This window comes from Camellia sinensis, chromosome 2 (genome assembly GCF_055761805.1).
Source record: "Camellia sinensis isolate YWXY chromosome 2, ASM5576180v1, whole genome shotgun sequence".
NCBI classification, from domain to species: Eukaryota; Viridiplantae; Streptophyta; class Magnoliopsida; order Ericales; family Theaceae; genus Camellia; species Camellia sinensis.
Window position 1 is genome coordinate 209314073 of NC_138962.1, and position 72089 is coordinate 209386161.

At 37.4% G+C, this 72089-nt stretch overlaps 3 protein-coding genes across 7 annotated transcripts; 2 read left to right on the forward strand and 1 right to left on the reverse strand.

The window, feature by feature from the left end:
- Window positions 1-5378: 5378 nt before the first annotated feature.
- LOC114302548 (uncharacterized) lies at window positions 5379-12632 on the forward strand. Of its 3 annotated transcripts, XM_082916706.1 has the most exons (4): window positions 5379-5516; window positions 5755-5803; window positions 6164-6249; window positions 10801-12632. In XM_082916706.1, the coding sequence occupies exon 4, from the start codon at window positions 10815-10817 to the stop codon at window positions 12474-12476; it is 1662 nt and encodes a 553-aa protein (XP_082772832.1). In that variant the 5' UTR covers window positions 5379-5516; window positions 5755-5803; window positions 6164-6249; window positions 10801-10814; the 3' UTR covers window positions 12477-12632. The 3 variants fall into 3 exon arrangements, with proteins under 3 accessions (XP_082772832.1, XP_082772831.1, XP_082772833.1); XM_082916705.1 differs by lacking the exon at window positions 5755-5803 and having other exon boundaries at window positions 5380-5516; XM_082916707.1 differs by lacking the exon at window positions 5379-5516 and having other exon boundaries at window positions 5755-5939.
- A 28379-nt stretch (window positions 12633-41011) lies between these two features.
- Window positions 41012-46262, forward strand: LOC114302553 (peroxisomal membrane protein 11C). Of its 2 annotated transcripts, none has more exons than XM_082916720.1 (8): window positions 41012-41387; window positions 43325-43533; window positions 43851-43925; window positions 44019-44093; window positions 44196-44276; window positions 45056-45130; window positions 45228-45401; window positions 45976-46262. In XM_082916720.1, exons 2-8 carry the CDS (start codon window positions 43342-43344, stop codon window positions 46009-46011), a joined length of 708 nt encoding a protein of 235 aa, XP_082772846.1. In that variant the 5' UTR covers window positions 41012-41387; window positions 43325-43341; the 3' UTR covers window positions 46012-46262. The 2 variants fall into 2 exon arrangements, with proteins under 2 accessions (XP_082772846.1, XP_082772847.1); XM_082916721.1 differs by having other exon boundaries at window positions 41125-41471.
- A 1820-nt stretch (window positions 46263-48082) lies between these two features.
- On the reverse strand, window positions 48083-55320 carry LOC114302552 (F-box protein At4g00755-like). 2 transcript variants are annotated; one of them, XR_014362409.1, is made up of 8 exons: window positions 55074-55320; window positions 54931-54982; window positions 54217-54343; window positions 51022-51444; window positions 50464-50636; window positions 50105-50223; window positions 49425-49570; window positions 48640-48918 (listed from the first exon to the last, which is right to left on the reverse strand). XR_014362409.1 is itself a non-coding variant. In XM_082916722.1 (7 exons), exons 3-7 carry the CDS (start codon window positions 54341-54343, stop codon window positions 48642-48644), a joined length of 1119 nt encoding a protein of 372 aa, XP_082772848.1. In that variant the 5' UTR covers window positions 54931-54982; window positions 55074-55320; the 3' UTR covers window positions 48083-48641. The 2 variants fall into 2 exon arrangements, 1 of the variants encoding a protein (XP_082772848.1); XM_082916722.1 differs by lacking the exon at window positions 49425-49570 and having other exon boundaries at window positions 48083-48918.
- Between the last annotated feature and the right edge of the window lie 16769 nt (window positions 55321-72089).

Below are 72089 nucleotides of genomic sequence, written 5' to 3' on the forward strand. Positions count from 1 at the left end.
TTCAGTTTAATTTCTGTTGGTATTATTTTATTATTTTATTTTGCTATTAGGCTTAATTTCTTTTATTTTTATTTTTTTTCTCATTATTATATTTTGTTTGGGCTTAATTTTCTTATTTTTTTCTCTACTTTTTAATTTCATTTTTCAGTCCTTAAACATAAATACAACAACAAATCAAAATACAAATATTTACATTAAAAAAAAAATACCATTCATTTTTTTACGGCCATACGCCGATCAAAATAAACATATTTACATAAAAAAAACCAAAAAAAAAAACAAAAAGAACAAAAAAAAAACCTTTTCATTTTTTTTTCATGGCCATACGTCGATTTTACTTACTCGTCTCTTCTATCGTTTTCTTCTTCTTTTTATTACCTTGGGCGACCCTCGACGCCCCTGCCCCCGTGCTTTCGTCGAGAGCGACGACTCCTCGCTGACTATCAAAGGCCAAGAACGACGTTGTTCCAAATCGGGCCATGGAGGTGGTCTTCTATTTAAGCTCTTTATTTTCGGCCTTCAGTGCGCTTATTTCTGCTCGTGCATCCTTGTACATGCGCTAGAGTAAAGAGAGTTGGGCGTTGACCTGATGGAGCTAACTCGTCCTGTTCTGCAATCGATGAACAAATTTTGTGACTGCAGTCACCGTCTTCATACAAGACGTCAGTGTGAAATAATTGGCTTCTATGTCAAATTGAGCTGCCATGATTTGCTCAATCGACATCATAGGAAGGTTATGAAGAGGAATGACAGGAAGAGTAGGAGTAGAGGTACTCGGTCTAGTAGAGATTATGGGATCGTTCAGGTCCGGAAAGAGAGTAAGGGGACAGGACGAGGCCATGTAGTAGGAGAGAGAGATGTAATCGAAAGGAGGGTCGTTTTTGGCAGCCTTTCTGCTCTGCTCAGTCTCTCTGTTCTGTCTCTCGAGGAAGAAGAAGATCGAAGAGAATGATGAAGAAGAGATAGAAGAGAGTGAGGTGAAGAAGAAGAAGCGGATGAGTGTGATTAAGAAGAATGCTGAAGAGAAGAGGCTGAAGAGAAGAAGACAAGGAGGGAGAGATAGCCGAGGCGAGCGACAATCGATGAGAGCTTCTTTTGTCGGCCAATGAAACAAAAGGCAGGCGCGCGTGGCAACCGTGTTTTGCGAAAAAAGAGAGAGACGCGAGAGAGTTATATGTGTATGCATATATGTATATATATGTTTTGATTATCTATTTTTTGATGCCATTTATCCCTATCGTTTTCCTCCTCCTCCTTCAGATTTTAACCCATGATTTCATTTTGATAATGTCATAGGGGGAGAAAACTTATAATGTTATGATGTTATGTATTATGGTATTATTTTCAAATTATGGTATTGTTTTCAAACTAATCTGATGCTATGTATTTATAGTTTGATATCTTAGTCTCATATCATATCTCTAATTAAAGCTTACTTATTACACATGTGCTAACCTATGTATTTATAAATGAATTCAGGGAGAATGACTTGAGGGGGAGCTTTTCTTACTTCCAAATCAAATCAAAATATCATTGTGTGCCATCATCAAAAAGGGAGCGATTGTAAGACTTATTTATTTTGATGATTTATTTAATTATATTTTAATTTATTTGAAAAAGAAAAATAGAATCTAAAATTTATTTTGATGATTTATTTAATTATGTTTTAATTTATTTGAAAGAGAAAAATAGAATCAAAATTTATTTTGTCCCATATTTCTCACCTAAACCTTTATCTTAAATGTTGTTAGAATGTATTTAATATTTGATTAAATCAAGAGTTCAAATAGGCCAAAACAGAGGTTCAAACATCCCAGCACAGAAGCAGTTCAAAAGGTTCAAGTGGAAGATATTCAAATTTGTAACGATGGAGTGGAAGATATTTAAATTAGTAATGATGGAGTACAACGGCTATAAATTCAAATGAATACAACGGTTATAAATTCAAATGAATACAACGGCTATAAGTTTCATTATATATACGAAAGTCTCTAATGTAACAAGTAACAAAAAAATCAGAAAATATTCTTTGATCTATAATCACTCACATCTATTCTCTGAAAAATTCTCTGAGAAGTGTTCTTCAATTTTTGTTTACATCCTCTCTCAGAAATTATACACTGAGCCTTATAGCATTAAGCTCATCTTTCCTATGTGAGATTTATAGAAAAATCAAAGTTTCATTTTATATATCTATCTTTGAGAGATAATTCTTGTAACTTTCTGTGAAAACAAAAACACATTCTTTTCAATCTTGTAAAAGTGTAATACACTCAGTGTTCTTGACTTAGAAAGTCTGTGTAAAATTGTGGAGGATTGCTCCATTTGTAAAGAGGTTGCTAGCACCCCATGAAGCTAGAGCATAGTGAAAAATCTAAAGTGAAGCTTGAGGAGTGGACGTAGGCCGAGTTGAAACTAAACCACTATAAATTTGTTTGCCTCTCTCTCCCTTATCTCTTTATTTTATTTAAATTGCTGTAACTATATTTCACATTTTTACTGTGCTAAAATCATTAACTGACATAGTTGTTACAATACTTGTTTTAATTATTTTTATTTCATTAACTATATTTATCTGTTATGCTAGTCATAATTTTTATTAGGGTATTATTAATTTTTAATTGTAAAAACCTAATTTAGCCCCTCTCTTAGGTTGTCTTTTGGGTGACAGTTCTCTTATAAAATAATAAAATAATCTAAATTATTAATTAAAACATAGTAATTTTCAAAACTATAAAGAGTGATTCATATTTTAATTAAACATGAGGGGATATATTTGTAATTTATCCATTTTATTTTAATAATATAAACATTATAAGATTCTTAATATATATTATTTATAAAAAAATATTATATTAATTCAATAATTATAATAATTTTATTTTATTGTATTTGTCTTTTAAAAAATAAATGATATATTTTTTAAAATATATTTATCATTTATTTTTTGAAGACAACTATTATAAAATAAAAATATTACGATTATCAGATCAAATTAATTTTTGTCATGAATGATATATATTGAGAACTTTATAAAATGAATGATTCAAATTATTGAAACAGAATTCACGTTTCCTGATGATGAGATGCGAAAAATGAAAGAAGCCCAACCAATTACCCATATACATATATTATGGTGGTGGATTCTCTCTAGTTCGAAATTAGATTGGAGCGCGTTGTTCCTATATCGATAATCCGAACAGTTCAATGTGTAGAACTCGTTGATTATTTCATTCGTGCAAAAAAATAAATTGATCAGATATTGATAACCACTTGATCATATCAAATTTGTATCAACAGTAACTATGATTTTAAAAATAAATTGTTGATACAAATGTGATTTAATTAAATGGCTATTGATATCCGATCAATGTAATTTTTTATAAAGATAAAATACTTGATGAGCTCTACACATTGAACAATTTAGATCATTAAGACAAATCTAAAATGGATCCAAAATAGGCTGAACTGGATCGAATACCTAGCTGAAGACGGTTCAAACACTATCTATATATTGGGAAAGAAAACGTGTGTACCATATGCACTTTAGAATAAAAATGATATAATTTTTATACTTTCTGAGTCATAACTAAAAAAAAAAAAAAAAAAAAATCATCATTAAACACTACATGAGGCATAATAAAATATCTTATGAGTTATAACTAAAACAATATCATAATAAAATAAGAAAATTAGTCCTGACTAAAAAATAAAAATAAAATGATATAACTAAGGGAGTGTTTGCTTGGTGGGACATAACTATGGGATTGAACTCCATGTCCAATAGAATAATTAGTCCAACGTTTCGATAAAAAAATTGAAGGTCGGACTAATAATCTCCCATATGTGGAATAATTCTATCCCATGGGAGGGTGTAGGATAGAAATAGATAGATTGAACCAACCTCTAAATTAACTAGTTAAATGACAAAATTGACCCTTAAAGGATACGGCATTTCTTTCATTTATTTTTTAAACATGTTAATTTTTTTTTAAACATTTATAAATTAATTTCGCGATATATAATTGTTTTCTTTTAATTTTTTTGGTATTAACAAAATAACAAAAGGAAATATACTTCCAATATTTAAAAAGAAAAGAATATATAACATGTTTTTTTAAAAAAAATATTTTCTTAAATATGTTGATTTTTTTTTAACATGTATAAATTAATCTCGTGATATATAATAATCTTCTCTTTTATTTCCTTTTTTGTATTAACAAAAATATAAATGAAAATATACTTCTAATGTTGCATTTAATTAATAATGGTCTTACTAAAATAAAATAAAATATACTTTAAATTTAACATTGCCATTGTAAACAATTCAAAAAGATAAAAGAATCTTATGAGAAGTTAACATTTTTTATAATTTTTTAACAGAAATGATACAGACCCTTTTTTTTTGACCCTCACAACCTCTCACAGACATATGTCAATCAGAGATAGGAGAAAAAAAAAACAAAAAATTGGTCAATTACAATGCATTGGGGTGGGGGTTCCCAAAAAGGGGGTCCCAAACTTTTTTCATTTTCTGGCACCGTTTGGGAAGAAGAATATGGAGATTTTTTGGCTATTTTAGCCACAAAAGATAAAATAGACTATTTTAGCCATAAAAAACAAAATATCACATCAAACCCATAATCATTACACTCTTATCTCACAAAAAAAGTCAAAAAAGCCAAAAAGCCAACCCACTTCCAAACCAACCCTAAATATGAGATTCAGGCCTCGTTTGGGAACAGGTTAATTTAGTAACTTTTTGGGTATTTGGCTAAAAAAGTAGGTAAAAAAACTTATATGTTTGGGATGACTTTTTGGCTAATTACGAAAAGATGTGCAAAAAGTAGAAAAAAAAAGAATCTTTGACTTTTTGGCATAAATTGTTGGCTTTTTGGCAAAAAAGATAGCTTTTTAACTTTTTGGCTAAAAATGTAAGTCCCCAAACGGGGCCTTAGTACAATAGTTATTTTTAAATATCTAATCTTACGGCAAAATAAATATTAGATATACATCATTTTCGACTAAAAGTCTCGAGACTATATTTTCAAGACTAACAATTCGTTGGATTCTAATTCTTTTTTGTTTAATCTGTTCAAACAAATATAATCTAAGTCATTGTTTGGCATTGATTTTTTTAGTTGATTTTTTTGAATTGATACTTTTTTTAGTTTGAGATTTAAAAGTTTATTTACTTTGATTTTTTTGACTTTTATAAAAAAAAATAATAATTATTATAATTTAAATATAATATTTTACCTTATTAACTTATTTACTTCATCTTTCGTATTTTTTTTTAGCCCAACTAAAAATTGATATACCCAACCATTTTACGAGTGTGCATAATATAATTTTCCCCTACATCTATAGTTACACACACGCATATATATTTTGTAGAGAAGGAATCCAGGTAGACAGGGAGCAGCAGTCTGACATTGCGTTATCTCTGTATCTGCGCTCCAGAGAGAGAGAAAAAGAGTCGAAGAAGAAGGGGTGGGGTTTGATTTTTGAATTGGGTTAGTTCTCTTCTTCCTTTTTAAAGTTCAATTTCTTTCTTTCTTTCCTTCTTTGGTCATTTTTCAAACTCACCATCTTCTTCCTCTGTTCTCCTTATTTAATATTCTTGTCATTAATTTTCTTCGTTTAAAAAAAAAAAAAAAAAAGATTTCGACCGTTAGATATCCTCTTTCCCATCAGGAATCAAATTAGCTTTCTGGGTGTCTCCCATTTATCAGTATTGTTTCTGATTTTCAGTCTTTGAAGAGAGAGAGAGAGAGAGAGCTTTGAAGCTCAAGTTTTGCAGGTATTTATGTTTCTTAAGCATTCATGGTTTCATTTTCTTGAGAGAGATTTGAAAATCACTTCCAGTGGGTGTCAATCTTGTATCAGAGAGAGACAGAGAGAGATTTGAGTATCAATCTTGTATCTGAGTCTTAAAGGTTGTTCCATGAGTTTTTGCTTTGTTTGCTTTCTCTGATTACTTGCTTGAAGGGAAAAAAATGACTTTTTTTTCTTCTCTATAAGCCTTTTTTTTTTCCCCTTCTGTTAAATAAATACTTGGGTTTTGTTTGTTTATTTCTAAAGGAAATAACACTTCATCTACATTTGTTTTTTTGTTTTTGTTTTTATTTTTGTGGTTTGTGACTGTTTTCTTTGTCTACAGAAGCAGTGGAGAGTGCTTTATTGTTTTGGTGGCCGTTAAAGGTTGTGTGCTGTGAATGATAGTGAAAGAAGCCCTAGCAATTTGAGGTACTTTTATTGTCGAATTTATTGCACCAAGTATTAAGGTCAAGTTTGACATGATTGAAAAAAAGATAAAAAGTTAAAAAGTTACTATCCTATTTAAGTCAAATTATCTTATTTAAGTCGCATCACCTTTCTAACACATCACTTCAAACCCAATCCAAACCCAACTCATATTTCATAAAAGAGTAATGCTAGAGACCCCAAATATTCTACCAAAAGTTTTACCAAATGTCTCACATGGGTGTGGGACCCACACAATGTGGGTCCCATGTGGGTCCCACACCCATGTGAGACATTTGGTAAAACTTTTGGTAGAATTTTTGGGACCTCTAGCATTTTTGTTCATAAAAAGTCAAAAAGTGCACTTATTTATTCTTTTCAAACTAGCCTTAATTGTTGAGAATTTTTTGGATTTAATTTTTTAAAAATTTAATTTTTTATTTTTTATTTTTCATATTTTTTTTTTATTTTTAGTAAATATTTTTAAAAATTTAAATAATATTTTACTTTCTTATATGCACTTTAATATTTAAATAAAATATTTGTAAAAAATATTTTAAAAAATTAATAAATATACAACAATACGAAAAATATATTAAAATTTTCATTTTTTTTTATATTTTTAGTATTTAGTAAATTTTTTAAAGATTTTTTTTACAAATATTATACTTTTTAAGTGTATTTATATTAGGTGTGTTTAAAAATTTTAAAAATTATTTAAAATATTTAAAAAAATTCAGGGAAAATAAAAAAAATATGAAAAACAAAAAATTTAATTTTCTGAAAAGTGAATTCAGAAAACTCAAACCAAACAACCTATCAAATATCATTTTACACATCAACTATCGCTTAATATCATTTTAATTCTTGAATTTTAATACTGTACATTATTTAGACTTTTGTACTATCAAAATTGCTTTAATTTTCACCCTTCAAAAAGAGGGTCTTTGTATTTTTAATTTTAATTTTTTTAATTTTCATTCTCGTTAGAAAATTGGTCTTTATACTGTTTTTTATAGTTAAAGGGTTTAGACATATAATTTTGAAGTTCAGAGAATAACTTGATATTTAATAACAATTGAGGGGATAAAGTGTAATTAACCCTTCTATATATATTTTTCGATTTTGGTCTCTTATCTACTAAAAAAGATATAATTTTTTATAAAAATATATAATTTTTTTTAAAAAAAAATTTAAAATATGTTAACCAAATTTATCTTGTATAACACTATGCTTAAATCTATATATTTAGACACTAAATATTTTTGAAGAAAAATATCAATTCAATGTATGTTTAAAAAAAAAAAAAAATCTAAAATTAGTGATGAACTTTATGAACATACCCACCCAAAAAAAAAAAAAAAACCTTATGAACATTAATAATTAAAATTATAATTTTTTTGTAAATCTGTAATTATTTTGTAAAACTAGCCTTAATTATAATTTTTTCATGGGTACATTTCAAAGATTTTTAATATACTCTCTCTATATAGTTTATATTTTGGCGGTTGGTTCCATTTCAAGAATTTAAATACACTCTATTCTATGCATATAATTTTATACCAGACTAGAATTTCATTGTTAGGAGGTCAGTAAGTGTTAGGATGGTTTCCTGGGACATATTTAAAAATAAATTTTTTCCTATATTTTAAAATAATTAATCATAATTATTACACGAGTAATGCTAAAGACTTTCAAAATATCACTTCTAAATTTACTTATATTAATGTGGCAGGAAGTTGGGTTTTAGTTTTAGTTTTCGTTGTTTGATTTCTAAACAAATTAACAATTTTCGTTGTTTGATTTCTAAACAAATTAACAACTAACGTGCAACAATAAATGTCATTATGAATAAATTTAAGGATAATATTTTAAGAGTTTAAGCATTTTTTGATTGAAAAATAGTGTAAGATGTTTACTATTAAAGTTGTGTTTGGATCATGAATTTTAATAGAGATTTAAAAGTGAAACGAAAATGTGAGAAAAATGGAGAAAAAAATTAACTTATTGTCCCTTTATATTTCTCACTTTTTCCTTTCTCTATACAAATCTTTATCCAAATTTTAGATCCAAACATAACTTAAAAGAAAAAATAGAAAAATGAATAGAAATATAAACAATTAACAGAAAAAGGAATCAAAAAAATAAGAAAAAGCATGAAATAAGAGGGGGGCAACGTATTGCACTGTATCCATCTATGAGCAGGAGTTTTGCAATGGGCGGAGGGGCCACGCACCCCTTAGCTTATGAGTAGTTCCGTCCCTGGTTTTACATATAATTTTAATATAGTCTCTCTATTACCTTCTCTTCAAAGCAAAGTCTCTCTTCCCATACTTGTCCTCTCCCTGATCTAGACCGTTGGATCACAGATCAAACCCATGTTATCAAAGAAAAGTTGGAATATTATACAATTCCATAGTTGAGAAGTAAAGTTGTAGCTCTGTTCTTTTGAATTTACCAATACACCATTTACGTTCACAATATTGAATCTGTTTGGTAGAGTTTTTTTAAGTTAAATAATAAACTTATTTAAGTTATTTCTGCCTAATAAGGTAAAAATAGAAGTTGCACCAAATAATCTGACATAGACTTCTAAATCAAAATAAGTTATAATCACTCAAAACTTGTAACAAGCATGTTGAAAAGGTCATTTGGTGCTAACCACCTTAATTGGACGCCAGTGAGTTAGCCATTGAAAAGAGCTATACACATATACATAATAGAAAGAGACTTGTTTCAAGTCCATGTTTAATTTTGGTGATCTAAATTGTTTAATTTGATTGTGAAAAAAAAAAAAAATGTTTAATTTGTAAGACTCGTCGAGCAGATGGTTCATGTCAAAAATTCATTTGGTTGCACATCAAAAGGTATGTAATTGAATCACATTTCCTTGAAGGAAAAAAATTTAGTATGGTGTAAAAAATACACTATCTATTTTTTTTAATTTTGTATAATCTGCTTAACATGTCTTACAAATTGAACAGTTAGAATCATCAAAGCTGACTTGGGATAGGCCCACATCTATGAAAACTAGACCCTCAAATCTAAAACATGAACCAAAGACAAGCTTAGTTCTACATTATATATGTCAAGTGTAGAAGATTCACGTTGCTATAAAGCTTAAACTATATGATGCACTAAGTTTCACATCAAAAAAATTGTTTTTGTAAATTAAACCCATGCTCAAATTCGCAATGGATCAACATTATTACTTAGTCATTTTTTTTAGAGATTTTTATTTGATGTGGGTCTGCATTGAATGATGATTTGATAAAAGTTTATAGAAGCCCTTGTGGGGGGACTTCATTATTAGGTACTTTTAGTTTTTGTTTTGTCGGCCTTGTTTTCACCAAACTAAGCAATCTGTTATCCACCCAAAAAAAGCAAACTAATCTGAGGTCATGAGAAAGATTACCGAACCTCCTAATCTTTGGCCCCATCGCTCTCTCATGTCTGATGATTACAACTGCTCAACTTTTCAATTTTGAATAAATCCACAAATTGATAAGATTTTTTTATATCTATTTATGCGTTTTTTTTTACAACAATGATTCATCTCTCCTTTTCCTCCCACCCCCTTTGACCCCCTCTCTCTCTCATTGGTTACATTTTATTTTTATTTTTATTTTTTTTCCTGCTCCTCCAATCACCACCCGCCACGTGGCAAAGGGGTGAGGGAGTGACCCCAAAAGGGGGTCCCAAGCATTATTCTTTTTCTTATTCAACTTTATTATTGATTTTTGTGTTCGTAATAAAAATAATTAATTTTCTATAACATAAATGATAGCTGTCCTATTTTTTTTTTTTTTCCTCATTTGGGTCACTTCTTTAATGGTTTGGTTTCTCTAAAATTGTAATATTTCCCTCTGTAGCAATCAGGAATGGAATTAGGAGAAAATTATTATTTTCCGTAGTACTTTAAAAATATATATACTATTTTAGAGAAATTATTTAATAATTCTGGAACACCACGTGACCATACTCTAAGCCAATCATTAATTACTTAGCTCCCATGTTGTTCCTCCATCCCAACATAAATTATGGGGTCCTATCCCTCTCTACCAATCAAAACTTTATAGAGTACCACGTGTCTATACTTCGGGAATACTGAATAATCACCTACTATTTTATACATAAAATAACCCTTTAGTATAAAAAATATATATCTAATTATTTTTTCATCTTGTATCCTCTTTCTATTTTGCACCAAAAAAACTTCTCTATCCTATTAGAGATTTGCTTATATGGTATATAATTTTTTTTTCTATTTAGATATACAATTTATATATCATAATTTACATATATGTGTATTTGTGTATATGATAAAAAAAAATTATTGTTATTTTGACCCTCCGATATACTACCCATTCACAGTTCATGTTGTTAATAAAAAATCACATCTTTTATCACTTTTAAGCAATATGATTCATACTCATTTCGTGTTGAAAAAAGAAAAAAAAAAAAAAAAAACCATCATCTTATAAATTTCTCATCTGGGTCATTGCTCAATGCTCTGAGGATTGATTTTTCACCAAAGTATCAATTTTTTTGCAGCACTACTAATCAATATGGTAGAACATGGTGGAAGTGAGATTTTATCTGATTCCCAATCCGCCGAAGAGCGGTTATCGCGTGCCCAAGAGCTTGTTCTGATGGCGCTCGCGAAGGCGAGGGAGGTTAAGGGGTTTGCAGGGAGGTGGAAGATGATAATTTCAAAGCTGGAGCAAATCCCGGCTCGCTTATCGGATTTGTCGAGCCATCCTTGTTTTTCAAAGAATTTACTCTGTGAAGAACAGTTACAAGCAGTGTCAAAGACATTGAATGAATCAGTTGAATTGGCAGAGTTATGTTTAGTGGAAAACCATGTAGGGAAACTTCAGATGCAGAGTGATCTCGACGCGTTGTCTGCGAAATTGGATTTGAATTTGCGAGATTGCGCGCTTCTGATCAAAACCGGGGTGCTCGGGGAGGTCACTTTGCCTTCATCAGAGACTGCAAGTGCTAACAGTGTTAGGGAATTGCTTGCTCGGCTTCAGATTGGCCACTTGGAGGCGAAACACCGAGCTCTTGACAGCCTTGTTGAGGTCATGAAAGATGATGAAAAAAATGTCATAGATGTTCTTGGTAGAAGCAACATTACTGCTTTAGTACAATTGCTCACTGCAACTACTTCGCCTCGGATCCGGGAAAAGGCTGTAACGGTCATCTGCTCGCTTGCTGAATCCGGGAACACGGAGAATTGGCTTGTTTTGGAAGGTGTTCTTCCTCCTCTTATAAGGCTTGTTGAGTCTGGCACTGCGATGGGGAAAGAAAAGGCAACAATCTCACTACAGAGATTGTCTATGTCACCAGAAACCGCCCGGTCAATCGTCGGACACGGCGGGGTACGGCCGCTGATCGAGATATGCCAAACTGGTGACTCCGTTTGGCAGGCTGCGGGTGCTTGTACTTTGAAAAACATTTCGGTTATTCCAGAATTGCACCAAAGTCTCGCTGAAGAAGGAATTGTGAAGGTTATGATCGATCTTCTTGATTCTGGAATATTATTGGGGTCTAAAGAATACGCGGCTGAGTGCTTGCAAAATCTCACTTGCACAAATGAATCGCTCCGGAGTTCTGTCATGTCAGTAGGCGGAATTCGAAGCCTGCTGGCTTATCTTGATGGTCCATTGCCCCAAGAATCTGCGGTTGGGGCGTTAAGGAATTTAATTAGTTCGGTTTCTGTCGATGAATTGGTTTCTCTAGGCATTCTTCCTCGATTAGTCCACGTGCTACAATCCGGGTCATTGGGCGCGCAACATGCTGCTGCATCAGCAATTTGTCGGCTATGCAGCTCGGGGGAGATGAAAAAACTGTTGGGGGAAGCCCGGTGCATTCCTCTGCTTGTTAAAATGCTCGAAGCGAAGTCAAACAATGCTAGAGAGGCTGCTGCACAGGCAGTTTCGAGTTTGGTGACACTTCCACAGAACCGGAGAGAAGTCAAGAGGGATGAAAAAAGTGTGCCGAGTTTGGTCCATTTGCTCGACCCAAGTCCTCAAAACACTGCAAAAAAATATGCTGTTTTGTGCCTTGGATTGCTTGCCTCGAGCAAGAAGTGTAAGAGACTGATGATTTCGTATGGCGCGATTGGGTATTTGAAGAAGCTGTCGGAGATGGATGTCCCGGGTGCGAAGAAGTTGCTTGAGAGGGTGGAAAGACGGAAGTTGAGAACATTGTTCAGCAGGAAATAGGAGGGAGGAACCGATTGTTTTTTGTATAATGAAAGTGTTTTCATTTACTAAATATGGTTGTTGTTTCATTGTCTGTATGAAACAAGGTAGCTTTAGTAGATAAATATGAACTGGAAAATGTTCTTTCATCTATATAAAATGTACTATATTCCTGTATCCGTGCTCTGTCATTCTTTCATAGTCCCATGGAGTGTTTTTTAGTTTGCTGGAAGTTCATCAGATATGCAGAGTTCTAAGTCACTAGATTGGTCTATTTGTGCTGTGGGTGTGTCCAATTTGACTCAAATAATGATTATTACTTATTGACGACAACTGATTAATGGACAAATGGCCGACTTGATATTTGTATCTGGGTCTAATTTGACCCAGTTTGATACTTGTGAATTCGTATATATTAAGTTATTATGAGATTTTAGAATTATTATGATCTTTATGAGTTTTAGAAAGAGGATTATGAGAGAGAGAGCTAACTGGTTGATTATAATTTCTACATTTATAATGAGAAATTTAGAAACACCGGTGTGTTTGGTAACGTTTACGTTTTCAGTTTATATTTACAAAAATTTTATAAACTGATTTTTGTTTATTTTTTGTTTATTTTTAGAAAAACATAAACTACAAACGCGTTTGGTAATTGACAAAATATTTAAAAAATATAAAAAATATAAAAAAGAGTGAAAATGGCAAGTGGTGGCAAAAAACGGTGGTGGAAAGTAGTGACGGCGGGTGGTGGGTAGCTGGTGGTGGGTGACGGTGGCAGGTGGATGGGTGACGGTGACGGGTGGTGGGTGGTAGCGAGTGGGCGGTGGCGGTGGCGGTGGTGGGTGGTAGTGACAGGTAGGTAGCGGATGGCGAGTGGTGGTGGGTGGTGGCGGGTAGGTGGCAGGTGGTGGGTGGTGGGTAGTGGCGAGTGGGTGGTGGTGGTGGTGGCGGCGGGTGGTGGTGGCAGGTGGGTGGAGGATGACAGGTGGTGGTGGGTGGTGGGTGGTGATAGTGGTTGGGTGGGTGACGGTGGCGGGTGGTGGGTGGTAGCGGGTGGGTAGTGGTGGTGGTGGTGGTGGTGGCGGCGGCGGGTGGTGGGTGGTGGTGGCAAGTAGGTGGCGAATGGCGGGTGGTGGGGGGTGGTGGTGGTGGCGGTGGCGGGTGGGTAGGTGGGTGACAGTGGTGGATGGTAGGTGGTAGCGTGTGGGTGGTGGTGAGTAGTGGTGGTAGGTAGATGGCGGGTGGGTGATGGTGTTGGTGGTGGCGGGTGGGTGGGTGACAGGTGGCTGGTGGTGGATGGTGGTGGCAGGTAGGTGGTGAGTGGTGATGGCAAGTAGGTGGCGGGTGGTGGCAGCGGGCGGTGGATGGTAGTGGCGGGTGGTGGATGATAGGTGGGTGGTGGTAGTGGTGGTGGTAGTAGTGGCAAAGGGTGGGTGGTAGTGGCGAGTGGGTGGCAGGTGGGTGGTGGTAGCGGGTGGTGGGTGGTGAGTAGTGGTGGCAGGTGGGTGGTGGTGGAAAATGGTGGCGGGTGGTGGGTGGTGGTGGCGGGTGGTGGCTAGTGTCGGGTGGTAAAAAAAAAAAAAAAACTGAAAACTCAAAATGGAAACACATTTTTTGTGTTTTCATTTTTTGACAAATTTATAAACTGAGACCACTGATTTATAAATCAAAAATTTTACCAAACAAGTTTTTATTTGAGTTTTTAAAATTTTTGTAAATATAAACAGAAAACTGAAAACGTAAGTGTTACCAAACAGCACCCCTAGTATCATTTTTTCAAAACAATTTGTGTCAAATTTTTTTTTTTCCTTCTCTGTTTTTAAAAATAAGAAAAAAAAACAAAAACAATACCAATACCAAAATTTCACAATACCCATATCATCCTCATCTGTCTCTCATTGTGGTGTGGGAACAATCAACAAACTTTTAGGTCAAACATATTGTAAACCTCTTTTGTGTGGAAAATCTTAGAAAAGTTGGTGGATTTTTTTTGGATGTTATGTGGAAAGCTTTAGAACAACATTGCCCTTTATTTAAAATTTTCAAAAAAGTCCCACATTGTCAATGAATCTTGTTTCTTTTTTTTAGATGGCTAATTTGAAAGTTGCCAAGATTCTAACAAGTGATAAAGTATCTTCAACTTAATTTTATGACTGTCATTATCATCACTCAAGTGATCAAGGTGTTCTTGACTTTACCACCTGGGGTGGTGGTAGCTTGGTTTAGGCAATTGCCTTCCACGCTTGTGATCCAGGGTCGATTCCTTGGGGGATCACTTACTGGCTCTGCTGGTTTTGATTGCAGTTTTGTGTGCTCAACTTTTTTAGAACCTTGGGCATGAGTTGTGTTTAAAGAGTGAGTTCCATTGTTATTCAGGTGGTGGGTTCTTTTTTATGGATTTAGAGTTTTGTGTGCTTAACTTTTTTCGAACCTTGGGCGTGGATTGTGGTTCGAGAGTGAGGTCCATTGTTATTCAGGTAGTGAGTCCCTATCTATGAATTTAGTTAAATCAGACTGGTAACTGATTATCTCGAAATCTAAACTCATGAATGTCGTAATGACACATCAAAATATCTTTTTGCTTTGACAAAAAAAAGAAAAAAAAGGAAAAGTTGTTCTTGACTTTATTTTGCTCACAAACTTAGCAACTTCTCTATTGTAACCACAATTGCCCAAATGGAGACGCCAAGCAATTTTGAAGACTGATATAGATTTGAGTACACCAGGCATTTTATATTATATTAATCAAGGGTAAATATGGGGTTATACTATGAACAACAATGATTCATATCATTAAAAAAAATCATTACTAATAGCACTAATACATTGAGAATATCAAATATAAAAAAATAAAAAAAATAAGACATCGCCCACTGTCACATCATTAGTGCTCCTCCTAGTGCTCACATTTTAGTGCTCCCAACCATTTTTCATACTATAAAAATAGTGTCAAGTCTTTGGACTATGTTTTTTGAAAAATGGTTGAGAGCACTAAAAGTGGTGTTCTAATAACACCATTAATGATGTGATAGTGGGCCTATGCCTTGTTTTTTTTTTTTGACATTCTTAATATATTAATGTTATTAGTGATCTTTTTTTTAATGGTATGAATCATTGATTTTTTTTAGACCGACTGAGCCAGTCCAAGAAAAAAAAACCTTTAAGCCCAAGCATTAGCCATCGAGCCAGCGTGTAGGCTAAGCTCAATCAGCCGAGATTTGAACTTTTTTTTGAGCTTTTTATTATTTGTGTTTTTAAAATTATTTATTTATTTTATTTTTTTTTAAATTTGGCTTGGCATGCAAGTTGATGGATTGCCTCTCACAAACTAACGAACCTATGTACAGGCTTCAATCCTTAGGCGTAGGCCCACTCAAGCGTTATTCAAGCCGGCCTAATTAAAAAAAAAAAAAAATTCTTGCGTTGCTGAAACACTTGTTAGCATTCCTAATTTTGCCAATATCATTATTCTAAAATAACAAAAATAATCTACTCTTACACCGTTCTTAATTCTATATTCATCAAAACACAGTCTTATTTTAGAAAGTAAGTTAAAAATTAATTTTTTAATTTTTTTAGAAAAACATGTACTCCTTCCGTCCCAAAATAATAGTTCATTTTGAAAATATCAATTGTCATGATTGTACTCTTTTTTTTTTTTTGGATAGAAAAAAAACACTTCATTCCATACTATTGCATAAAAGATATTACATTAAAAGTATTAACAAAGTCTGCTAAACACTAAACAGTACAAAAAGGCCAATAATGAAAATCCCTAGCAAACACCTAGCAACACAAAAGATTAGAACAAAGAGATGAAAAAACTACTCAAACCTGTAAAACCATCACCTGCAAATATTAGAAGGACAGAGAAATGAAATAAACTACTCAAACAATAACATTTCATCTTTGTGTTTCTTTGAAGAGAGTTGGGTCGCTGAAACTATTCTCGATGATATTTTGCCTTCTCCTCTTTCTACTCATACTAAAACTGTTACATTTCATCTTTGTATGGCTCTAAAGAGAATTGGATAAACTATTCTCGATGATAATCTTTGTTGCCTTCTCCGCTTTCTACTGACAAAGCTTTATAACAACAAACTGATAATCTTTAATTTGGCCCATAGCTTTGATAGGATGCCGCTTAAAACCGACATCACTAACTGAAGTCTTTTTCCTAGTGGCCTTGGCTATTTTGTTCGGAGTCTTAACAGAGTTGTTTGGGACATTCATGTGATTTTCAATCTGGAAAGTGTCAATATTGGTGACTTGATTGGGGGCTAGAATATGAGTACCTGTAGACACCTCATTTTTTACCGCCCTTAAGATTTGGGCACCTCAAGTTGATCATTCGATGATGAAAGTTATGTTGTACAAACGTTCGATTTCTTCAATAAGAAAAGCTTCTAAATCCCAACTTTACGCCCCATTTTTTATCAAAATTATTTTAGATCTCAAAACCCTTTTTTTCAAAATATTTTTCCCAAAAGTTTCTACAATGTTCCTAGGCTTGTATTTCGTTAAAAATTGCACTTTTCGATAAACCGAGTAAGGACAAAGTGGAAATAAATGGAAGAGAGGTGAACTCTTTGAAAAATCTTTAAAAACTTCTTATTAATAGGTTTGGAGTTGAAGAAAATAGGAGGGAAGGGAAGAAACTAGTTGGGGAAGAAGTTGGGTATGAAACCGTTAAGAGAGAACTGGCTAGTCTTCACTAAATCAGGCCTATCTTTTTGTACACTTGAACTTTAGTTATGAGGCCACCACCATTGGAAAGTGGACTTCCAGGGCTTCAATTTAGACTCAAGAATCTCCTAAAGCCGAGTCCGGATGAGGGAGATATGGCCGTTTGAAGTTAGGCATCCATCCATTTAAGATAAAAATGAACAACCCTCACTAAAATAGGCATATCTCTTTGCACACTTAGAATTTAGATGTGAGGCAGCCACCATAAGAAATTAGACTTCCGAAGCTTCAATTTAGACTCAAGAATGACCTAAAACCAAGTTTGGATGAAGGAGATGTGCCCATTTGAAGTCGGGCCTAGAAGTAGATTTTCTGTGGCCGACAAGCCACCATTTGTGGCCAGTAATTCACACTTCTGGCCTGCCACCCATTGGTGAAAAACACAGATATTTTTGGCCAGTTGTCTCCCAAAAGCTCTAGCTATTCCAGGCATGATATTTTTGACTTGAGGAGCTATTTTTTTTTATATATACCAGGTCTTCCTTCATGGTTTAAGGTTAAATTTTTTTTAAAAAGTTCCAATTCTTGAAATTCTCTCTCTATCTCTATCTTGCAACACACACACCTTACCCAAACACTTCCAAAACCAATATTGGAGCTCTCTTTGCTGAGATTATTGAGTCCAAATTTTAGCCCTTGAGAGTGAGAACTTGTTAGTTTGTGAACAAAAGTGTTATTCCTCTTCAAGAGGTATAACTACTAGCTCCTTTGCACTACTTCTTTTCTATCTTTTCTTATTGATTTTGAACTGTTTTTCAATTGTTTTTATGGGCTGAAACTTAAGGTTTAAGGCTATTTGTAACAAGCCCGCGGGGGGACCTCGCTACAGCTCGGACTCGACTTTTCGTAGTCACGGTTCTAAATCTGAACCAAAGAGTCCAAATCCGGCAAATCGTTTTAGGAAAACTGATTTTTGAAAGAAGTGCCAAACATGGACTGCTTTGCCAGATACAGAGTCGCCACCTAAATATTTTATTTTGGGAAATTTAGGAAACCCTGACTCGGTGCCAAAAGGCCACGTGTCCGTCATCACCAAAGTTGCCTCGGCTCGGGAACTTGGGTACGATTGGGGAAGGTCACTTCGTGAGCACCCCCGCTCGCCCGGTCATAGACCGGCCTCTACTAACCATGATATCAATTTTTGAAAACATTGTATGTTCTTATTCCGGTTATTAGCCTAGGTTACTATGTGATGCTCGCAGCATATAAATATAGACTGGGTCGTCCGAATTGGAACAAAACATTTCATGCTTGTTTATTTGAAAATGGTTTGATGGTGCTACCCGCAGGTAGGCTAAGACATGGATTTGCCACCCTCAGGTGGGCTTAGAAAAAAATATGACTTTGCCACTATCTAGTGGGCTTAAAACTCACAGTCAATGATTTGTTCTAATTTAAACAACCCGACCTTCACCCACAGGCATTCAGGCAGTTATATCACATAAGCACATAGCCTCATGGTAAGTATGCTATTATGGCAATCACTCACACGCATGCAAGGATGCTAAAGCATAAAACTTACCGAGTACTCCAAGCCAAAATAGGAATTTATTAGAAATCATGCATGATCCTAAGTATACAAAAATGCCTAATGCAACACATACAAAATGCAACTATAGCAGGCTCGGCTATTCTAAGATGGCATATGAAATGCTACAACTATCATGTATTCAACTTTGAAATTGAAAGTACAATGCAGTTAGTATGATGCGCCGAGCCCGGTGCATGTAATACAGATGAATGAATGCAAACATGCTGTCATACTGTATGCTAATTTAAATATGTCCTAATCTAACCATCATAAGCGGATAAATAAAAGGGAGAAAGACGTGGGGTTGGAAGACATACAACACACTCACGCACACTTATTACAGTTGTGCCCTCACTCGGAGGGTCCGAATAAATATACAGTCCAAATATTATAGTCCCGAATAAAAGAATATTACAGTCCAAAATATTACAAAATCCTAATTAATTAACAAATTAACTAAGAAAGCAAATAAAACTGGCATGCAAGCCAGGGACTGCCTTGCTTCTGGTGGATGATGCATGTCCGGACTGTCTTGCGCGGAAATCCACCGGAATGCCCCAATTAGCCTCTGTTTACACCTGTTCTTGGAATGCGTGCCAAGCCCCCAAAGGTTGCTGATTCTTCATTTTTGCTGCAACAGAGAGCAGGAAAGGGGCATAGCAATGTATTTGCACAGATATATGCATGTCTCGATCCTCGTGCCACCAATCACGCATACCGAGGCATGATGGCCGAGGAGTCGAAATGCACAACTCAATATAGGATGAATGCACATGAAACTACAGCTAAAACCTAACTCCATCATGGGTAATCTGGAGTGTCGGTGACTGGGGAATTGAGACACATTCCGTCACTCGGAGTACGAAATGTACCTCGTTTCTCGTGCCCGGGCTAACTCCTATTCCGGACACGATGCAATATGCATGATATGCGTGAAATGCAACTAAGATGCAATCCTAACATACACAATGCTATGAAAATGAGATGTCTCGAAATGCGTGCACACGGGCACGCAAACCGAGAAAATGACAGAATGCACTGAAAATGAGGTGCCTCGAAATATGTGCACGCGGGCACGCAAATCGAGGCGATGATAGGTGTCTCGAAATACGTGCACGCGGGCACGCAAACCGAGGCGATGATAGGTGTCTCGAAATACGTGCACGCGGGCACGCAAACCGAGGCGATGATATGAAAAAAGACAAATGGGCTTATACCAACATGAGTGAGCCTCAGCCACACTTACATAGGATGTCGATGGCAGAAAATGAGGTGCCTCGAAATGCGTGCACACGGGCACGCAAACCGAGGCGGTGCATACGCAATACAAATGACATGAAAAATGACAAATGGACTTATACTAACATGAGAGAGCCTCAGCCACACTCACATAAGATGCCGATGGCAGAAAATGAGGTGCCTCGAAATGCGTGCACACGGGCACGCAAACCGAGGCGGTGCATACGCAATGCAAATGACATGGAAAATGACAAATGGACTTATACTAACATGAGAGAGCCTCAGCCACACTCACATAAGATGCCGATGGTAGAAAATGAGGTGCCTCGAAATGCGTGCACACGGGCACGCAAACCAAGGCGATGCATACGCAATGCAAATGACATGGAAAATGACAAATGGACTTATACTAACATGAGAGAGCCTCAGCCAAACTCACATAAGATGCCGATGGCAGAAAATGAGGTGCCTCGAAATGCGTGCACACGGGCACGCAAATCGAGGCGGTGCATACGCAATGCAAATGACATGGAAAATGACAAATGGACTTATACTAACATGAGAGAGCCTCAGCCACACTCACATAAGATGCCGATGAATGAAAAACGAAGTGCCTCGAGATGCGTGCACACGGGCACGCAAACCGAGGCAATGGCAGAATGCGATGGAATGATATGGAAACATGATATGGGCTTATACCAACATGAGTGAGCCTCAGCCACACTCACATAGGATGCCGTCGGATAAAAATGAGGTGCCTCGAAATGCGTGCACACGGGCACGCAAACCGAGGCAATGATAAAATGTGATGCAACATGGCAAAAATGATATGCAAGCATGCTAATGGAATTCCAGCAACAAAACAAGGGGAAAACAGCCCCGGGATGAGGCGAAATGACATGAAATGCAAGGAAATGTCCCGAAATGCAACATTAGGCACCCGAAATGACCTATAGCTATGCTAAACATGCACAATATGGACATGCAATGCAAAGACAAAAGCTAGACAGTCCCAAAAGATGCACTTTCACAGTTATAAACATGGCCAAACAGCAAGCATAGGTAAGGGAAAAATAGTATGCAAGAAAAGGGGGCAAAAGAGGGGTAATGAAGCAAGTGGTATAAGCAAAACCCAAACTGAAAAATTTCCTTCTACAACACTGAAGAGGGACCAAAAATATGAACATTTACAGTATATGGCAGCCTCAAAATCAGTATACAAATATGCTAAAAATGTGATGCAAAACAAAGCTCAAAAGGTGCTATAACATGAAGTATACAAAATAATCACCAAAAAGAAAAAAAGTGTTAATGAAACATGAAGTATAGATCAAAATAAGACTATCTCTAGGCCTGTAAAATGGCCGAAAACAAAAGCATGGTAGGCTAACTAAACACGCAAGAAAACGGTATTTACGAAGGGTATTGAAGCAAGTGGCATATGGAGGGCTCAAACAGGGTTGAGCCCTTAATGAGACATGAAAATGAGCTCAAAATAAGGCCACTTTCAGTTATGGCCGGAGCTCAAAGCAAAAAGCATGGATGACTTGCAAAAGATCCAAGAAAAGGGCCAAAAAGGGGAAATTGCAACTTACCCTTGAAGACCAATTCTTTTGTTGCTTCTTGGGCCAAATTTGTTGCCTCTTAGCTGCTGGAATTCCTCTCCTTGCTCTTGGAATGGAGTGGTGGTGGTAGAGCTTGGTGTTGTAGTGTAAATGGTGGTGTAGGACTTGAAGCTTTTTAGGAAAATGAGAGAGATGGAGGAGGATTTGTCTCTTGAGGCTTGAAGAACCAATTTTCTAACCTCCTAAAGGGGAGGAGAGGTTCTCTTTATATAGAGAAACCAAAGGGGCAAAGCTTCTCTTGGAAGCTTTGACCAAAAGGGCCAAGCTTCTCTTAGAAGCTTGGAGCAAAAGGGCCAAGCTTCTTGGAGAAGCTAGGCAAAAAGGGTCAAGAGGTTCAAGCTTCTTGGAGGAGCTAGCCAAAAGGGTCAAAAGTTTCAAGCTTCTTGGAGAAGCTAAACAAAAAGGTTCAAAAGGGTCAAGCTTCTTGGAGAAGCTAGCCAAAAGGGTCAAAAGGTTCAAGCTTCTTGGAGAAGCTAAACAAAAAGGTTCAAAAGGGTCAAGCTTCTTGGAGAAGTTTTAAAAAGGGGTCAAAAGGTTCAAGCTTCTTGGAGAAGCTAAACAAAAAGGTCAAGCTTCTTGGAGAAGCTAAAAAAAGGGGTCAAGCTTCTTGGAGAAGCTAAAAGAGGTCAAGCTTCTTGGAGAAGCTAAAAAAAAGGTCCAAAAGGGTCAAGCTCCCTCAAGAAAAGGTCTCGGTTAGGAGAAGTGGCCGATTGATCAAAAATAGTGGCCGGCCATGAACTTTTAGGGTCCTCCCAAGTGTGTAGATCACAGATATGTGGTCGAAAGTCGGCAACACTAACTCCAAGGTGTTCAACATTAGCCCGGAAGTTGGGAAAACGGGCGCTAGGAGGCTCCGGAGGAGAGATAACTGGTTGCTGCAACAATTGCTGGCCTCCCACCCTTCAATGACCTTCCCTGTGATAAAACAGAGGTACCTGCCAAAAATGAATGAAAACCATTGCAAAACGAATGTTCCGGGGCCAAAACACGCAGTTCGAGGTCCCGAAAGTGGCATTCGACCTCGAAGTGGGTTTCTCAGCCCCCAGTGTCCCTCAAAAGGGAGCAAATAGGAAGTATGCCAAAAATCAGAGCAATAGGAGATGGTTAAGCGGTCCCGAACCGAGGCACACGGCCTGACGGCTCCGAAAACCGGGAACCGGACTCCGAAATGGGAAAAATGACCTACGGCCACCAAATGTAGCCTACGGATATTGAGAGATGGTCTACAGGACCTCTCCCTCCCCTCAGGAAAAGAAACAGAGAAAATCGAGTCTAGTTCGCAAACCGAGACAAGGCACAGAAAAGGGTTCGGGAGTCCGGAGGCAGGGCTCACGGCCGCAACTCCGAAACTTCTGAACGAGCACATCATGCAACATCACCAAGCGCTCAATTGGTGACCTCTGAGTCTTAAGGTCGGTCAAAAATGGGGTGTCTACAGTTGCCCCTCTTTGACAGAACTCGGAAGTCACAAGTGACGGGAGTGAATGTCAAAGCCCAGAGACGACCCATTTTTGATAAGGCCGAAGACTTAGACAAACATACAGGATAAACAGAGATGCGCCCGCAGGCATGCCCGCAGGCAGGGGGCAAAATGCAAAATGATACGCAGAAATATTTTGAAGATTGGACTTATACGCTACGCGAAGCCGATTTGAAAGTTGGACTTATACGCTACGCGAAGCCGATTTGAAAGTTGGACTTATACGCTAAGCGAAGCCGGTTTGACGAGTGGACTTATACGCTACGCGAAGCCAATTTGAAAGTTGAGGATTCATGCAATGCACTGTAATGTAATAACTGAAATGCAATGTAATAGCTAGGAAATGAAGGTACCTCACAGGGACAATTGGTAATGACTTACCTCATGCTGCTGGGGATCTCTCACTTCTTCTTGGTTGAACCGCAGGTACTACTTTTCTCCCTGACTATGGTCGCAGCTTTCCCTATTCTCCAACAGGGTGACAGACTAGGTTGGATCAGTATCCAGAATTGAGGTGCATACAGATGCTATCTCAATCTATGGGGCTGCCATACAGATTTCAAGCCGAGGATATACCCCTGGGTATTTAAACCAGACTTTAGTCTCGGAAATCCCGAACCTTTGCGTTCTAGGCATAAGCCATTCGAACTCTAGTTTCCACCGTCTCAGTTAGTCTCCTAGGAACTCACCGCAAACACAGGCAGGTGGCTATACTAGACCATGACGAGTCGTTCGGGCACGACAAACACCAAAGGAATTGCACCTTTAGAGGATTTAAGGTCTCCTAGACCGGGGAGTGCACAAGACAGTGCGAATAAAGATGCAGGATTTAAGGTCTCCTAGACCGAGGAGTGCACAAGACAGTGCGATGCAGAGTGAATGCACAAAACAGTGCTAAACAGATGCACAAAAAAGTGCGATGCTAAAGGTGTACAAAACAGTACGAGCAAGGTGAATGCACAAAACAGTGCGATACAAATAAGGTGCGCAAGATAGCGCGATACAATGCACTTAACAAGTACAGGTGAGATGCGCAAGATAGCGCGATGGAATGCATGCAAAATGCAAGTAAGGTGCACAAAACAGTGCAATGCGCAAGAAAGCGCGAGTGATTTGAAATGCACAGGACAGTGCGATACGCTAAACAGCGCGATTGAAATGCACTAAACAGTGCGATTGATTCGAAATACACTAGACAGTGCGATACGCTAAACAGCGCGATTAAAATGCACAAAAAGTGCGATTGATTCGAAATGCACTAGACAGTGCGATGCGCTAAACAGCGCGATTGATTTGAAATGCACTAGACAGTGCGATGCGCTAAACAGCGCGATTGATTTGAAATGCACTAGACAGTGCGATGCGCTAAACAGCGCGATTGAAATGCACAAAACAGTGCGATTGATTCGAAATGCACTAGACAGTGCGATGCGCTAAACAGCGCGATTGAAATGCACAAAACAGTGCGATTGATTCGAAATGCACTAGACAGTGCGATGCGCTAAACAGCGCGATTGATTTGAAATGCACTAGACAGTGCGATGCGCTAAACAGCGCGATTGAAATGCACAAAACAGTGCGATTGATTCGAAATGCACTAGACAGTGCGATGCGCTAAACAACGCGATTGATTTGAAATGCACTAGACAGTGCGATGCGCTAAACAGCGCGATTGATTTGAAATGCACTAGACAGTGCGATGCGCTAAACAGCGCGATTGATTTGAAATGCACTAGACAGTGCGATGCGCTAAACAGCGCGATTGAAATGCACAAAACAGTGCGATGTGAGATACAACCACAAGATGCACAAGACAGTGCTAGTGAGATACAAAGTGTAAGTGCACAAGATAGTGCGAGTGAATGCATGTTCTATGCAAATGAGGTGCATTTTCTATGCAAAAGATACGAGCATTTTCTATCCATAAAACAAGCAAAGCATATTCTATGCGGAATCAAAAGCAAGCATATTCTATGCAGAATCGAAAGCAAGCATATTCTATGCACGAATCATAACGATGTGCGGCAGGCATGTCACAGAAGTGTATATGAAAGTGCACATTCTATGTAGTAGAGGAGCATCAAACATGTACCCTGGTGCCTCTGATTTATCTCTTAGAGGACTTTGCAACACACTCAGCTCAAAGGGGCACACCCTGTTCATATTGGCGAGAGGTAACATCTGCTGCTGCTGCTTTAATTGCCATTCTGACTTGAAGCATGCTTAAGCTTGGAGTAGAAGCACACTCATTTTTCAGGGCACTGGCAAGGCCTGAAGAGGTACATATGGAATGTAATCGCAGAATTTTTTGAAGGTGAAACACACTCAGATGCTCAAAATTTTCCCTATTTTCTTTTGCTTCGTAGTCCGGAACTTATATAGCTTCAGATAGGTCCTTGTTTTGCTGTTCTGACATGACTTGGGTTGAACCCTGCGGTTTTATGAAAGAATGAATCTTGTTTTGCACAGATGTGGAGAACGGTACAGCACTCGGAGCGCAAAACGATTTTATTTTAGAATTGGTAAATGAGCTTTTGACCGGGTATCGGGCCTACGACTGAACATAGCGAAAAAGACCCAACAAGGAAATAAAAGGCACACAACCTAGACACATCGAGTAACACTCGAAACGACTCAAAACAAGAAACGAGACAAACAAAGCAAAAGACATGACACACAGGCGTGCACAGGGAGCCTGTTTCACCGGGTATTATTCCCACCCTTTCTTATTTGTGATTCTCACATCACTCGGCTCTCAAGCTCGGTTTTTCTGAAAAAGCCCTTTTCTCACTTTTCCTCTCATTGCACATCTCTCTATTCTTCATTCTCTCATTTTTCATCCCTCCCCTGGGTGGTTGATGGACGAACAGCAAACTGTGGGCTCGTGTCCCTAGCATTCTGCTAGATTCTCTTTCTTCTGCTCACAACTAGTGAATTCCTCCCATGGAAAGGTTGCGCTACAACTGGGTGTGTAGCAAATCTGCAACTAACATCAGTTTATGATGCTTTGTTGGGGAGTTTGGACGTGGTAAGATCTGTCCGGATGATGGAGTGGAATATCTTGCCCCATTCTAGTTCGTGCTTCGCACTTTGCTTGATACCTCGTTGTTTGGAGGATGTGAGGGCTTTCTGCCCTTTGTTGTGCCCTTTTCTGGCGAATACGGTGCCCTTTCCAACAAGTAGAGTGCCCTTTCTGGTAAGTAAGTTGACAACAGGAGGAAGACAGAACATCTGACTCAACTGTGCCCCTATTTCATCATTTTGACCATTTTTTTATTTTGGTTTTCAAACAATTTTGACCAACATGAAAGTTAGATTAGCATGCTTGTTCAATTTTTTGATTTAAAATCATGCAAGTTAGGCAGTGAGCATTGAGAGTTTTCCTTTTTTGGGTCCAAGAAATGGTCCAGTTTTGAAAATGGAATACTTTTCGAGAAGATTAGTCAACCTCAGTAAAAATTCTCAAAAACTATTTTCGTAAACGACCACTGCTCAATGAGCATGGGACCTACTCTTGAGATGCGCAACCTCGGATCCATGGCAATGGAAAATTGCCCCTTGTCTGAAGGACACTGCATGGCAACGGAATGTTGCCCCTTGTTTGAAATGACACGGCGGCGTTCTGAATGGCAACGGAAAGTTGCCCCTTGTTTGGATAGCACCGCAGCGCATTGAATGGCAACGGAAAGTTGCCCCTTGTTTGAATGACACCGCGGTGCATTGAATGGCAACGGAAAGTTGCCCCTTGTCTGAATGGCACTGCAGCACATTGTAGTCAGTCCTCAGAGTGACGAACACAACCAAATTCTCGGATACAGAGAAAGCGAAGATGATCAAAACCATTACATGGACGCAGTCGAATTTGAAGTGTTTTACGGCTGGACTTCAGAATGAAGTTGCCTACGTATCCCATAGATGGGAATCAAGCCTTACGTAGTTCGGGGTTAAGGTACACTCGGGTATTAACCTCTCCTTTTTATGCTCTAACTTTTGCCAAGGCGCCTGTTGCAGGTTTTCGACCTTGCGAGCTTCGTTTTTCTTTCCTTTTCGATTCTTTTCATTTCTTTTCTTTTGATTTTCTTTTTTTGTTATTTTCTTTGCATTTTTCTTCACTTTTCTTTCTTTTTTTGTTTTCTTTTTTTTCTTTTACATTTTTTGCTTCTTTTCTTCTTTTTTGTATTTTTCTCTTGCTCTAACTTTTGTCTGGGTCGCCCTTCCGGGTTTTCGGCCCAGCGAGCCTCTCAAAGGGTAAAAGTGTAACAAGTCCATGCCAAATGGTTTTAGGATCTCGAAGCCATCCGTATCCAAGAGAGTGGCTGTTGTATTGATTTGCAGAAGGATCCATCTTCGGCTCTTCAAGCACATCGGACATTTTCACTCCTAGTTCGAGGGGTGTTTCTGTTCTAGCTTCGCAAGCTTCTTCTGATGAGGTCTGATCTTCCTTATCTAACTTTGGTGCCTCTTGTTCGAAGGCTGTTTCAAATCCGGCCACACAGGCCTCACATCGTAGTTGACTGTCGAACCTTCTGAATTCAAGTTCAAGGTTTGGAAGCGGAGGGGTTGAGTCTCGAGGCTGAGAGCGATCCTAAGCTGCACAATCTCAAGAGCGATTCCACACAGGTCTTCGCAGGACCGCTCAAAACATTTTTTTTTTTGAAATTTTTTTAAGGAAGCGACAAATCGCTCGCACTGAAAATAGTGTGAAACCAGTCTGGATCAAGCCAGGGTCCTTCTCAGTACTCACGCTAACAAGCATGATTTTATTCATTAAGGGCTTAGCACGCCTCTCTTTCTCTCAAATGATCAAAGTTTTGCAAATCCCGAGGAATTCCTTCCTCTTCGTTTTCACCGCAGTGTTCAAAAAAAAAGTTTTGAAAAACTTAGGTCGATACAATGATTTTGGGGTGCAGAAGAGTAGGCGAAAAGTACTGCCATTTCATTCAAACTTTCTGGCACAACTGGCGCAAGGCAGAAGCAAACACAAGAGTGTGAAAATCACTGCTGTTTCATTCAAATCTTTTGGTACCATTGGCTCCCCGGCAGAAACAGACTCAAAAGAAAACAAAAGGACAAACACAAAACAAAATAGTGATATCCGAAGTAACACCCCCGGAATCACCCGACTCTAACAAAACAGGACTGACTCGATACAACAAGACAGACACTTAATCAAAAAGACCGACTCAAAACAAAGAGACAGACTCAAAACAAAACAACAAGGCTGACCCAATACCTAAGTCAGAATGTACAAAAAACTGGTATTTGCAAATTGCTCAGAACAGTGCATGCCATTCCCACGCCTGGAGTTAACTGGATGCCGCCCGCAGGTGGTTCAACCTCTGATCAGATCACATTATCCCCCCACAAATTCACTGATCAAGTGCCGATAGACTTTGCTAAGCTCGGCGGGAGGATGACCCCATTGTCAAATAGATCCTGTACTTCATGGCGAAGACGGAAGCAGTCGTAAGTAGTATGGCCAGTTTGTTGATGGTACGCGCAGTATTGGGTAGTATCATGTGTAGCCGGAAGAGGGTTCGGGAGAGGCCGAGGCTCAAGGGGTTTGAGATGGCCTTGTCCAACAAGGATTTGGAGAGCTTTGGACAAAGGCATATAGAGGGCATGGAAGACGCTCCGACCTCGAGGTTGGTACTTCAAGGCTTGTGGATTTTTGCTGGACGCACCAGCAAAGGGATTGGCCGATGCTGGCCTGGTTTGCCGATCTCTTCCGAGTGGAGGATTAGAGATAGTAGGATCGTTTCTGGTATGACAGCCCTTTTCCCGATGTTCCCTTTGATTCGGACTGCCCCCAACCTGAGTAGCGAAAGTGTCATCCACAGCTTTTGCAACAACTGCGAGGACTTGCTCTTTGTTCAGTCCCTCGGCTTTCAAAGCCTCAACAGCCAACAGAAGATGTTCATTGGGATCCATGTCCGCCGCTATCTTGTTCCTCCCACTCACCTCCATTCCGCCAAGGGATTGGCTTTCCTCAAATGCAGTCCGTCCCAACATCGGGGAGTCTCTTGACATGAAGTTCCCGGTATGTGGTGTGGTCGATGATGGAGCCAATGTCCCGGAGGCCAGATCCGTCACAGTTTTTTGAAGATCTTTAATCATTCCCATCAACTCAGAAGTAGTGGGTTCACGGGTTTGAGATGGTTGAGGTTCAGGTGCACCCATCGTGCATAAGTCCATGCTTTCTGGGATAAACACCTCAGGCTTGGGTAGATAGGCCGGGGTGATGTATATGCTGGGGTCAAAGGTGGATGACAGTATGTGGATGTGATTGAGGTAGGCAGGAGATGTTTGGTCATTGGGGTCTGAAGGTGGAGCTATCGTCCGGTTGTCAATGAGATTTTGGACCTCATGACGAAGGCGGTAGCAACGGTCGATGCCATGACCGCGCTGCTGATGGTACACACAGTACTTGGCGGGGTTATGTCTGGCTGGGAGTGGATTGGGAAGAGGTTGAGGATCGAGGGGTTTGAGATGTCCTTTTTCCATCAAGGCTTTTAGTGTGCTAGTCAGGCTCATATAGAGGGGGGTGAAAGTTCTACCCTGAGCTCGGGCTGGGCCAGCTGTTTGTGGGCTTGGTTTGGCAAAAGGGTCGGCTGTGGCGACTGTATTGATTTCGGTGGGTTTGGGAATAGCGCTACTACCAGCGTTGGTACTCCTTGAAATCACCTTCCTTGTCAGTTCCCTTGTCCTGGGAATGATCCCGCTGTTGAACGCATTCTCGACTTGAACCCCCAGTTCATGCAAATTTTTGAAAGTGAATAGTGGAGCAACTATCAACTTTTGCAACATATCATGCTCGAGGTTTCGGACCATCATCTGCACTTGATCCTTCTCAGAAGGGCGACGATTTGTCATTTGTGCTGCCTTTGCTCTCCACCTTGCAACGAATTCCACAAAAGGCTCTGTTGGGTTCTGGCGGGTTGCTTCAAGCTCTTGGATGGTCATTTCAACTTGGGTATTGTAGGAATACTGATCAACAAAGGCCTCGGCCAGTTCTTCCCAGTTTTGCTTCACTGTATCCTCCAATTTGGTATACCAAGTGGCTGCTACACCCGACAGGGTTCTTCCATACAGAGAGAGTTTCTGTGGCTTAGTCAGGCCCATCGGCTTCAGGACATCTAAGAAAAGTCGAATATGCACCATTGGATCTCCAGACCCGTCGAAACGGTCGATATATGGCATTTTGAATCTGTCTGGGAGCCGGATGGAAGCCTCGATGTGCCCATCCTCAATGCCAGGAATGGAGTTAAGGCCCTGTGCCCTTTTGAATTGCTTCTCAAGGTTTGCAATTTTCACTGCAGTCGGATTAAACTCATCAACATGAAAGGGTTGAGTTTTCTCATTAGGCTGCACCAGGGGTCTGAGCACCTGAGCTTGAGCCAACCCTTCTCGAGGATTCAGACACTGCAAGTCTTCAACTGGTGGAATTGGGTCAAAGTTCGGCTGGGGTCCCAAAGCTGGATGTGAGGCAGATGCCCCAGATGGGCGCTGCGTTTCAATACTGGTCTCAGCCTGCATGGCAGTTCCCTGACTTAGCGCTGCTGTCATGGCCGCAAACTCTTCCGAACCTTGTGCCATCATGGCCTGCTGAGTCTGAACAAAGGTGATGTGACTGGCGACTGACGGATTAGATGAACATATGAGCCCTGACCGGCTTTTCTTTACCTTGCCTCAGCGAAAGAACACTGATTACCCTTGAACTGAATCTCTGACCTGACAAAGTCTATCAGCACAAGTTCGATGAACCTCGGGGGATATCGGAGCCTTCTGAAGCTATAGTTCCAGGATTACCCTAGCAAAAGAGAAAACGTGCAGCATCTCAGCCTGATTTCACCTGAACAGATACGAGCATAGTTGAATGAGTGTGCCCTCTACTGAATTCTGCCCAAAATTCGGCCTTAAAATCTGAGTCTGAAACCCACGGGTAAAGCTGACTCCCAAACACTGATAGTAATGCCCGCAGGCCTGATGCGAAAATTCGCAAACTGGTGCCCGCAGGCCTGATGCCCAAACTCATATACTGATACATGCATTCCTGTAGAGACGCACTCTAAAGCACATAACAGATAAGTGAGAGCCAAAACACCCCTATGTTAGGGTAAGGTTTCCCTGTCCTATTTTGTCAGGAGCTAGGGTTTCATTACGCACACAGCGGCTTCAAACCACCTATAAACGGGTAAGCAACCTGTCCTAATTTGGAATGGTCACTATGGATCCGAATATGCACTAGGTCGAATGGTCAAAGAGGGTGCCCCGGTAAAACCGGGGTTTGTGTTCCCATACTGACAGAGCCCACAACCGGTCAGCCTTATGGTCATGCCTTGACAAGACAAGCCTCCGGCAAACCGTTCAGGAATAGCAGATGGCAAACACGGTGTCCTAGGCGCACCAATGCAAATGCAATGCAAAGAAACACTCAAGTGTAGTCAAAAACAGATATCATGAGTTCAAGTCAAGTTCTCTAAGTCCCCAGCAGAGTCGCTAGAAACTGTAACAAGCCCGCGGGGGGACCTCGCTACAGCTCGGACTCGACTTTTCGTAGTCACGGTTCTAAATCTGAACCAAAGAGTCCAAATCCGGCAAATCGTTTTAGGAAAACTGATTTTTGAAAGAAGTGCCAAACATGGACTGCTTTGCCAGATACAGAGTCGCCACCTAAATATTTTATTTGGGGAAATTTAAGAAACCCTGACTCGGTGCCAAAAGGCCACGTGTCCGTCATCACCAAAGTTGCCTCGGCTCGGGAACTTGGGTACGATTGGGGAAGGTCACTTCGTGAACACCCCCGCTCGCCCGGTCATAGACCGGCCTCTACTAACCATGATATCAATTTTTGAAAACATTGTATGTTCTTATTCCGGTTATTAGCCTAGGTTACTATGTGATGCTCGCAGCATATAAATATAGACTGGGTCGTCCGAATTGGAACAAAACATTTCATACTTGTTTATTTGAAAATGGTTTGATGGTGCTACCCGCAGGTAGGCTAAGACATGGATTTGCCACCCTCAGGTGGGCTTAGAAAAAAATATGACTTTGCCACTATCTAGTGGGCTTAAAACTCACAGTCAATGATTTGTTCTAATTTAAACAACCCGACCTTCACCCACAGGCATTCAGGCAGTTATATCACATAAGCACATAGCCTCATGGTAAGTATGCTATTATGGCAATCACTCACACGCATGCAAGGATGCTAAAGTATAAAACTTACCGAGTACTCCAAGCCAAAATAGGAATTTATTAGAAATCATGCATGATCCTAAGTATACAAAAATGCCTAATGCAACACATACAAAATGCAACTATAGCAGGCTCGGCTATTCTAAGATGGCATATGAAATGCTACAACTATCATGTATTCAACTTTGAAATTGAAAGTACAATGCAGTTAGTATGATGCGCCGAGCCCGGTGCATGTAATACAGATGAATGAATGCAAACATGCTGTCATACTGTATGCTAATTTAAATATGCCCTAATCTAACCATCATAAGCGGATAAATAAAAGGGAGAAAGACGTGGGGTTGGAAGACATACAACACACTCACGCACACTTATTACAGTTGTGCCCTCACTCGGAGGGTCCGAATAAATATACAGTCCAAATATTATAGTCCCGAATAAAAGAATATTACAGTCCAAAATATTACAAAATCCTAATTAATTAACAAATTAACTAAGAAAGCAAATAAAACTGGCGTGCAAGCCAGGGACTGCCTTGCTTCTGGTGGATGATGCATGTCCGGACTGTCTTGCGCGGAAATCCACCGGAATGCCCCAATTAGCCTCTGTTTACACCTGTTCTTGGAATGCGTGCCAAGCCCCCAAAGGTTGCTGATACTTCATTTTTGCTGCAACAGAGAGCAGGAAAGGGGCATAGCAATGTATTTGCACAGATACATGCATGTCTCGATCCTCGTGCCACCAATCACGCATACCGAGGCATGATGGCCGAGGAGTCGAAATGCACAACTCAATATAGGATGAATGCACATGAAACTACAGCTAAAACCTAACTCCATCATGGGTAATCTGGAGTGTCGGTGACTGGGGAATTGAGACACATTCCGTCACTCGGAGTACGAAATGTACCTCGTTTCTCGTGCCCGGGCTAACTCCTATTCCGGACACGATGCAATATGCATGATATGCGTGAAATGCAACTAAGATGCAATCCTAACATACACAATGCTATGAAAATGAGATGTCTCGAAATGCGTGCACACGGGCACGCAAACCGAGAAAATGACAGAATGCACTGAAAATGAGGTGCCTCGAAATATGTGTACGCAGGCACGCAAATCGAGGCGATGATAGGTGTCTCGAAATACGTGCACGCGGGCACGCAAACCGAGGCGATGATAGGTGTCTCGAAATACGTGCACGCGGGCACGCAAACCGAAGCGATGATATGAAAAAAGACAAATGGGCTTATACCAACATGAGTGAGCCTCAGCCACACTCACATAGGATGTCGATGGCAGAAAATGAGGTGCCTCGAAATGCGTGCACACGGGCACGCAAACCGAGGCGGTGCATACGCAATACAAATGACATGAAAAATGACAAATGGACTTATACTAACATGAGAGAGCCTCAGCCACACTCACATAAGATGCCGATGGCAGAAAATGAGGTGCCTCGAAATGCGTGCACACGGGCACGCAAACCGAGGCGGTGCATACGCAATGCAAATGACATGGAAAATGACAAATGGACTTATACTAACATGAGAGAGCCTCAGCCAAACTCACATAAGATGCCGATGGCAGAAAATGAGGTGCCTCGAAATGCGTGCACACGGGCACGCAAACCGAGGCGATGCATACGCAATGCAAATGACATGGAAAATGACAAATGGACTTATACTAACATGAGAGAGCCTCAGCCACACTCACATAAGATGCCGATGAATGAAAAACGAAGTGCCTCGAGATGCGTGCACACGGGCACGCAAACCGAGGCAATGGCAGAATGCGATGGAATGATATGGAAACATGATATGGGCTTATACCAACATGAGTGAGCCTCAGCCACACTCACATAGGATGCCGTCGGATAAAAATGAGGTGCCTCGAAATGCGTGCACACGGGCACGCAAACCGAGGCAATGATAAAATGTGATGCAACATGGCAAAAATGATATGCAAGCATGCTAATGGAATTCCAGCAACAAAACAAGGGGAAAACAGCCCCGGGATGAGGCGAAATGACATGAAATGCAAGGAAATGTCCCGAAATGCAACATTAGGCACCCGAAATGACCTATAGCTATGCTAAACATGCACAATATGGACATGCAATGCAAAGACAAAAGCTAGACAGTCCCAAAAGATGCACTTTCACAGTTATAAACATGGCCAAACAGCAAGCATAGGTAAGGGAAAAATAGTATGCAAGAAAAGGGGGCAAAAGAGGGGTAATGAAGCAAGTGGTATAAGCAAAACCCAAACTGAAAAATTTCCTTCTACAACACTGAAGAGGGACCAAAAATATGAACATTTACAGTATATGGCAGCCTCAAAATCAGTATACAAATATGCTAAAAATGTGATGCAAAACAAAGCTCAAAAGGTGCTATAACATGAAGTATACAAAATAATCACCAAAAAGAAAAAAAGTGTTAATGAAACATGAAGTATAGATCAAAATAAGACTATCTCTAGGCCTGTAAAATGGCCGAAAACAAAAGCATGGTAGGCTAACTAAACACGCAAGAAAACGGTATTTACGAAGGGTATTGAAGCAAGTGGCATATGGAGGGCTCAAACAGGGTTGAGCCCTTAATGAGACATGAAAATGAGCTCAAAATAAGGCCACTTTCAGTTATGGCCGGAGCTCAAAGCAAAAAGCATGGATGACTTGCAAAAGATCCAAGAAAAGGGCCAAAAAGGGGAAATTGCAACTTACCCTTGAAGACCAATTCTTTTGTTGCTTCTTGGGCCAAATTTGTTGCCTCTTAGCTGCTGGAATTCCTCTCCTTGCTCTTGGAATGGAGTGGTGGTGGTAGAGCTTGGTGTTGTAGTGTAAATGGTGGTGTAGGACTTGAAGCTTTTTAGGAAAATGAGAGAGATGGAGGAGGATTTGTCTCTTGAGGCTTGAAGAACCAATTTTCTAACCTCCTAAAGGGGAGGAGAGGTTCTCTTTATATAGAGAAACCAAAGGGGCAAAGCTTCTCTTGGAAGCTTTGACCAAAAGGGCCAAGCTTCTCTTAGAAGCTTGGAGCAAAAGGGCCAAGCTTCTTGGAGAAGCTAGGCAAAAAGGGTCAAGAGGTTCAAGCTTCTTGGAGAAGCTAGCCAAAAGGGTCAAAAGGTTCAAGCTTCTTGGAGAAGCTAAACAAAAAGGTTCAAAAGGGTCAAGCTTCTTGGAGAAGTTTTAAAAAGGGGTCAAAAGGTTCAAGCTTCTTGGAGAAGCTAAACAAAAAGGTCAAGCTTCTTGGAGAAGCTAAAAAAAGGGGTCAAGCTTCTTGGAGAAGCTAAAAGAGGTCAAGCTTCTTGGAGAAGCTAAAAAAAAGGTCCAAAAGGGTCAAGCTCCCTCAAGAAAAGGTCTCGGTTAGGAGAAGTGGCCGATTGATCAAAAATAGTGGCCGGCCATGAACTTTTAGGGTCCTCCCAAGTGTGTAGATCACAGATATGTGGTCGAAAGTTGGCAACACTAACTCCAAGGTGTTCAACATTAGCCCGGAAGTTGGGAAAACGGGCGCTGGGAGGCTCCGGAGGAGAGATAACTGGTTGCTGCAACAATTGCTGGCCTCCCACCCTTCAATGACCTTCCCTGTGATAAAACAGAGGTACCTGCCAAAAATGAACGAAAACCATTGCAAAACGAATGTTCCGGGGCCAAAACACGCAGTTCGAGGTCCCGAAAATGGGCTGTTAAGCACCGAAAGTGGCATTCGACCTCGAAGTGGGTTTCTCAGCCCCCAGTGTCCCTCAAAAGGGAGCAAATAGGAAGTATGCCAAAAATCAGAACAATAGGAGATGGTTAAGCGGTCCCGAACCGAGGCACACGGCCTGACGGCTCCGAAAACCAGGAACCGGACTCCGAAATGGGAAAAATGGCCTACGGCCACCAAATGTAGCCTACGGATATTGAGAGATGGTCTACAGGACCTCTCCCTCCCCTCAGGAAAAGAAACAGAGAAAACCGAGTCTGGTTCGCAAACCGAGACAAGGCACAGAAAAGGGTTCGGGAGTCCGGAGGCAGGGCTCACGGCCGCAACTCCGAAACTTCTGAACGAGCACATCATGCAACATCACCAAGCGCTCAATTGGTGACGTCTGAGTCTTAAGGTCGGTCAAAAATGGGGTGTCTACACTATTAAAGGTAGAGGGGTTAATCACCCTTTTTTGAATCTTGTTCTCTAAGTCTTTACACTTGTGTTTCCCATCTCTTCATCAACTTTTTTTTGAGCTTTTTACTACTAATTTTTAGAGGTTTTCAGAGGCTAAAAAAGTGATTTTGAAGTCCAAAAAATGGAGGGGTTAGCCACCTCTCTTTTGGCTTGTTTACTAACTTAAATTGCTCAATGTTTTAACTTTTTGTTTTAGTTGCTTTTGTCTTCATTCCAGCACATTTTTGTAATGTTTTTGGGTTGTTTTTGAATTGTCTAAACTTTGAAATTTTGGACTGAAACTTGTGGTTTAAGGCTAATAAGGGTGGAGGGGTGGCTGACCATTCCTTCTACCTGGCTTCCAAGGCTTTTACCTTTGTGTTTCCTATCTTGTTGTTACCTTTTTCTGAGCTTTTAAATACTAAATTTCAGATTTATTTTAGTGGCTAAAAACACTTTTTGAAGTCCAAAATTAGAGGAGTTAGCCTCCCATCTTTGTGACTTATTCACTAGCTTATATAGCTCTATGTTTTAGTTTATTATTCTAGCTATTTTTGTCTTAATTTCAGCATGTATTAGGACTTATTTGGAACTGTTTTAGGACTATTTTTAAGTATTCATTGCATTTGAGCCTTATATTGCATACTTGTAGTGTAATTGTCCTTATAAGTTTGGTGTTTAGGCCTTAAACACCACCTTATTTGAGTTGATTGCATTTATTTAGTGCTTTTCTTGCTTGTTCTCACCTTTAATTACCTCTGCAACTTCCCTCATTTCTTGGCTTTTTCTTTGCTTTGAAAGTGGTTTCAAATTATTTGTTTGTTTAAGCATGAGATTGATATGCCATGCTTAATGGTTTAATCCTTTTGGGGGTTTATTACCAACGGTATGATGTCTCTTTCATGTCTAAAACAAGACTTGGTTTAAGCCCTCTTTCCATTACAGGACTTAAATTCACTTGTGAACTTAATTAATTAAAGAATTGAGAGGTAATTAAAATGGAGTAATAAAATTGGTGAATAAAAAATGTGCAAGATAATAATTTGGTTTGGGGTTCAATTGGATGTTTATTGAACTCTTGAGTCTTGAGTCGTTTCATACTCATTAGTGATGAAAATAGTTCAAGATTCATTGTCAACTACTTTCCTTGATCTTTCATGATAGTGAGGTGGTTTTGAGAGTCTTGTTTTGTTGCATTCAATGAACTTGCACACTTTGATTCATAGGCCATCATGCAATGAAATTGCATAGATTGATGGTTTGTGAATCAAGTTTTACTACTCCTTTAAGTTGTTCAAATGATAAGGAGGGGTAAATTGTGTAAACAAACCCTTGAGAATATCCTGTCCCTGCTCTATTTGCTCTTTGTTACAGCAGGACAATCTAGTCAGTAGTGGCCAGCAGGCCTTCTGCCGGCCACCAGTGCAAAATCCAGCAGTGTACTTTTGAAGCAGAATAGAGTTGGTCTGGAGGTGGAAATCAGTGCAAATGTTTTATTGTGCAACAGAGGTATTCAGCAGCAGAAACAGTGACTTTTTTGGGTGGAAACCACATTCATGCATGAGCCCTCCGTCGATCCTCAGGATCCATGTTGTAAATATATTAGTGTTGTACTTAAAATAGTGGCTTTGTAATTCATTAGTTAGAATAACTAATTCGTCTCATGTTGTAATTATTTTAATTAGCTATATTAGTTAATTAATTAATTCATTCAGTTTGTAATAATTAGTTAAATAGTTTAGCTAAATTATTTATTTGTTGTTGTAATAGCTAGGTAATTAGTTAGCTGGTTAGTTTATTCAGACTCTCCTGTGTGAGGGCACAATGTTGTAATAATATGTATGTCTTCTAATCCACGTCTTTCTCCCTTTTATTTGCCAGCTTATGATGGTTAGTTTAGGGCATCATGTTTTGTTTAGCATACTTCATATTTGCATCCACTTACCTTGCATGCACCGAGGCTTCATTCCAACTTGCATTGTAGTTTAAATACTTCTTTGAATACGTACTTAGATCGCATGCTATCAAATTGCTTTATTTGCCACATTAGTAGCTGAGCCTAGTAAATTGCATATCGCATGTGTTGCATTAGTCATATCGCACAGTTAGGAATCATGCGTTTTTTCTAACTAGTTTCTCTTTTGGCTTAGAGTACTAGGTGAGCCTTTACTCACTTTAGTATATCGCATGTTGATATTGTCATGTTTAGCATGCTTGCCATGAGGCTAATTGCTTAAGTGCTATAATTGCTTGAAATGCCTGTGAACGAAGGCTAATTGCTTGAATTGAAATAATTTGAGTAATATTTATATGCGGTCACTTTTTTAAATGTTACATATTCAAAACAATTTTCCAAAAAAAAAAATGAATAAAGTGTTTCAATTATTGCAAATTAGTCTATATTTGTGTGCGCATCGCATAGTAATGCTAGCCTAATAAATCAGAACAAGAGCATATAATGTAAATAAGATTCATATCATGATTAGTATAGGCCGATTTTTGATCGGGCGAGCGAGGATGCTCAATTCATTGCCTTTCCTTCTCGTACCTAAGTTCCCGAGCCGAGACAATCTTGGTGATGACGGACACGTGGCCTTTGACACGAGTTGTGGATTTCTTAACTTTCTAAAAAAAATATTTAGGTGGCGACTCTATATCTGGCAAAACAGTCTATTTTTGGCAATTTAATTCAAAATCGATTTTTCAAAAGATTTGCCGGATTTGGACTATTTGGTGATTATCTATTTCACATTGCAGTTGTAAAATTAGATTCAAAATTACGAGAATCCGATACTGTAGGACATATTCGTCTTCCGAAGGAAGGTACAAAAAGTCAAGCTACGGTATCGAAGTCCATACTTGGAATTTAAAGATTGCCAATCTTATCACTTACATCATCCATCACCTCGTCCACCGTTGCATGTACATTCGACTTGTAATCTGAAATATCTAGCGATGACAGAACTGGCTTCCCTTCTGAATTTGAAGGAATTGCAACTAGGTCTTAAGGCCCCGTTTGTTTTTAGAGATAGAATGTAGGGGATTCATAGTGAGGGGATTGATAGTGAGGGGATTAATAGTGAGGAATTGTTAAATTATTTTTATATAAAATAATAAAAAAAATATAAAAATATAAAAAAATTAAACATTATGTTTAAAAAAAATTTTCCAATATAAAAAAAATAAAAAAATTTCTAATCCCCTCAGTATTTTTCTAATACCATCTCTACCTCCTCCTTACCAATCCCCCTTCCTCCTCCTTACTAATACCAAGAGATTACTAATCCTCTCCTTATCTCTCAAAACAAACACCACATTCTCAATCCCCTTATCACTATCAAACCCAATTTCCTTCCTATAACCCCAAAGAAACGGGGTCTAAATTTTCACAATCACCATGGCAAATCCAAATTTATGAAAGAACTGAAACCTATGTCCTTTTGCAATTTGAGAAGAGGTATCTCGATATAATAGCAAATAGTCTCTACCCAAACGAACTAGTTTGGAGTGCTGCAAATAACATGTCTTACAATATTGTACCTTCTTATTGTGTTGTTAATAAATTTAAAACAAAAGAAAAATAAAAAATGCATATTATTTTAATTTTTAATTTTTGAAAAATAATTAATATTTTAAGATAATAAAAAATGAATTAATGGATTAATACTTTGAGATGAAAGAAGTAAAACAATAAAAAAATGATGTAACTTAAAATAAATTAAAAATGAAAAATAACTTTTAACAAAATTTTCAAAATAGGCCACAATGACAAAAAAAAAATTATAGACTGTTTGGAAACACACACACACCCACAAATTTTTTTTAAATTTTTATTAAAAATTCAAAAAAATAAAATATCACATTAACTTTCTTTTCTCACAAAAATTAATTTTTTTAACTTCTTAAATTCATTAACTAAAAAAAATTAACCCCAAAAGAAGAATATCGTCCTAGAGAAAATAACCTCCACCACGAGGAAATTATCGTGAGTGTAGGAGATCCATTAAACACAGAAAAATGTTGAGAGAGAGAGAGAGAGAGAAACGACGGCGTTGCTGTCTTCATTCTTTTATTAGGTTCTTCGGGATCTGTGCTGACAGTGTAATTCAATACTTAGGGAGTGTTTGACAAAGTCTATTTTTTGACTTTTTATAAAAAATTTTAAAAAAAATAAAATTAAGGGTTGGTTTGGAGTACACTAAAAAAGTTAAAAAATCAAAAAGTTACTATCCTATTTAAATCACATCATTTTATTTAAATCATATTACCTTTCTAACACATCACATCAAACCCAATTCAAACCCAACCCATATAAGTCAATAAGTCAAAAAGTACATAGAACATCCCAAACCAACCCTAAATTAAAATAATTAATAAGACAAAATATTATATCAAACTCATAATTATTTTACTTTTTCTCTCACAAATATCAAATTTAATTACAAAAAAAATCTAAATATCTTTTCAAATATAAAAATTTTAACTTATTAAAATAATCAAAAATTAAAATAATTTACTAAAATAATAACTTTCTAAACACCCACTTATATTACACCGTCATACTAATACGACACAACAACCTTTTAATATGATTTAGGAGAAAAACAAACGGCCATGATGTAGTGGGTTCAGTAAATGGAGTCCACAGTGACGTTTTGATGGTTATCATCAACGGTCACAATCTCAGCCCTAGTCGTTTACGCTATCCCTCAACCGCAAATAACAAATTTTCTTGTGTTGTTTTTGTTTCTTTGGTTTAGGAGGAAAGAGAGGACCAAACAAGGCCTTATCACAAGATTGACATACACACGCACAGAGCTGACGCTGCAAAACAACAGCTTCAATTCAATCCTCTCCACTTTTAGAGAGAGAAAGTAGATAAACGAGAGAGAGAAAGAGGGAGAAAGAGAGAGAAGAAATCGTGGATTTCAAGGCTGCTTCGGCACTCCTCCCGGTAAAACCCTCTCTCTCTCTCTCTGTATATGTATAGAATTCACGAACCCTAGTTGTTTCTTTCGAATGTTGATTTCTACTTGAGGTATGTAATTCTGTGTCATTTGTGTATCTCTGTTTTGTTTGTTTGGCCCTAGTTCTTTGGATTTCGTGTCGGTGTGTGTATTTTGATTGATGAGTAGATTTTGTGATTTTTTCTCTTCATTTCAGCTTCATCTAGTCTGTTTGGAATTTTGGATAGAAAAAAGAAGGAGAAAAAGAAAAAAGGTTGATTCTTTTAAGTTAAGAGAGAGAATAAAAAAATTAAAAAAGATTGTTTGTGTTTTTTTCTTCAATTATTTTGTTAAGTTGAAAAGAAAAGGAAAATAATGATTTATCTTTTATCTGATTTTTGTCTTATTTGGTTGGGCTATTGTTTAGGTAAATGAAATTAGTGGAAATAAAAATTCAGTTTTAAAAAATTAAAGGAAAAAAAAAAAATCAGAGTTTGACTCTGATAACAAAATAAATTCTAAAATTTTAATTTTATTAATTTAAATTCTAATCTTTTGATTGATTTTTGCTAACTTTTGTTAAGTAAAATCGACAGGAAAAAAGATATTTTAAATATTAAACGTACATAAAATGATTTAATTTTTTTTTTCATTAAGTTTAATGGCTAAAATATATATATATATATATTCCTTTTAGTTTTACTTAACAAAAATAAATAGATGGTTAACAAATCAAAACACTAGAGTTTACATTGACAAAATAAAAAATTTAGGGTGTATTTTGTTATAAGGGTCAAGCCCCCCCCCCCCCCCCCCCCCTTTTTTTTTTTGTCTCCTCAAAATTAAAGTTTTAAACTTTTACATGAATGTGTAATTATTTTGGGAAGGTATCACTTAATTGTAATTTCCCCATGAAACTATTACCGGTTTTTTATCTTTAACTACTTGGATAAGAGTAAGTTTAAAGATAAATCAGCTGCTTTTTTATTTTTTTATTTATAATCCATGGTATATTTTTCCTCTTTAATAATCCATATAGATGATTAGAACCAATAGAAATGGATTTCTTGACTTTTGGCTCCAAATCGACTAGGCTTTGTTTACAGTTAGTTTTTATTAGTATCAGCAGTCTGTTGCATGGTTCTCTGTTTGATTGCTGAGGAAACCAATGAGGATGACAAAAAATGATGTTTACTCAAACTCAGCTAAAGCCAAAAGGCTGTACAAAGTTGAGCCAAGTTGAGGTCTTTGATTTCTTTAGTCCCAAACAACGGGATATATCATTGTTGAACCTTGCAGATATTTCAATTGTTTGCTTGCTTTTTGTTGAGCTTTGTTAATATTTAGTGCTTTTAGTTTATTGGATAAGTTGTATACCTATTTGATTTCACCAAGTCAATTCTAAGCATAGCCGAAAAGGGTACTGCTCTGTGAAATCAAACCACTCTCAAGGTGTTTTTGTCTAAGATATGGGGAATTAAGGCAATGACACCTGTTAGCAAAAATTTGAAGATTTGGCACCAACAACACCTAAAAAAAATTCCAAAAGACAAGGTACTTTTCTCCTCTAATGCCCTCTAATTAACCAACTGTCAAGTTCCTTTGCCTTGTTCAACGTAGGTTGCATTTTAATGACGTTTGGTTTATCTCGATAAGTTTTGTTATATGTATGTGTTGGTGACGAGGCACATCATTGCCCAAAAAAGAACAAAGTAAAGAGAAAGGCATGTTACTTATCGTCCTTTTTTATGTTTATATTTTGGGGCAAATAATGTTTAACATTAAAGTTTTTATCTTGAAATATGTAGGGGCTTTTTCTGCTTTATGCTTTTGGGATGCATCTCCCTGCTTAGTTTTTTCAATGTGAAATTTGCATGGTTTGTCTGGTGGTTGTTTACTTCTTTGGATTTCTGGAGTTAAATAAGAATGTACCTTGACTTTGCAGATGCGATAAGAAAAAAAATGAGTACATTGGACGTAGCTAGAGCAGAGCTTGGCCTTGTGGTTCTGTATTTGAACAAAGCCGAAGCCAGGGACAAGATATGCAGGGCAATACAATATGGTTCAAAATACTTGAGTAACGGACAGCCTGGCACAGCCCAAAATGTTGACAAATCAACTAGCTTGGCACGGAAAGTGTTCCGTCTTTTCAAGGTCAGGCTTAATTGCATCTTTTGGTAATAAAATTGTCTTTTTCACTCATCTTCTCTGGTCTCGTAGTTAAGTACCTTTAAATTGTGGAGAAATTTTTTTTTCTATATTTATTCTTGCTTAATGTCCATTTATTTGGTGTATAAGGGTAACTGTTTTGTTATTCATGCTGTGAAATGACAGCTGACCTCAAAAGGTTAGATGAAGAATTTTCTGGGAAAATCAGTAGGGAAAAAAATAATTCTGATTTGAATTCATATCTGTATGGCACTTTTATTCTTGGGCTTATCTTAGGTTTGTTATTTATGTTATTTATGCAGTTTGTCAATGATCTGCACGCGCTCATTAGTCCAACTTCTCCTGGAACACCCCTTCCCCTTGTTTTGCTGGGAAAGGTACAAAATGGTTTGCTGACTGAATGTTTTTCTAATTAATTTACACATGATTTACTTTTTTGTCATTTTCTTACCACTTTGCTTTTTTCTCAGTCCAAAAATGCACTGTTGTCTACTTTCTTGTTTCTGGATCAAATTGTCTGGCTCAGTAGGACAGGCATTTATAAGGTATGGAATGAACTTTCTCCTTATACAGTCTCATTTTCTTCACTGATTTCAAAGAGGAATACTCACAAGATGGAGCTTGGGTACTTTATTGATTATATTTAGAACAAAGAACGTGCAGAGCTAATTGGCAGGATCTCTCTTTACTGTTGGATGGGTTCCTCAATCTGCACTACCTTGGTTGAGGTTTGCCACTTTCTTCTCAGTGTATTTTGACTAATCTATTTTTACTTTTCCTGTCCTGGAAGTATTGCTGGCTTTGAGTAAAAGCATCTTGTTTTGGGAGATCTCATAATTGATCAGACGCAAATTAATTATAATTTGGTACACTTTTTTACTATTTTTTGCCCTCTTTAGCTTGGCATTATTTGTGGTCAAGTTATATAGGAGGCCTACTGCATCAATGAGATTAGTCTGCATGTTTTTAGAATTGATCTTGTGGTTGTTGAAAGGGTTCCCAAAAGCGGTGTATAAACTTAAGAAGCAAAGTAGATGACAACAAGAGTTGATGTTTCAATTATTGTACAATTTCAAGGCCACAATAGATCTATGATTAGATCATTGTTTAAATGGAGTAGTATGCGAAGTTAATCTCAATGAAGAAAATAACTTATCGAACAAAAAAAATCTCAATGAAGAAAAATAGGATTTATGGTCATGCAAACTGATGAGAGCAATTCTACATCTGGTCCAAGACAAAGACTGTCAGCAGTTTTCTGAAATTGTTAAAATGTTATACAAGTTGTGGGCAAAATTGAGTGACAACTAATAATTAACTTTAGACCAAGAATTTGAATTTGGGACCTCTTAAAAGGGAAATATGGACTACAATTTTTTTTTTTTTTTTTTTTGGGGGGGGGGGGGGGGTGTAATTTTTTCCTTCTTGTATTATATACACATATATATTGGTTTCATATTGTAAACTAGAAAGTGGTCTAATGTGCTTCCTCCAATACTTGTTTCAGGTCGGGGAGCTTGGAAGGCTTTCTGCATCAATGAAGAAATTAGAGAAGGATCTGAAGGAAAGTGATAAACATAAGGTAACTACTTTTTCATGCTTTCATTCACTTAAATAATTTCAAGATTGTAATTTTCTCTTTCTGTTACCTACATTTCTCGGTGCATTTGTAAATGCAGAATGATCAGTACCGTAGTAAACTTCAGAAGTCGAATGAGAGGTCATTGGCCCTGATTAAAGCAGCCATGGATATAGTGGTTGCGGTTGGGTTACTTCAACTGGCACCCAAGAAAGTCACTCCCCGTGTTACTGGAGCCTTTGGATTTGTTACTTCTCTCATCTCTTGTTATCAGGTATCACAAATTCTGACTAGATATATTTATTTATTTTTATTTATGGTGGGAAAGAGAACAAGTCATGCTGTATATATTTTGTATATTTGTAATTAACGCATATTAAAAATATGATAATTCTAGACGATGGTTCTTGAATTATTCAAAACAACTACTAAAAACAATTGCCCTTGCATATTCATCTTTGAAAAAATTTCCACACATTTGGTTCGAATGTGTTAAGCGAAACCCATGGTTTGGATATGAAATACTGATAAACCATGATTTGGATATCAACTACCAAATCAAAGGTATGGCTTGTGTGCTAAGCTAATGTCATAATTGGTCATTTCATTTGATAGTATGATTGTAATAAATAAAATTATTGATTTAAGTATGAACTGAGGCAAAAAGGTGTGTGTTGAAATAGAGGCTCCCCAAAATCCCCCAAGCTGTGGGATCGAGTGTGTACAACACCAACATAGGGCCGAACATTCTATTGGGTCTTATGGGTTTGGGTTTTTTAGGCCTTCCTGCTTTTTGGTTAATAATAAGGATTGCTCTCTTCTAATTGTTGCTTGTTTGTCTTGTGCAGTTGCTTCCATCACCACCGAAGACCAAGACAGCCTGAAGGAGGGAATGCTTACTCGACTCGACGATGCTTCGATTCATTTGAATAACCGTTTCAGAGTTGCGAAGCCTATCCACGTTAGTAATAGTATAGGGTTTTTTGAGCAATTTGCTCACAAATGGGGGTGACATTGAAATTTCACATTGTCTAGCAACTCTGTTCTCAATGTTGGTGTTGTTCCCTTGCAATAGTAGCAGTAATAATGTGTTTGTACCTCTTATTCTTATATTGAAAACAGTAATTGGTGTCTACTCCGTTTGCATTATCTTAAATTCATGAAGGGATTTGTGGAGAGAGAAAAGTAAAATATTTGTGAAGAGTTTTGGACGAATTATACTAACAATTTTGGTAGTTTGGGACATGTATTATTTTGATTTTTAATTTTTTAATTATGATATATTTGACTATGAATCTTGAATCTCTTTCTAAATAAGAATAATAAAAAATATTTTCTTTACAAATGGTCTATTTTAAAGGTAAAATTGTCATATAATTTATTTTGTATTGGTTAATTTGTATGTTGTTTGAAATCAAATGGCCGTTTTTTAATGAATAATATTGAAACTTTTTTGGTTATAAAGTTTTGTTTAGTTTAATTTTTAGAATCTATTTTTTGAGAATTTTTTTCTAAAAAATTAAAAATTAAATTGGTGATTTTTTTTTAAAAATATATCATTTTTATATAATTTTGTTTTTTAAGAAGGTAAAAATAAATTTTGTTTTTGATATTTATTTTCGTTAAATTAGTTTTTATCTTTTCCAAAGTCAAACATGTGACAAATTTGATGTCATTATTAAACCAATCCATTAAATCAAAAAATTTAGAATTAAAAATATTTCATATATTAAATATATTGATTACACGTTAAAAACTTAATAACTATATATTATACGATAATCATTTAAAAATATCTATTAACAACAAATACAACAATCTATTACATAATAACTATCGAAACACATACTAAAAGTTAATTTAGTAAAAAAATTAAAAAAATAAAATGTAAAAGATTTATTATTTTTATATAATTTTTTCTTTGGTAGGTATAAATAATTTTAAAAATTCAAAAAATATCAACAAAAACAATCACCCATTACATAATCATCATCTAAACACATACTAAAAATTAATTTGATAAAAAAAATAAAAATATAAAAATATAAAAGATTTATTATTTTTATATAATTTATCTTTGGTAGGTAGAAATAATTTTTAAAAATTCAAAAATAATTTTTTTTTCACATTTATTTTTGTCAAACTAATTTATATTTTATCAAATTAACGACTTTACCCTTCAAATAGAATAATAGTGTATTCAATTGTCCTTTATTTGGAGTGAAATTCTAAATTTAGAATAAAATATATCACAATTAAAAAGTCAAGAACACCAAAGTAAAGTAACACAAGTTCCAAACTATAGAAATCATTAGTATGATTCGCCCAATTTTTTTTTACAATTATGTCCTTGTTTTTGAATTTTTAATCTGTATTTCTTATTTTTAATATCTGAATCAATTTTTTTTTTTAAAAAAAAATGGACTTAATCTAAATTTACTTAGTTAATTATTTGTAAATTCTAAAAAAATATTAAATAAATGCAAAAACATATTATTAATATATTAAATTTTTATATTTTTTAGAATTTAGTAAGTTTTTCTTTTAAAAAATTTAAAATTTTTGTATTTTAAGTGTATCTAAATCAAATAGATCCAATGAGTAAAAACAAATATTAAAATATTTTAAAATTTACTACAAACAAAAAAAATACAGATTATAAACTCAAAAATTATTTTTGAAAATTCCAAAACAAAACTGAGTTTCTTTGGGACTCCAACAGACATCAAAAAGCAAATTCCCCTAGCATGCTCAAGAATTCATAATATCCCAAATGTACACCCACAATACAATCAAGATAACTTGTATACAAAAATTAAAAATAAAAATATAAAGCAGTTGCACTGGTAACATTGAAGAATTTCATAGGACAATTCCATACCTTTGTTTCACATCTAAATCCTATTTAGGCCAAATGGAGCTTTTTTGGCTATTTTAACCAGACAAAATAAACTATTTTAGCTATAAAAAACAAAATATCACATTCAACCCATAATCATTACATTATTCTCTCACAAAAAAAAGCCAAAAAAAACCAAAAAGCCAAAAAACTCTTCCTAAACTAAACTTTTTAGCCCAGGCTAAAATAGCTAAAAAATCAAAAAATCAACCCACTTCCCAAACGGAGGCTTAGTAAAATTCCGGCAGACTTGAGCTACATTTGGCTGCGGCTAGAATGCCAAAAAACTCACTTTAGCCACTCCAAAAAACCTAACAAAAACTTAAAAAACTAAAAATGCACAAAATAAACTAGCTTTTTTTAAGATTAATTTTTTTATAAGCTTATTTTTAGCTAATAAATTAACTTTATAACAACTCCCAAAGAAAGCCCCTAGGCTTTCTCAAACATAAGACATAGGGTTTGACAACAGTTTTAACAAACAAAGATCAGACAAAAAAAAGAGTAAAATGTCTACCAGCATTGTCACGGTCCAACTTACGTGCTCATGGCAGCGTCATAAATTAAACCCCGATGGAGCACTACAGCTATACAGTCTCACGGAGAGAGAGGATTTTACATGAAAAACATTTCGAGATTGTCAAGGGGAATATCATTTAAGAACACAAAATCCGGATCATTTCCACCAAACATATGCAGCCACTGCTCCATATCTCTTATGTCTTGCGCATGCATCATGTCCGGGATTGCAAGTTGACTGTTCGGAGAGAGTGGTGGAGGGCGGTTCTGAGCCTCCAGGTCATACTTCAACACAAACTTTCCAGAGGGCTTGAAAACTTCAGCCTCGAATGTGGGAAACAGTGACCGTCCCACAACTTTAACATGAGAAACACTGCAGCATACCGGTGAAGTGAAAAGAAAAGGATTAAGAGAGCTAAAAAATGATCATCTACACAACTTTCTTCTCAAAGGATAAACTAAGCTTTTTAGTCAATTTTTGAACATTTGAGATAAAACAGCAGGCAATCATGTTGATCTAAAATATTTTAATCTATAGTTTCAATTATAGCCTTGTCATGAAGATGGCATAAACTAAAAGGCAGCTTATTTTTTTGACTTATTGTCTTTTCTTAACTTTTTTCAACTCAAGTCAAAATTTGAGTCAATTTTTAAAAACACTCACTGAAGACGAAAGCAAACCAAATTTTATCAAAAAAATGGCTTTTGTCTTTTCAAAAGAATTATTTTTTTATAACTTTTAGGATGGTCAAGTCGAGGCAGATCTAACAAGTAAAAAAAATTGACATAATTTTAAAATATATATATATATATATATAATCACTAAAAACAAAAACAAGCCAACTCCCAAAAAAAAATCATTGCAAAGCCACTACTGACCAGCAAGCCCAAGGAATTCTGTAATGGGTAGCCCTAAATGTCAATCAATAGTGCTGGTTGCCAAGGCAGAGTACAAGCAGTCGACGCTTCAGTGAGTTGTACTCAGCACTTGTAACAGCCACCATCAATCTGTTGTGTTGTATCTGCTGTGGAGATAGGGTTGTCCATTCGGTATTGTCAGCACCGTTCTATTGTGTCGTAATGCAACAAAATGCAAAAAATACATTAACAAATACCAGTGGGGCACACACGCAACCACTTTCATACATATTTAAAAGATCAATCAACAATAGTTAACAACCACATGTATAGAACAAATCCCCACTTATAAATAAAATAGGAACATTTAACCCACAAGAGGTCCAGAAGTTTATTAGTTCCTTTGTCATGCCAAGCTCTAGTGCATACCTACTAGCTGAGTGAACCAAATATCGTCATGCCCTAAGAAACACTGACACTTCTAAGAAGGTGGTGTGTCGTGTCGGACACATCCAAACATTGTCAAGTATTTAAACCATGCAAGATTCTAAATACTACTCAGACGCTCAATCATTAGGCTAACTAGTAAAATATTGGCAATAGTTACAAGGTTGTCATGGATGTTACGAGAGAAAATACCATGTTTATTGGCTGAATTAGACTTATCTATTTATTCATGCAACAGACGGCATTAGACTTACCATATATAGAGTAAACCATCTGTTTCTTGTTTCTGAACTCTACCCAGGAGCTCAACCTGTAAAAATCCACCGACGCAAAGAACCGGTTCTGGCAGCACAAACTTCTGCAAGCGATTTTCCTGTTTGCAGGAAAGTCATTTAAGCATTTAACTATTCTGAGATGAATATACGATTATTTGACCAGTGGGGAAAAAAAGGGGCATAAGAACAGAACAATTTGACATTCTGAGAGATGATCAAGAAGACATCACACGGAAAGATATAAATTGCAATAAGTAGTCTAAAGGATATATATATACTGACATCTCACCGTTCCATCAATAAGGAAAACATGAGACATTTTTAGGTTAAAAACTCACCTGAGCCATTCGAAACTCTTGTGAAGTGTATGTCCATATGAATCTGTCATCAGCAGGAAGCTGCAATGGCAAAACCTTGAGATCTTTCTCTAAATCCTTCCGGGATTTGAGATAACCGATTCGAAATCGAAAAGATTTCGCTGAGTATATCGGAAGGCCAGCCTGAAAATACGCTGGAAGGGAAAAAAAAAGATTTAACCTTTAATCAAAGGTATCTAGGCAGTACGAAATAAGGCTATGTTTGTTTGTGCAGACATGATCTTGAGATTGGATTACTAATCCAACAAAATATATAATCACTAGGACATGCCCCATATGGGAGACTATGGAGAGGTTCGGACAAATTGGCTAAAATAGAAAATTAATAGGATTTTGTCAATCCCTCCTCATAATTCTGGGCCAATCCATACATATGATTGGCAACATAATCCGAAGAGATTGATAATCCCAGAACTAACAGTCCTAAGAATGCTAATCCCCAAATAATGCAATCCGCCCAAACAAGCATGGCCTAAATGGAAGAGTACAGAGTATTTATAGAGCTAGCAAAGCAATAACCTTGGAATGGTTGTACACTGATTTCAGTGATAACACAAAGATTGGAAATTAGTTTATATATTAGCGTCTCAGGCACCGCAGGATCCTTCTGTCCTTTACTCGACCAATACGAGGCTCTCCTTAGAACTCTGTCCCTTGGATTTAGAGTATTACGAATGCTTTCTTCTGGATAGTTATCAGTGCTGGAAGCACTAACGGCCTCTGCTATGCAATCAGTCGGAGTGAATGTTTTAAGAGCGCGAGCTAGGAACCCGTAAGCCCTATGTTCCCTCAGAAGAGCTTTAGATTCAGCAGAATTGCTAGATTCAATACCAACAGATTTCCTTTTCTTTCTTCCACAGCTCGTTTCAGAGACACGAACTACATTTGATAATTGAGGCAACAATCTCAAGCAAAGTTGCTTACAAAGTCTATGTGTAATTACTGCAGAACAACAAAATTCCTAAGTATCTTTCAGCAATATCTAATATTTCGAACCAATAAGACCTGAACAGCAGACACCTTCAACCATATCATAGTAGAAGTTTTAAGAAAGAGCAAATTCATGGTGATTATTTCAATCTCTAAAATTCCATCAAAAAGGGGCAGAGCATGCTATGAACAATGTAGTTTAGTAATCAAAAGTAACAACCATGCAAACCTGTAAAACATAATACCACAAACATGATGCTATGAGAGGAGAGATGAACGCAAGGGGGAAAGACAAAATCATTCATTAACTAACGGGCTTGGGACCCACTAAGACACTATGAAACAGGATCAAACTAGAGAAACTATGCATTTTTTTTTTCTTTAATATTTTTTCCATTTGAGAGGGGTTTCTTCATTTTCATTTTCACTATATTTGGGCGACGGGAAAGCTACAAAAAATGAAAATATAAAGAAATTTAAAAAGGTCACAGGAGAAGGCATTGTGAGGGAAAAAATGAACTACAATTTTGACAAAAGATAAGACCTTACATAAATCTGATGGTTGAGAAAGAATTTGTCTAGTATATACTATCTTCCCTTTTTCTTTTCGTTTCTTTTTTTTCTTTTTTCTTTTTTTGGGTACATACAAGAAGTATCTACTTCCTAACAAATCTAAATTGACAAGTACCAAATTGTATTGTATAAATAAAATATAAAAGAAAAAGGAGGAAGGATCTTTATGGCTCTTCCATAGCTAAGTTTCTAATAAAATTCCTCATACACATTATTAATCTTGTGTGTCAAAGATTAAAATTCAATCAAATCATATCAAATGTGCAAGTCAAAGATTAAAACTTTCTCTCCTATCACACAGTTAGAACTTATTTCATCTGGGACATCTGATCAATATGTGGGCCCATTTCCAAGTATTTTCTTCCTCCTTTTTACCAATAGGTCCTTATTGTGAGAGAAAGATGCTAACACACATTAAGTTTTTGGTTCCTAAGTGGACCAATCAAAAGAGAGGTTGTGATAAGAACCCTGAGCTCGACTTCACAGTAGACCTTATTAGGAAATGAAACCTATTCATCTATTGTAAACTTCACAATTGGAAAATGTATCTAAGCCTCAATTGCCTACTTTCCAAAACAAAAACAAAAAAAACTCATTAACCACCACTACATTTCTGGCCCAAACATTTTCAATTTAAAAGGTGGAATAGAAAAGGAAATCACAAAAATGACACAATTATATGGTTAAAATCTTCAAGATGAATCACAACATCCCATTTATCTCCTTTGAACATTAGTCCAGTGCTTATGCCTTCTTGAATCCCTTCAAATCCAACCAAATCCCTCATCTTTCTTAGAAATCGTTCAATATAAGTTTTTCTGTCTTTGTTTTCTTTTTCTTCCTTCTCTTTTCACATTCTACTTCACTTTCTTTCAAACAATTTTAATTTTTTTCCCCTCTAAATTTCTCTAATCTCTCATCAACTCATAAAGTCTCTTTCTATACAAGAACTAGTCATTGAATTGAGTTTTTCTTTCTTGATCTAAGTATACTACAACACCCACCCAATAGATTTAACGTATGGACAGCGGTTCTAGGCATCCGCAAGGGGGTAGACAGACTTGAGTGTTTGGGACGTTGTTCCGATCAATGCATGTATCTATTGATAGACGTTCATATACAAAAGTACGTAAAATATATGCATGCATGTGCATGTATTATGTGTAATTACTACCAACCACCAATATTTCACACATACAAATACCAACTTTTTACATGGACTGTTGTGACATTTCTATATATATATATTATATATTTTTTGTTCTGATATTTCAACAGATGTGAAATATGTATAATAAATTAGAATGCATACACATATGTGCGCAAGATTCCACTCAAGCTTCACATCATAGTGATAGGTAAGTTTTGGTTTTATATGAATTTTTAGATATTCAGCTCAGCAGTGAAAGTCTTCTCATATTCATTATATTGAGCATGACCTTCAAAGGACCACAGCAGATTGATTTTTTTTTCCTTTCAACTCAAATAACATTATCGTTACTCCATTTAAACTTGATAATGATGGACAAAGTTTTACTTTTTTTTATACAATGTCTAAGATAATGTTAGTATCACTGGAAATTGTTGAGAGTTAATTCTGTATTCTAAATTTTGAGGATCATCTGATTTGCTTGATCATTAGTTAGGATGTGGATATGGGTGTGCTTATTCACAAACTTGAAGCAATTCATGGTAATCAGGATTCGCGATACATTTGAACGGAAATGGAGAAAAAAATATCTCAGAATAACACAACTATGATGTACTCTATCAATAAAGATTGAGGAGGCGAACCAAGCATAAGTAACTATACCAACAGGCACCACTCATGTGAATTCCATAATCTAAATTTCTGGATATTCTCATTTGCTTCACCCTTGGTTAGGATAAGCATGTGCACATGTCGTTGTACTTGGAACAAATTTGTGGTATTTATGATAATAAGAATGGAAATTGAGAAAATACTGCATATGGCACAACTACGAAGCACACTATCAACAGCAAAAATGATGAGGTAGAAACAAGAATAAATAAGACACCATGCTAGGTCTAGTGAACTGATACAAAATTGTTTAACAAAACAACCTAAATGAGCAGCCATTATTACGCTCAAAATCAAAAATGGAAACACAAGTCAGAAAAAAAACAAATATATGGATGCTACCATTATAACCGAAATATACGACATAATAATTAGACCATTGCACCCACTAAATTGGCGCCAAAAGCGTGACACAGCACTGGCGCGGATGAGATCAGCTGGATCATCTAGAGACATGAGAACCACCATCAACATGTCAAATTGAAGCTTTTGCAATAAATCAAGATGAGGCGCCATCTACAGTGACCAGTCAGAATCAAAATTAAAAGTACAAACACAGCAAACTTTTGAAACTTCCAAAAAGATTTTAACATTGTCATTTCAAAATTAAAACAAACATAGAAGAAACACACAACAGAAAATCCAGAGAAACAGGCATATATCAAGGTCAAAATCAAAATCACAGCCCAAACAGAATTAGATGAGTCTGATGACAATCTAAATACATGTCATTGAACTGGACATAAACTACAATTTCCCCAAGAAAACCAGTACAACAGATTAAAATTCAAACCAAATTCATATAAATTGATACAATAAATTTGGCATATAGTCCATTTTAATCACCAAAATTTGATCTTCTACATAAAAAAAAAAAGTAAAAAAAGAAAAAAAATAGAACTTGTAATCGAATTCCAGAAATAAAATTCAGCTACAGCACCAAAAAGTTAAAAACTATCAAAATTCAGCTATTGAATGAGCAATTGAACACATATACAACAACATTTAAAAAAAACCAATAAGAAAAGAAGGCAAAAAAGTGAAAAGAAGAGAGAAACAGAGAAAGATTTGAGTGAAAACTAGAAAGGGGACCACTTTGATACCTCTGATGTTGAAGAAGAAAGTGGGTCTGAAGCAAAACGCCGAACAAGAACCCTAGAGACAAAAACAATTCATCATATATATATATATAGATAGAGAGAGAGAGGGGTTTTGGAGTGACAGGCGGCGATCAAAGACAACCCACCTGTAAGTTGGTCCGGAAGTCGCATAGATTGAGAGAACACAACACAACACAAGACACTGATGACTACACAACCAGACAATTCGATTTTTTTTTTTTTTCTTTTTGGGGAAATTTTATATATTTTTGAGATTGGGATGGCAACGTACAACCGGATCAGAATGGACAGAGCTGTGTGCTAAGGTGTCGACACTCTCACGTGTGCTCTTCTTCTCAACTCAACAGCCACCAACACGTTGGAGATTATAGTATTTTTTAGTTTTTATTAATGGGCCAGATTTTTCTTCCGTCCTTGATTGGATTAGAGTGTATCATTGAATCGGTAAAAATCATAAATTTTATTTTGATAATTTTAATTATTTAATATATAAAATTTGTTGAATATTTTATTTTTATAAAAAATCATGTTTATCGGATATTGACAACTATTTGATCGGATCAGATTTTTGTCAATGGTAAATATAATTTTTAAAATAAATTATTGACAAAAATATAAACTGATCAAATAGTTATTGATATCCGATTAATGTAATTTTTTATAGGGATAAATTACTCGATGAGCTCTACACAATGCACGGTTTAGATTATCGAAATAGGACACATGGTGAACCCCACAGATCTAACAGTATCGTCCAATGTGGACTGGAGACAAGCCTAGCCCTTTACTAATATACTAGTTTACACAGGCTTGCACGAGCTATTATTACAGTATATTTAAGTTTTATATTTTGATAATTTTTTTAAATTAAAATATTATTCTATGAAATTGAATAGAATAAATCATTAAATTTATAATAAAATTATGTGGTACGGTATGTATCATTTTTTATTTATTATACAACTAATGATATCGACTCCAATTTTATTACCATATGATTTTGAGCGAATTTATGAGTCTTTAACATTTCTTCTGAATTTATAAAAAAAAATTATGGCATGTAATTTTTCTTAACAGATAAATATAAAACAAATACTAAGATAATTCTCCAATCTAAAAAAAAACTACTAAGATAATTCACTGAACTAATAAAAAAGCAAAAGAATATATATATATATATATATAAATAACTAATTCTATTAATACATAAATCATACTCGCATAATGAATGACCAATTTTATTAATAAGTAAATCATTAAGTAAATTAGCAATTTACAATGATATGAAAAATAATTGAGAAAATTACTCATAAATCCCATTTAGGGAAATGTTAGTCCATTTAGTCCTATATTTTTTTATAAACCAATTAGACCTTTTTATTTGTAGTATGTATTATTGATTTAATTTAGTAATATTAGAGTTTACTGGTTTGCCATTGTTTGAGATTTGGCTTTCATTTTTTTTGGGATTTGGGTGTATGTGGATAAGGTATGGTTTAACATTTCTATTTTTTTAGGGATTTTATGGAGTGATTGTAGGGATTGTTGATGTTACTTATTTGGTATTACATTATTGATGTTATCCTCCCATTGGCCCCCAACAATACTAACATTGCAAGAGATTCAAACAATCATAACAACATTAAATAAAAACAATGCATCGGTTACATTATATATATGCACAACATCACATTTGCAATCACCGATAGCCCCTACACCCGTGAAAATAATAACATTACATGAGACCTAACCAATCATACAAACATTAATGCATCTGTCACATTACGTACATGCACAACATCACATTTAGTGTAATTGGTAACCCCAAAAACCGCGATGTTAACAATATCACCTAAAACCCCATATTACGCACCATTTAAACAACATCCCATTTCAAGTATCGACCTTGATGTCATATTGTTCCACAAATAACCAAAGTAACATCGAAGACACCCATATCTATTGTCATCGCACCAGTGCACGATCAACGCTACCGCCGACGGATTGATGTGAGATCATCGATGTTATGCCAACAACATTAATCTCACTCCTAGATGTCCCAGTGCTCATCCTATTTCACATTTGTAAATTTGCTAGAAGGGGTTTTTAGATTTTCTAGGGTTTTGAAGGGGTTTTGTAATGTTATTTGGGAAATAAAGAATGTTATGTGCAACGTTGCCAAATCCAGCGTTCAACTCGCACAAAATGAGGATCAACATTGCAACATCCACAAGGAAATGTTGAAGTTTCAATTTTTGAGCTTCCGTTTGGTTCACAATGGAGGGAAAAGGAAAAAATTGCTATAGTATGCTTTTGGGCATTTTCGTAACTACAATGGGGGTGTTTGGTGGGATTTTTTTGAGTCAACTTATAGCTTCTGGCTTTTAAAAAGTTATTTTGAATTGTTTGGTTAAACTTATTTCAAACAGTTTCTGATTTTAACAACTTATTTTAAGTCAAAAAATCTGATTCTGAGAAGCTGCTCACCCCCTACTTCTGATTATCAGCTTCTGCTGTAAGCATGCTAATTCACGGTTATACTCTTAGATTTTTTTTATTTTTTATTTTTTTAAAAATAGAAAAAGACCCAAATGGACTATAAAATATTATTATTATTTTTTATGAGAAATGTAGACAAATAGTGAATAATAAAAAATAAAAGTTAATTGAAAAAGTTACTTCACAGCTTATTTAACGAACTCTACCCAGTAATTTAAATCTATAATCCAACAGCTATACCAAGCAGATTAACAGCTTCTGATTAAAGTCATAATTTATAATCTATTAGGCTATAATCTATAATATGTTTTAACAGCTACACCAAACATGACCAATATCACCTAAATATCCAATTAACCCCTCCAAACAGGCAACCCACCCGTTACATTCATGGGCTTAAGTGTAAATAATATTAACTTGACCTTTCAGTCTACAAAATAAATTGCATGACTATATGATTCAAACTATCTAAACTTAGGATTTATTGGTGTTTTTTCCAAAATATTTTTCAGTTGATCATTTTGTTAATAAATAAATCATTAAGTCAATTAATAGTTTTTAATGATATAAGAAATATTTTTCAATAAACAATTTTGATAATTTATTATTGCATAGGAGAATTGGTTTTTTTCCCCCCCTCAATATTGTGTTAAATGAAAATTTATAACAAATGGTGGCTGTAATTGCTAGTATTATAGGAGTCATTCTTATTTTAAACACGCCTTATGGATGTATTTGTAATTTGTTAAAAAATAAAGGAAAATTTACCCATAAGTCCTAGTTTTTGAAACGTTGAACCATTTAGTCCTAAAAGTTTTCTTATGCTCCATTTAGTCCTATTTTTACATCAACATGATGTGAATGATGTAAATGATCTGATGTTTCATTCTATAATTTCAAAATTTATTGAAATCTGATGAACATTAAATGTTTTTCATCCTATATTTTCAAACATTATTGAAATTTGATGAACATTAGATGTTTGAAATCCAATGTTTGTAACATGACTCTGATGTTATTAACATTGTATCTGATGTTATTAACATTGTAATGAGACCTTTCAGTCTATAAGAAAACTTTTAGGACTAAACAGTGCATAAGTTATTAATTTGGGATTTATTGGTGCATCCCCCAAAAATAAAATGTTTTATAATTGACCAAGAATATTTGCGTAATTACGAAAAAACTTGTTTCATGATTGACCAAGAATATTCGTGTAATTACGAAAAAAATCTATTACATAATTGACTAAGAATATTTGCATAATTACGAAAAAAACCTTTATTCAACATATAGACCACTATTAGTAAATTATTCAAAATGAAAGGGTAAAATTGGAAAGAAAATACGAACCTCAGGCATCTAAGCGCACGGGCTATTATTGCAGTATATTTAAATTTTGCATTTTGATAATTTTTGGGTGTGTTATTTTGCATTAGGGTCTGGCTTTGGTTCAGTCTACGATCAGACTAGATCGTGCTGTTGGGCCCGTAGAGGCTCACCATGGGTTCTGTTTTGAAAATCTGAACCGATCAATGTGTAGAAATCGCTGAATACTATATACCTGTAAAAAATCACATTGATCGGATATCGATAACTATGTGATCAAAGCAATTTTTTGTCAACCGTTAATTTATTCACCGCCCTTTTTTTTTTTTATAAAAAACTGATTTGATCACATAGCTATCGATATCCGATCGACGTGATTTTTTATAGACATATAGTACTCGACGAGTTCTACATATTAAACGGTTCAGATATTCAAAACGGGACCCATGATGGGTCTCCACGGACCCAACAGCACGGTCCAGTCCGAGAAGCCAAACCGTTTGCATTATTGGCTTATTTAACTTATTTTACCTTTTTTTTTACTTTTTTAATCCCAACTTAAGCCCAACTCACTTGCCAAAAGAAGACTTAGCCATATTGACAACATTTTTTTTTTTTTTTTTTTTATGATTTGTTTGTAGCCTGTTAATATAATTACAAAATCTTTTGGGTTAACTACATCTGTAATTATATATATATATAGTGTTATTTTAATCTTTATAATTTTAAATAGTTTAATTATGATTCTGAACTCTTAATTTTGTTTTAATAAATAAAGTATTAAGTCAATTAATAGTGTTTAATAATATGAGAAATATTTTGCAATGAACAATTTTGATAATTTATTATTGCATAGGAGAGTAATTATTTTTTTTTTCTAATTATTGTGTCAAATTAAAATTTGTAATAAACGATAGTTATAATTTGCAGTATTATAAGACTAATTCATATTTTTAAAAAATTTATTGGAATATTTGTAATTTGTTAAAAAATAAAAGATTTATTTTTCACAACTAACCAAGAATGTTTACATATTTACGAAAAAATCTTCACTCAAATTAATACACTATTAGTAAATTATACAAAATAAAAAAACAAAATAGACAATCCAAGACAAACATTCTCAACCAAAGCAACCAAAATTTATTACATAATTTTCAAAAGGCTACTATCCAAATTGTTTCATCAATAAAACTAAAAGGCAAAATAGTAATTTCAAGACAAGCTGAGGGCAACATCGGAAAAAAAATGACAAGCCATGAGCAACAAAGCAACACTTATATATATATATAGATATATGTAGAAAATCAAAGGGTGGTGTGATTTCATAAAGATAAAAAAGATAAAAGTGTATTATCTCAAATAAAATATTAATTTTTTGACTAAAATCTATACTATATATTAAGAAAATTTGATATTTTAATAGAAGACTTGTGAAAACATAAAATCGTCATAATATTTTTTTTAGAATTCTTATTTTTTAAATAAATAAAAAATTTCTATTGGCAAATTTTTATTGAATCATTAAAAAATCTAATTATGCCTTGATTTATATATTTCAAAAAGAAAATTCATTAATCCATTTATAAATTTAAATTTATAAATTTGAAATAGAAAGTTAACTAATCAATTTTAAAATTTTAAAAAAAAATTCTTCTAGCTTTTATTGAATCATTTAAAAAAAATCTTATTATGTCTTAATTTACACATTTCAAAAATAAAACTAATTAATTCATTTAAAAATTTAAATTTAGAAATTTGAAAAGGATCAATTTTAAAAATTAGATTTTTGTACCACTAAAATACACTACAAGAAAAGTGGACTTAAAAGACGGAAGCATTTGCGATGACACATTTGCCGTCTCAAAAAGTGACTTTTTGCGATGGCACAACTTGCGGTCGTGAAAAATCTGAATTTTTTTTTAAAATGTAAAAAAAAATTCTTCTAGCTTTTATTGAATCATTTAAAAAAAAATCTTATTATGTCTTAATTTACACATTTCAAAAATAAAATAAATTAATTCATTTAAAAATTTAAATTTAGAAATTTGAAAATGATCAGTTTTAAAATTTAGATTTTGTACCACTAAAATACACTCTAAGAAAAGTGGACTTAAAAGATGGAAGCATTTGCGATGACATACTTGCCGTCTCAAAAAGTGACTTTTTGCGATGGCACGACTTGCGGTCGCGAAAAATGTGAATTTTTGTGACAGCACAATTTGCTATTGAGGAAAAATAGAGTATTTACAACGGCAGAAAATGTTGTCACAAAAAAATGAGAGTATTTGCGATGGTAGAAATTGTTGTCGCGAAAAAATAGAGTTTTTGCGACGGCACCAGCTGCAGTCGCAAAGTGAGTTTTTTGTGACTGTAATAGGTACAGCTGCAAAAAAAAAAAAAAAAAAAATTGTGGCTTTGAGACGGCTTCATATATATACAGTCACAAAATGGTTTAAATAAATACAACGGTATTTTTCTGTCGCACAAAAATTTTAAAAAAACGACGTTGTCTTACTCTTTTGATATAACATTTATCTTTTCACCCATTTTTTCATCTTCCTATCTCTCTATCTCTGTCTCTGTCTCTCTCTCTCACTCTCACTCTCATCCTTCTTCTCTGTTTGTCTGTCTATCTCTCTTTCTCTTTCCCTTTGCGTCTCTCGCTCATCTCTCTTCTCTCTCTGTTTTTTTTTTTATGTCTCTCTCTCGTTCATCTCTTTTCACTATCTCACTCACTCACTCACTCCCTCTCTCTCTCTTTCCCTCTGTGTCTCTCGCTCATCTCTCTTCTGTCTCTGTCTCTTTCTTTTTATATGTCTCTCTCGTTCATCTCTTTTCACTATCTTACTATCTCTCTCTCTCTCTCTCTCTCTCTCTCTCTTTGTTTATCTCTCGTTCGTCTCTTGTTTCTCTCTTTTTTTCTGTCTCTGTCTCTGTCTCTCTATCTTTTTCTCTTTCTATCTCTGTCTCTATCCCTCTCACTCATCACTCTTCTCTCTTTATTTCCCTCTTTGTCTGCCTGTCTGTTTGTCTGTCTCTTTCCCCCACTGTGTTTGCCTTGCTTACTCTTTCTCTCATCTTCTCTATTTACCGAGCTCCCTCTCGATATATTGATCCATTATAAGAAAATGCACTTTTAGTGACCACTTTGTCTCTCTCTCGCTACTACTCCACTACCGTTGTCACTCCACCACTACTATCACTACTACCACCACCTATCTTCCATCACCGCTGTAACGCCCCCAAAATAAGAACATTAAACCCAACAATAAAGACATGCATTGATAAGTAAAAGTACTCACATCCTTCTATTAATCAGAAATAATCCTTACAAAGTATTACATGTTAACAACAAAAGCAAATGCCCTACGGGCTTACAGCTTTCCAAGTTAACACTTGGTTACAACAAAAGAGTTCTAACTCATTTACAATTTAAGCCCTTGGCTTGAAATTACATGTAATACATCAAAAGTAAAGACAACACAAAAAGTCCGCCCCTGGCCTCCCAAGCTATGTCCTTGGAGGTGGCATGCTACCTGCACCTGAAAATGATATTCCCATATAGGGTGAGCCACAGCCCAGTAGAAATACACTAAACCAACCATGAACAATGACTAAAAGATTAGCAATTGATAGATGGCCAACACTGATACATCCATATAAATTACATTATATGATAAACGACTTATGAGTCCAAGTTACTTTTCATTTTCCCTTTTCAACAGATAAGCATGTTAGCTCTATCGTCATTTCAACAGATATGTATAACAACAATATCCCACATTCACAGACAAGCATATAAGCTACATCCACATTTCACAAAGATAAGCATGTTAGCCCTATCTTCCACTTCTCTAGACAAGCATACGAGCTATATCTACACTTCTCAAAGATAAGCATATGAGCTCTATCTTCATTTCTTTAGACAAGCATATGAGCTCTGTCTACGGAGTTCATCCCCCATCTCCTCCCAACACTATCCGGTTTAGAGGTACATCCCCCATCTTCCCCTAAACCGCGGAGTACATCCCCTATCTCCTCCTCTACACACAACACATATAAACACAATGGTTCTATATGCAATCAACCAATACATAAATTTAATGTATTCAATTCACCGTCATACACTATGACTCATTCAATCGATTAGTTTTAGTTTGCCTAATCATCATGCATTGTCTACAACAATCACGACTATCCTCCACCGATAGCCCAAAGCAGTTATCTCTAAACAGAAAATAAATGCACAATGGACATTTAATCAACATTACAATTCGGTGAGTGATGAGTAATTCAACTACACCCTTTAACCCCGTATATTCCCATATCATCATTTCCATTTCATTTCCTCTTCTCTAACGATTAATCATCCCAATTAACCAAATGATGTAAATAGGTCAAATTCCATAATTTACATTTCAACCCTTAGGGTCCCATTTTCATCAATGATTCAACAATTATTCCATTTCTCTATGCCAAACATGCATCTAGGTTTATTATAAATAAAACCCCAACTTTTGTAAAATTACACAAAAGCCCCAAACTCTCGTAAAATTACCCAACCAAACCCAACATCTCAAAATACTAAAATTTAGAGACAAAGACCATAGAAAGGAGTAGGTTATCCCTACCTCAAATTCGGAGCCCCAAAGAAGATGAAGACCAAAATCAAAATGCTCCAAATCTCGAAATTTTCAGATCAAAAGGAAGCCCTCGACGATCAACACAACTTTCGTGAAGACAAAAGGTGAGCAAACGATCTTTACTAGATCAAATCTAAGAGAGAAGGGCCGGTTTAGAGTGAGAAGCTCTGAAAATGGCTTTTTGGAAAGTAAGAGAGAGAAAAGATCTTGAAAAAGTGATCCAAAAGTCGGATCTCGGACTTATATAAAAGTCACCCCGCTCGAGCGTCCAAACTCCCGCTCGAGCGTCACTCACAGACCCCAGCTCGAGCGTCCAAACTCCCGCTCGAGCGCCGGATACATACTCCCAGCACTTTTACAGAACCAGGCCTTCGCTCGAGCGCCAACTTCCCCTGCTTGAGCGTCACACACAACACTCCCGCTCGAGCGTCCAATCTCACGCTCGAGCGTCCAACACTGCACAGGAAATACTGGACGGGTGTTTTCCCCGCTCGAGCGCCAAAATCCCCGCTCGAGCGGACAGGCCAAAATCTGGGCAACTAGTTTTGGTTTCTAGACTCAACCAACTTGCAACACACCTGCCCAACACATCCTATAACTCAAATACAAATTAAGAACGGATGTAAACAAGATAAAAATCAACTACCAACATCCACGGACACAAGTCCGGACCACGGTACAACAAGGGTAAACCCGGGATCGCTATAACCTCCCCCCCTTAAAGAATTTCGTCCCCGAAATTAAGCACAAGTTTTCAAAAACAAGTTTTTCTTCATTTTAAACAATGTTACCCTTTAACATTCAACACTTCGACCCATTACCGGTCATCCCCTCCATTTAACAAGAGGCATCTCACAATATGTAAACAACATACGTACTTTCAACATGCATTAACATTACGCATTATCTTTCCAATTTCAACAATACATTCAACACATATAGTGTCACATTCAACTTCCATATGAGGCAAGTTCCAAAACATACTTCCAATAAACCAAACATTTTCAATGTTTCACAACTTAAGACATATATAAAAGCTCTTAAGTTTAACAACAGATCACAATGTAAATACAAGATTACATATCAACAAACAAGTCCGGATATTTCTCGCGGACTTCCAACTCGCGTTCCCAAGTGGCCTCCTCCACTCCGTGATGTTTCCACAAGACTTTCACCAAAGAAATGGTCTTGCCACGCAGGACCTGATCCCGCCTATCCAAGACCCGAACCGGTCTCTCCTCATACGAGGCATCCTCATCTACTTCTAAATCGGTCCAATCCAACACATGTGATGGATCTGGCTCATACTTCCGAAGCATACTCACATGAAACACGTCATGCACTCCGGACAACTGCGGCGGTAAGGCTAACCGATAAGCAACCTCGCCAATCCTCTCAAGGATCTCAAAAGGACCAATAAACCGAGGGGATAACTTCCCACTCTTCCCAAACCTCATCAAGCCTCGCTTAGGCGATATCTTCAGAAAGACATGATCACCTACCTCAAACGCCAAAGGCCTCCTCCTACGATCAGCATAAGATTTCTGCCGACTCTGCGCTATAACAAGCCTCCTACGGATAAGCTCAACTTTCTCCGTCGTCTCCCTAACCAACTCCGGACCCAACAAAGGTGCATCACCCACCTCGGCCCAACAAACTGGAGACCTACACGGTCGGCCATACAAGGCCTCAAACGGTGCCATACCGATGCTAGACTGAAAACTGTTGTTGTAGGCAAACTCTACCAATGGCAAATGCCTCTCCCACGTCCCACTGAAATCCAGGACACAACCCCGAAGCATATCCTCGAGGATCTGAATAGTACGCTCGGACTGCCCGTCAGTCTGCGGATGATAGGCCGTACTAAAGGTCAACTTAGTGCCCAAGGCACTCTGCAAACTCTGCCACAACCTGGCAGTAAAACGAGGATCTCTATCTGAGACGATCGTCACTGGGACCCCGTGCAACCTCACTATGTCCCGAACATACAAGTCGGCAAGATGATCTACTGAATCTCTCACGCGCATAGGAATGAAGTGCGCCGACTTAGTCAACCGGTCTACAACCACCCAAATAGCATCACTACCCCGCTGAGTCCTCGGAAGACCTACAACGAAGTCCATAGTGACATGCTCCCACTTCCACTCGGCAATAGGCAAGGGTTGCAACAAACCCGCTGGCCTCTGATGCTCGGCCTTCACTTGCTGGCAAGTAAGGCACTTCGATACGAAAACAGCCACATCTCTCTTCATACCCCGCCACCAAAACTGGCGACCCAAATCCTGATACATCTTAGTACCTCCCGGATGTACCGCAAGGCGCGAATGATGAAACTCTCGGAGTACTTCCTCTCGACAGGACTCCGGTATGAACAAACGGCCTCGGTATCTCACACTCTGGTCGGGATATACCGTCAAACCCTTCTCAACTTTCCCACTGGAGATTTTCTCTCGGAGGGATTCTACCTCAAGGTCACCTCTCTGTGCCTTTAACACTCTAGTCACAAGTGTAGGCTGTGCAACAACAGAAAACAAGGCCGCAGCCTCAACAGATTCGCCCAGTAGCAAATCAAACTCACCAAGTGCTCCCAACATCTCCCATTCCCGGATGGCTATACTAGCTACATCACTAATGGATTTCCTACTAAGGGCATCGGCCACAACATTGGCCTTTCCCGGATGATAATGCAACTCAAAATCATAATCCTCGATGAACTCCATCCACCTCCTCTGCCTCAAATTCAAGTCTCTCTGTGTAAACAGATACTTCAAACTCTTGTGGTCCGAGAACACCTCGAACCTCTCACCATAAAGGTAGTGCCTCCAGATTTTCAAGGCAAAGATCACAGCCGCTAACTCTAGGTCGTGTGTAGGGTAATTCTTCTCGTGTATTTTTAACTGACGTGAGCCATAGGCTACCACTTTCCCCTCTTGCATCACCACACAACCCAAACCCTCTCGTGAGGCATCACAATAAACCGCATAACCTAACCCCCTCTCTGGAATAATCAACACCGGAGCGGTGGTCAATCTAACTTTCAGCTCTTGAAACGACTTTTCACAAGTCTCACTCCACACAAACTTGATTCCCTTCCGAGTCAGTCTAGTCAATGGTGACGCTAACCTGGAGAAATCCTTCACAAACCGACGGTAATACCCTGCCAATCCCAGAAAACTGCGGATCTCAAACACACTCTTAGGCTGTGCCCAATCTTGCACTGCCTCAACCTTGGATGCATCAACAGACACCCCTTCCCCGGATACCACGTGGCCTAGGAATTTCACCTCTCCTAGCCAGAACTCACACTTCCCAAACTTGGCATACAGCCTATGGGCTCTAAGTAACTCGAGCACCACTCTCAAGTGTTCTTCGTGCTCCTCCTCCGAAGGCGAATAGATAAGAATGTCGTCTACGAAGACAACCACAAATCGGTCTAAGAACTCCCGGAAAATCCGGTTCATCAAGTCCATAAAGACTGCCGGTGCATTGGTAAGCCCAAATGGCATCACCAGAAACTCATAATGGCCATACCGCGTACGGAATGCGGTCTTCGGAATATCCTCTTCCCTGACCCTCAACTGGTGGTAACCCGATCTCAAGTCTATCTTAGAGAAACAACGGGAACCCTTTAACTGGTCAAACAAATCATCTATACGGGGCATAGGGTACTTATTCTTAACCGTAGCCCGATTCAACTTCCGGTAGTCGATACACAATCTCAAGGCCCCATCTTTCTTTTTAGCAAAGAGGGCCGGTGCTCCCCACGGTGAAACACTAGGGCGAACAAAGCCCTTATCTAACAACTCCTGAAGCTGAACTTTCAACTCAACCAACTCTGCTGGAGCAAAACGATAAGGTGCCATAGAAATCGGCGCCGTGCCGGGCACTAAATCAATGGAGAACTCGATCTCCCGATGAGGTGGCAAACTAACAAGATCCTCGGGAAAGACGTCCGAGTACTCACAAACTACCCTCGGCAACACAACCTGGGTCTCATCACACTCACTACTCTCAAAGCTAGCAAGTAAACCACTAAGCTCTCCCCGCCCTCGCGGATCACACCCCGGTGGCAAAACACTACCAACCCGGTCTCCCAAGAAATGGAAACACTCCCCGCTCGGAGTACACACAGTTACCCTCTGACGGTAACAATCTATAACAGCTCGGTATGACGATAGCCAGTCCATACCCAAAATAACATCAAAACCCCTCATGGGCATGACAACAAAAGCAAAAGGAAGCCTACGGTCGGCGACCTCTATATCACAACCTCTACATCCGTGTTCCAAAACCAACTCACCCCCAACAGGTGACATAACACAAATAGGAGATGCTAATGGTGCTAACTCCAATTCCAACACAGATGCAAATGCAGCAGATACAAAAGAATGAGATGCACCCGTGTCTATCAACACACTAGCAACCGAGTTGCAAAACAGAAAAGTACCTCTCACCACTGATGGAGCCGGTACTAAATCCTGCGCGGTAACAGCGTATACGCGCCCTGTAGGCCCCTGGTCTACCTGCTCACCCCTCGGAGCAAACGACTGCTGAACAGACTGGGATGACGAAGCTCCCGGATTGGCCCTCGAGGCTTGCACAGACTGAGCAGGCTGAAAACTCTGCGTCTGCCTAGAACCAGACGCCCCTGAAGTGGCACTCAACTGCGGGCAAAACCTCTTCAGGTGCCCGGGCTGACCACACTGATAACAAGACAAGGGCTGCCCCCTGCCCAAACTCTGACTCTGCGGTCTAGCTGACGTAGAAGCAGCTCTCTGACCCCCACCCTTCTGCGGGCAAACCGAAACCTTGTGACCCAGCTGGCCACACTTGTAACAGGTGAAATCCCCCTGACTACCTCTCCCGGAGCCTGCACTCGGCACTGGAAAGGTCGATCTAGCCACACCACCCTGCGACTGCTGAGGGTTAGAACCCCTCTGCCTCCTGCCATCACCCTGGCCATCTTGGCTCCTCTTGGAGCCTCTCTGCCCCTCATCCTCCTCCTGCATCAAAAGCTCCATATGAGCTGCAGCATCTACAAGGTGTCTATACTCCCTGATGAAAGACCCACCAACTCTCAACTTGAGGCCCCGCCTCAACTTTCTCTCGAACTCATAACAACGGCGTTCCTCAGACGCCACCAGTTCAGGTGCAAACCTGGACAGACTGGTAAAAGTAGCCTCAAACTCGGCCACTGACAAACCCTGCTGATTAAGCCGGCTGAACTGGTCCCTCAGCTTCTCCCTAGCTGCCGCAGACAAAAACCTCTCCTGAAAAGCATTCACAAATGCCTCCCAAGTACCACCAACACGAGCCTTCTCGTATTTCCACCATTGACCCGCATCTCCCTTCAGCTGGAAGGATGCCAAGGTCACCTTCAGTGCTCCGTCCTCGATGCCAAGCATCTCGAACGTCTTACTCATCTGCTCAAGCCACTCATCTGCCTTCAGTGGCTCCTTAGGATCCCCAACAAACTCATCCGGATTCGACCGGAAGAACTCCCTCTTCAAGAAGGAAGGCCCTACCTCAGCTGCCTGATTCCCTGCTCTGAGAATACCCAAAGCTCCTGCTATCTCCCGGGCCAAGGCACTCATCGCCTGCTGACCCACTGGCTCGGCCACATTGGCCTGACCAACCCCTTCCTGTACTGCCGGAACGTCATCCGGTACAGGTACCTCCTGCCTCGCAGGTCTACCACGCCTAGCACCTCTTCCTCGTCCTGACATCCTAATAAAGGTAACCAAGACCATTAGCACATTCACAAATGTGCCGAAGCTATAACACTCGCGTCCTAATGCATGGACAACTGTAATTCACTCCACGTAAGCACATAAACACATAAGCACTTACGAATTTCATTTCCGGATAATGATAGTCCCAAGGCGTTACTAGAGTTCCGGTTAGAAACAGCATTGATCAAGTGCCTTTCCAACAGGACTCACAGAAACCCAAGGATCCAATCAACATCCTAGAAACTAAATCCCATACCCAAATAAACACATAAGCATGTTATCAATTAAACACATAGCATGTGATACTACATCTAAGTCTCTACCAAGCGAGACAAACCCATTGTGATACTAATCACTTCCCATGTACCCAAAGTATTCGAACCCGGTACGCTCTGATACCAAGTTGTAACGCCCCCAAAATAAGAACATTAAACCCAACAATAAAGACATGCATTGATAAGTAAAAGTACTCACATCCTTCTATTAATCAGAAATAATCCTTACAAAGTATTACATGTTAACAACAAAAGCAAATGCCCTACGGGCTTACAGCTTTCCAAGTTAACACTTGGTTACAACAAAAGAGTTCTAACTCATTTACAATTTAAGCCCTTGGCTTGAAATTACATGTAATACATCAAAAGTAAAGACAACACAAAAAGTCCGCCCCTGGCCTCCCAAGCTATGTCCTTGGAGGTGGCATGCTACCTGCACCTGAAAATGATATTCCCATATAGGGTGAGCCACAGCCCAGTAGAAATACACTAAACCAACCATGAACAATGACTAAAAGATTAGCAATTGATAGATGGCCAACACTGATACATCCATATAAATTACATTATATGATAAACGACTTATGAGTCCAAGTTACTTTTCATTTTCCCTTTTCAACAGATAAGCATGTTAGCTCTATCGTCATTTCAACAGATATGTATAACAACAATATCCCACATTCACAGACAAGCATATAAGCTACATCCACATTTCACAAAGATAAGCATGTTAGCCCTATCTTCCACTTCTCTAGACAAGCATACGAGCTATATCTACACTTCTCAAAGATAAGCATATGAGCTCTATCTTCATTTCTTTAGACAAGCATATGAGCTCTGTCTACAGAGTTCATCCCCCATCTCCTCCCAACACTATCCGGTTTAGAGGTACATCCCCCATCTTCCCCTAAACCGCGGAGTACATCCCCTATCTCCTCCTCTACACACAACACATATAAACACAATGGTTCTATATGCAATCAACCAATACATAAATTTAATGTATTCAATTCACCGTCATACACTATGACTCATTCAATCGATTAGTTTTAGTTTGCCTAATCATCATGCATTGTCTACAACAATCACGACTATCCTCCACCGATAGCCCAAAGCAGTTATCTCTAAACAGAAAATAAATGCACAATGGACATTTAATCAACATTACAATTCGGTGAGTGATGAGTAATTCAACTACACCCTTTAACCCCGTATATTCCCATATCATCATTTCCATTTCATTTCCTCTTCTCTAACGATTAATCATCCCAATTAACCAAATGATGTAAATAGGTCAAATTCCATAATTTACATTTCAACCCTTAGGGTCCCATTTTCATCAATGATTCAACAATTATTCCATTTCTCTATGCCAAACATGCATCTAGGTTTATTATAAATAAAACCCCAACTTTTGTAAAATTACACAAAAGCCCCAAACTCTCGTAAAATTACCCAACCAAACCCAACATCTCAAAATACTAAAATTTAGAGACAAAGACCATAGAAAGGAGTAGGTTATCCCTACCTCAAATTCGGAGCCCCAAAGAAGATGAAGACCAAAATCAAAATGCTCCAAATCTCGAAATTTTCAGATCAAAAGGAAGCCCTCGACGATCAACACAACTTTCGTGAAGACAAAAGGTGAGCAAACGATCTTTACTAGATCAAATCTAAGAGAGAAGGGCCGGTTTAGAGTGAGAAGCTCTGAAAATGGCTTTTTGGAAAGTAAGAGAGAGAAAAGATCTTGAAAAAGTGATCCAAAAGTCGGATCTCGGACTTATATAAAAGTCACCCCGCTCGAGCGTCCAAACTCCCGCTCGAGCGTCACTCACAGACCCCAGCTCGAGCGTCCAAACTCCCGCTCGAGCGCCGGATACATACTCCCAGCACTTTTACAGAACCAGGCCTTCGCTCGAGCGCCAACTTCCCCTGCTTGAGCGTCACACACAACACTCCCGCTCGAGCGTCCAATCTCACGCTCGAGCGTCCAACACTGCACAGGAAATACTGGACGGGTGTTTTCCCCGCTCGAGCGCCAAAATCCCCGCTCGAGCGGACAGGCCAAAATCTGGGCAACTAGTTTTGGTTTCTAGACTCAACCAACTTGCAACACACCTGCCCAACACATCCTATAACTCAAATACAAATTAAGAACGGATGTAAACAAGATAAAAATCAACTACCAACATCCACGGACACAAGTCCGGACCACGGTACAACAAGGGTAAACCCGGGATCGCTATAACCTCCCCCCCTTAAAGAATTTCGTCCCCGAAATTAAGCACAAGTTTTCAAAAACAAGTTTTTCTTCATTTTAAACAATGTTACCCTTTAACATTCAACACTTCGACCCATTACCGGTCATCCCCTCCATTTAACAAGAGGCATCTCACAATATGTAAACAACATACGTACTTTCAACATGCATTAACATTACGCATTATCTTTCCAATTTCAACAATACATTCAACACATATAGTGTCACATTCAACTTCCATATGAGGCAAGTTCCAAAACATACTTCCAATAAACCAAACATTTTCAATGTTTCACAACTTAAGACATATATAAAAGCTCTTAAGTTTAACAACAGATCACAATGTAAATACAAGATTACATATCAACAAACAAGTCCGGATATTTCTCGCGGACTTCCA

Excerpts from the sequence above, each read along its gene's own strand:
- LOC114302552 (XM_082916722.1), bottom strand. The coding sequence starts at position 54,343 with ATGGCGCCTCATCTTGATTTATTGCAAAAGCTTCAATTTGACATGTTG. Across the intron at positions 50,637-51,021 it reads CAGTGTACAACCATTCCAAG|CGTATTTTCAGGCTGGCCTT; the intron begins GTTATTGCTTTG and ends TTTCCCTTCCAG. Across the intron at positions 48,919-50,104 it reads GATGGTTTACTCTATATATG|TGTTTCTCATGTTAAAGTTG; the intron begins GTAAGTCTAATG and ends GGTATGCTGCAG.
- LOC114302548 (XM_082916706.1), top strand. The coding sequence starts at position 10,815 with ATGGTAGAACATGGTGGAAGTGAGATTTTATCTGATTCCCAATCCGCC.
- LOC114302553 (XM_082916720.1), top strand. The coding sequence starts at position 43,342 with ATGAGTACATTGGACGTAGCTAGAGCAGAGCTTGGCCTTGTGGTTCTG. Across the intron at positions 43,926-44,018 it reads CCCTTGTTTTGCTGGGAAAG|TCCAAAAATGCACTGTTGTC; the intron begins GTACAAAATGGT and ends CTTTTTTCTCAG. Across the intron at positions 44,094-44,195 it reads GTAGGACAGGCATTTATAAG|AACAAAGAACGTGCAGAGCT; the intron begins GTATGGAATGAA and ends GATTATATTTAG.